The sequence below is a fragment of the Falco rusticolus genome, chromosome 13, assembly GCF_015220075.1.
Source record: "Falco rusticolus isolate bFalRus1 chromosome 13, bFalRus1.pri, whole genome shotgun sequence".
Lineage (NCBI taxonomy): Eukaryota > Metazoa > Chordata > Aves > Falconiformes > Falconidae > Falco > Falco rusticolus.
The window spans coordinates 7,129,021-7,196,079 of record NC_051199.1 but is presented as its reverse complement, the minus strand read 5'-3'; the positions used below and the strand labels follow the sequence as shown (position 1 = coordinate 7,196,079).

The following is a 67,059-nucleotide window of genomic DNA, read 5'->3' as shown; positions in this document are numbered from 1 at the left end:
GGCGGGGAAGGCTCCAGCAGTAGCAAGTGTATGTTTGGATGGAGGGACTGGGAAAAGGCAAGTGATAGAGTTGGGAAGAGGGTAGAGAAGTGATTCATATGGTGGCTGGAGAGGTGCTTTTCAAGTTCTGCCTCATCTCTTTAATCTGTACAATCCCTGGCATCTTGCTAGGGCTTTTCATCTAGAGATCTCAGAGATGAATACAATCATCACCCCCAAGTAGGAGACTGGAAAAATTCAGGTGCGAAGCAGCTGGAGGTGAGAGCTGGGCTTAGAACAAGCTCAGCTGTCTGGTGGGGCTGTGCTTAGCTGCTGCGGCTGCGGCTGCTCAGAAAAACCATGGGGCAGCTGATACCAAGTCCAAAGCCATGGCTGAGACAAGCTGTACCAAGGCTCAGGGCGTTCCTCTGGGGTCTTGGGTCTGTGTTGGAAAGTGCTCTCAGCTCCTGGGTTCTTATGGATGAGAGAGGACAAAGCTTTGGGCTGCCACAGAGATCTTCTAATAGGTGTGTGTTCCTGAGTGCAATGCCGAACTATGGGAATCGCCAGGAGGCATCGGTCTCCTTTTCCCCAGAGGATTTTGACAACGCATCTGGTTTGGAGAACCTGTCTGTCCAGGTATTGCTTTCGTTGTGTTCAATGGTCTGGACGGTTCTCCTATCACACCTATCAAAATAATATCTCAGCACTTTTCAGGAGTGCATGAAGTGGTGTGATTGCTATCCCAGGCGGATTGCTTGTTCTCACAGCCTCTCCAGTGGGAAGGTGCATACCTTAAAGTGCTTGCCTTTGTACTTTAATACTCATGTAGGCTAACTAGGGTAGGGCAGGGGACAGAGAGGTTTGAGGTTACGTGGTTGCTCCTGAGCGGTTCTTCCCACAGCTCCAGAGGGACCCAGGAAGTCCCAACTCCTGCACAGGGGTGCTCTGTCCTTGCTGTGAGAGCTCCTCCATCCCAAGGAGTTCAGCCGTGGCTCTCCTGCCTCACTTCACCATCCTGCCTAACATCTGCTCTTCTGAATTCTGTGGAAATGCTTATTTCTTTCTCCCTTCTCAGTCATAGGGAGTAGAAAGAAACACCCTGAGCTGTGAGAGATGGTGTGACTGCGGGGGGAGGTTGCTGGGGGAAAGTAAGCAATTTGCTAGGCTCAGTTTTGCACATGGCTTGTGCTGCAGAAGGTTACCTGCTCCCTGGCATGATCCATACTCCATCCACTGGCTAGCTGGGACAAAAAGGAGAGGCCTTCCAGAGCCGCTCTGGGGTTTCTCCTCACCTTGCAGTCCTGTGTCTGTGTAGGGCTCGCTTCTGGCTTTACAGTTTCTCCACTGAGAAATATTTTTAGTGTAGCAGCCTGGAGTGAAGGGTGCAGGAAGGTGCTTCCTGCAGGGTTGGCTCCCTTCAGCAGCCACCAGCAATGATGCTCATGGCCCACAACGGTCTGACCTCCACCTCCCTATGGGATGCATCTCCTGGTGAGCGCTGGGGGCTTTGAAAAGTACCAGCATCTCAGCTAGAGGTGGGAGAACTGTGGTGTAATGTCCCAGGGGTCAGCAGTGCTGGGGCTGTGGCAGATGGCTCCTGAGGGGCTAGCCGGGTCCCTGGGCAATCCTGTAAGGGTGCTGGGCTGCGAGGGTGAGCGCAGCCTGTGTGGGAATGCGAGGCGAACGCCACACTAGGACTGTGGAAATGCCTGTGTGTTTTATGTAAAGCCTTATTTCACACAGCTGACTAAGTCCTGTGCTTTAAATACACAGAGTGTGCCAGCAGTACACCAGAGCTGCCAGAAACGTCCGTATCAATAGAGGATAAAAGTAAGGAGGTGAGCGCTTCATCAAGTGGCTGTGAAAGGCAGTAAACTGGCTCCTTACAGCACAGGACAGCATTTCTGATGGGGTAGCAAGACCGGCCATGGGGTTTCTCCTCTCCGCCAAGAAATTTGCTGCGGAGCTATCTAGGCCTGCTGCGCAGAGGGAGTTTCAGGGCTGCGGGTTTAAAACCAGGTCGCATCCTCACGCCAGTGTGAGTGAAAGTCATTCTGCAGCAGAGTGCTGCTGCGCGGGTGTGCTGACGGGGTGCTGGGCAGGGGCAGACGGAGAGGGGAGAGGATTTTAGGAAGCTCCTAGTGAAGGAAGGGGTAGCTTGGCAGTGGTTTCTCCATCCTTTCTCTTACCCCAGCCAAGCTGTTCCCTGCCGAGCGGCTTGCCCACAGCCACAAAGCTTCTGCCCTGCCGTTTCCCCTGGCCTCCTTGGGAAGGAGACCCTGGAAAGGAGGCACCATTCCCAACCCTCCTGAAAAGCATTTACTGTTTGACAGAACCAAAGGGACGGTTCTCCAGCCCCAAAGAAGAGCCCCTTTGAGTCATTTCTAGAGGACCAGCTCTCTCTGTAGCAGCAGATGTGGGATCAACTGAAGAAGTCCCTTTGCTTGGTGGTTCCAGCCGCAGGAAACTGGTGAAAACGCTCCAATGTGCTTTTTAACTCCAAACGTGCAGTAGGATTTGTAACACCTAATGCAGGGACCGTAGGAGAGTCTCAGAAGCAGAGCAAGTTCCCAGGCTCTGGTGGGTCTGTGGTGATGCCTTGGGCAGCGAGCCACATCCTCCCCAGGGCTGTGAGTTATAAATGAAACATCTCAGCAGCGCGGAATGGATCCAGAGCTGGCTTCAGCTTCTGCTGCGTTATTCATGAGTATGTGAAAGCTCTGAAAAATGTGACAGACTTTGGGTTAGGTTCTCAACACAACGTTACTTCTCATGAGATGAAATATGAGCGTGTCCCTGTTAAGACAGGAATGTATACACTGGGAGCTGAGATAATGGCATATATAAAGGGAAAGTGAAGTCTTTGGTGGTGTGCTGTCGATGGGTTTGTTTTCATTTCCCTCCCAAGAGAAGTACTTGGCCAGCGAGGTACAAGCACTGGCAGCCACAGCAGTGTGGTGCAAATCAGTTTGAAAATGTTTTGCCCCAGAATTGCTTTTGGAGGGGGTTTTGCAAGGTGGCTTGCTTGTGGGTGCAGATGATCAGGAGCCCCTCCACAGCTCCTGGAGAGGTGACGCCAGCAACCCAGAGTCTCCTCTTTGCCACAGTGAGCCCTCAACAAAGCAGTCAGCTGAAAATTTGGCTCGCGTTCCCTTTTTAAGCAGCGTGTTCAGCCCTCTTGGGTAGCGATCTGCAGGGGCTCAACATCACTCCTAAATCCCAAAAGCATTTTGAGCTGGTTACTGCGGGTGACTGTGGGACCATATGGGCAGAAAGAGGTTGCTCCAATGCCCTGGGGTGGGAGGAGGAGTAAGGGAAAAGCCAGGGATGCTCAGAGGCCCCAAGGTATGTGTGTGTCTGGGAGAGGACAGCATGGCAGGGCCACAAGTTTTCTTGCATACTCATGAGCCTCTGTGCTTTCCGAATGGGAAAGGATTTAGTCCTGTTTGCTGAGAAATAAGTTTTCCTGTTGGTTTCCATGAGAGCTGGTCTAGGAGTGCATTTAATATAAAGGGAGATGCTACACACGTGGGTATTTCGTCCACCTGGGCTTACGTTATTATATACATCTGTAATTGCTTTGTGTTAAAGGCATATGGGGGTCCTGAGCCTCAGGTCCAGCCTTCCCCACATCCCCGTGTACATAGCAACTGGCCTCTGCTTTTTAATGCTCTGCGCACCAGTACACATCTGGAAGAGCACTTTGGCAGGGGACAAAGGCCAGACTGGCACCAGGCTGTCCCAGCCCGGCGTGCGCTGGGTGAGATGCGATGCATCTTGCAACCGCTTCTAGCAAACAGGTCTGTCTGGCCATGCCCATGCCGAGGAATCTGGTCTGGGCGCTCGTCTTGGCCGTTTCCAGTCTGCATATGAGGTGAAGACCTGAGTGTGCAGCATCCCAGCCATCTGTGCCTCCAGACCCCCGGCGCCTTGGGCACACAGGCCCAGGTGGGAGCAGTGGTGCAGCCTTGAAGGTGCCTCTTCTGGGTGCTGGGGGACTGAGCCCTGGGCTGTGCTGTGGCACCCAAGAGGCACAGCTGCTGGCGCCTGCTGCAGAGGTGAAAATAGCATCTGTACGGATCCTGCTGCTGTGTCCCGAGCGTGTGTGACGGTGCAGCTTCAAACACCAATTTATGAGGGCAGTGCTATGTACTCCACAGCAGCCAGCTGGCTGGGGGGAGCTGCTCTATGCCTCCTTTTTCCTGGGGAGAAGATGGTAGTAACTGGCAATGCGTTTTGGGGTTTGGAGAAAAAGGTGGAGAGGTGCCTATGTTGAAAAGCATCATATTATCGCTCTTGTACATTCCTGGGTTTGGTAAAACCAGGTGGGTTTGAAGTAAATACAGAGTTCCTTTGTCAAACACAAGTAATAGCTGAAACTTGTGTGTATGAAGTGCTATGAGCAATCTTCTGCCTTTCTGGAGAAATGTCTTCTTTACTGAAAACTAGTAACTCACAATGGGTTCCTGCAGCATTAGTTGGAAATGTGACGGGGAGATCATATGAAAGGTCACCATTGGTTTGAAATGGAGGCACTGAAAAATGAGCATCTTGTACTAAAACTGTTCCTGGAGATTGTTGGCGAAGTATTGCAGTCTTGATTTTCTATTTTAAAAACTCTCTCACCAGCTGCCATGTGACCCTTCCCTCCACACCCACAACCGAAAAAAACCTACTGATTAGAAACAGGAAATAATAAAACTCGCTAACCACAAAGCATTTTCAAATGCACAAAGTAAACAAGCAGAGATGGTAAGAAATATGTGTTTCCCACTGATCTCTTTTCAGCATGGTAACCCTAGCTGATCATGAGTCACTGGGGATTTACAGCTTTCAGGGGGAAAGTATGTTTTTGAGCTGATGCTGTGGAACCATAGTAAAATATTTTAATCACAGCCTCTCCTAGCGTAGCAATAAAGCAGCCACAAGCGCCATGAGATGCATTACTGACACCACCTAGAAGTAAAAGAAAGCTTCAGGCCACCCTTGGGGAGGGAGCTCGCCCCCTTGCCTGCCCCACGGGTCTGCGGACCCCCGCACCGGGCAGCAACGGGTCCCCGGCGGGTGCAGCCATGGGGCTCTGGTTCGATGGGGGCTTTACCTAAGCTCAGCAACATGCTTGGTAATAAACCGGGGAGGTCTTTAACATCTTTCCTCTGCCTAAATTCTGTGGTTTGCTTCGCCTGATTGTTTTCTCTGCCCTGAGTATTCTGTGCGCTTTGCTGTTTGCTGCATGGTTGCGGTAGGGTGATTTGGGTGCATTTGCTGCATTGATGGTCACTCCGCAGGTTCCCATCAGGAAAGGTGGAAGTCCTCGTTCCTTGTTTTCAAGCAGAGGGTGGAAAGTGATACTGCGGTAAAATCTGTACAGATCTGTGCTTTTACCTGCCTTCAGACCCCACGGCTGAAGAAACCTGCCTTTCCTCTGCGCAGCCATGTGTAGGCCAGTTGTTTCTCCTACCACCCTTACGCCACCACTCCTAATGGCTTTTCAAGAGGGCTGGATAAAAGGGAGAGCTTTACAGAAAAATATGCTAAACCCAGAGGTGATGCTTTTCACTCCTTCGGCATCAAATAGATCTCGCTGCATAATGAGCCCCTCTGAACTGCAGGTCCATTAATTAGTATGCACAGTGTTTGTTTAAGGCTCCTTGCTCTTTTATTTTAACTGTGAGGAACTTTTAACTGCCTTTGAGATGAAAACAGGGACCAAATGTTGCCAACAAGCTAAGCAGATTTGTCCCGGTCTCCTTGGTTCAATTTAAAGGGGATTTTACCTCCTGCCCTTTAGATTATCCCTGTGATTCCCTTACAAGTAAAAGCTGAAGCGTTGATCCAGGCTGATAGACCCAACTCCTGATTTCTTTCGTAACATTTTAAGCGCTGCTGTGATCCAGGTGATTCTGTCTGCGTGTGTGTGTGTGCTACTGCTTCTACAAAGCATTAGGGGCAAAACCCAAACCATCTCTCTCAATTGGATCCAGGAAAACCCATTGGTGAAAGCAGAAAACAAAAGCAGATCCCCAGATAAACAGCAGATCTGTTTATTCAGAGCAGATAGGACAAGGCTAGGAGAAATATCAATCATTATATTTCAAAAGTTTATTTAGAACTTTTAGTTACAGAAACAAAACCATAACCCCTAAATATAACTATATGTAACATATATATATATATATTTATACACACATATAGCTCCCTAGTTCAACAGTAATGTCAGGGCATCCCGGTGGCTGGGAACAGCACATCCCAGAGGGAACAATCCAGAGAGCATTTCTAAACAGCCTAAAAGAAGTCCAAGTCTCTCCCATTTGCTTTTTTTTTTTCCTCATCTCTGCAGCATATTTACAGGAATCAGAACCGGAATCTCATACAGCTGCACAAGGATAATAATCAAAATAAAAAGTAGAAGAGATCGGGCCTTTACCCCTTTATCCAACAAAGTGATCTCCGTGGCGTGTGTGAGAGCCGAGAGGTAAGCTTGGTGCCAGGGGGGGTGGTTGCTTGTTGTCTTGTATTTTTATTAATAGGAAGTTAATTATGTTAAGTATGTAAGACAAGAAAGCTGTATAATTAATATACACTAAAGAGCACGAGAGGATTCTATACAATAATTTAGATGTATTAAATAAATAAAAAATAATAGCAGCCTTCTACAATGCAGGCTACACATAGGTTTACTTCGGCTTGAAGTACCCTGGTCTTTAGTACACCTACAGGAACAGACTTGCTCCACAAGTGTTTTAAAGAAACATATCTATAAGATACATACGTGCGAGTGTCTAAGGTTAGGATAAGCATTTTAAAACACACTTTACCACGGTCTCCACATATCTAATGACCCCATTCTAGGGTTGTTATGGGAAAAATTTGGCTGCAGGACCTGTCTGGGCGGTGCAGCATCAACCTGGCTGAAACCTGACAGCGATGGCAGCTGGAAGGAGTTTTTCGAAGCCTGCTTGTTCTCGGCAGGGTAGAAGCGCTCCTGTGATGGGGTTGTGCCCCGAGTGCTCCCTTTAGGGCTTAGGGGGCTTTTTGGTGTCAAGACAGGCTGCTGAGAAGGGCTGGAGGACCTGAGTGTTGCTTTGCAGGTGTCTTCGCCAGACCTGGGCAAGGATTTCAGCAGGTGGTTTAGCAGCCGTGCCCCGAGGGTCTTGTCCACCCACTCGCAGGTGAGGAGGAGGTTGTGCACCTCGTGCATGCACTGGATGTACCCGGTGCTGTACCTCTGCTGCGCTTCCAGGCCCACTTTGGAGTCAGCTGCGTTGGGGAGGAGACAAAGGGGAGCTGGTGAGCGGGTACAAGCTGCGTGGTGGGTCCTGCTTAAAAGCATTGATCAGGTTTCCCTTCGCCCACAAGCTCCCTGGAGGCTCGTTGAAGCCCACCGGGCTTTACTACGAGGTGAATCATTCGCAGGGCACAGGGGGAAGGTGAGGCAGGGTGTGAGCCACCCAGGCAGGCAGCCCCCACGCCCTGCTGCCCACCGCCAAGGGCAAAACTAGACCAAAAAGCAGCTCTGGAAGGAAAAATAACCTCCCGTGGGTTAACCTGTGCCCAGCTCCATCTCCCCATCTAGTGGAGAAAGCCAAACGGAGCCGCAGCCCGGGCCCCAGCAGGTTTGAAAGATGCTTTTTGCGGAGTGGGCAGGGGATGAGCGCTGCTGGCACCCCTGGCAGGGTGGGCGCAGCGGGCACTCACCCATCAGCTTGCTGCTCTGGATGTTCTGCAGGTGCTTCACTGTCATCTCCAGGATGTCTGCTTTTTCCAGTTTAGACTGCTGAGGAGGAAAGAACGTGGCAGTTAGAGGCGACAAAGGGTTTGTACCATGTCTAGTTGCTCAAAAGAAAAGACACCCCCCTCAAAAAAACCCCCAAACCAACCAGCCCAATCCTCCACCAACAAAGGGACAAAAAGCAGCAAAAAAATGAGCACTTACATCCAGGTGAAAAGCACCCACCACCGTCTCCTTCAGCTGGTCCAAGCAGTTATTAATCCTTTCCCTTCGCTTCCGCTCAATGAGGGGTTTCCTTAACTGGCAGGGAAAAGAAAAGGGGGGAAACTTGCAGTTGATATTTTTTTCTTCCTCCCTGCTGCAGTTCAGCGAGGGCAGAGCCGTGTCGCCAGCGTGGGGTGAGGCGATGCTGGGCCGGGACAAGGTCTGGATGGAGACTGCACCACCCCCAGCTCTGGTCATGGCCTGTCCCTCAGCCGGGAGCAGCTCCCACTTCTCCCACTTCCATTCGTTTTAAGCAGAGTTTACCCATAACAAAACAGAGAGAAGATTTTCTAAAGCTGAGAAAGGAAGCAGCAAAACCACCCACATGGGTTAAATTCAGAGAAAGCACCTTTATAATAAAAAGAAAACAAAAATTGTCCCCTTTCTCTTTCCTAGAAGCAGTGCCTGTAGCCGCGGCACTCATCATGCCCGGTGCTGGCATCCCTGCGGATGCTGCTGCAGTGGCGTGGAGGGGACCTACCTTCCTCTCCTCCTTGGTGCTGGCGAGCTTGTGGGTGCCACCGGCGGTGGTGGTGGCGGTCATTCTAATCCAGCCTGGCCACGCCGGGAGGACGGGATGGGAAGGAGGCACTTGGGCGGTGGGTCTCTCCCTTTCCCGATGGGCTCTTTGCTGCCGTGCGGCTCCTCTGCTGTATTTATAACCCAGAATTAGCATGTGAAAGGGGACTTGCCTTGGCGGGACTTCTTTTCCCACACGAGGGGTCGAGCCCGGAGGTTTGTGGCCATCAATCAAAGCTGACAGGTCACTGCTTCTTTTCAATGACCACGCCGGCCCCCCCAAATGGCGACAGATGTCCAGCCTCCGACGCCGGGCTTTGGAGGGATCTTTTGTTAGGAAAGAAGGGAAGGAAAATGGGCGCGCTCTGAGCAGCTTGCATGGCTCCTCGCTCAATTTGCACAGATTCCCAGGGAGGCAAACAATAGCCGAGGAGCGGTTGAGTTACACCTGGGAAAATGCCTTCTGCCCATCTTTTCCCCTTCTATCTCCTGGAAGCGATGCCTATTTCTACCTGCTAACCTCAGCCCTCGTCATTTCACATCTTTGAAGCAGCCTCTTCATTTCATAATAGAGTGCTCGAGCTAGGAGTTCCTGCTCCCAGGAATTATTATTACAAGGTAATGATCGATTAAAAACTGTTGACAGCAGACACCAGTAGGAAGGTTGTTTCCATCACAGAAATCCTCTAGGGAAACCATGGGAGCTTTATTTATCTCTTGGGAACTTGAGTTCTCTGTTGCACACGGACGGATATAGGAAATACAAAATTTTTTCAGTTTGTGGCTGCTGCGTGGAATTTAATATTAAACTTGCAGGCTGCTGCAGATGCAAATGAATCTGGAGGAGAGTCAGTTCTGTGGGATTTTGACTACTTTAATTTCCCCCCCTCCCCATGCTGCAGGGAGGCGGGGTGGCTTTGGGGGGAAGGGTGTTCTGTTCGCTCCTCTGAAATGCTAGTGCAGAAGCAGATGGGCCTTTGGAGCAGACTTGGCACAGGATGAGCCTGCACTTTTATGCACTTTTATCCCTCCTGCCTGGTTTGGGGGAGGGTGGGGCGGGGGCGGGGGGGGAGTATGAAGGAGTTTTTCGTGACCCTGCTTTTGCTTTCTGACCGTTGCTTTGCTAATGAGCAGGATTTGGCAGCGTCCTGTCGAGTCCCGCAGGTGAAGCCCTTTGGGTTGGTGTCGAATATGTCACCTAATTGAAATGGAGAGGAAGCGGCCACAGCGGTGCCGAAGGGCTGCAAGCCAGCCCAACCCGTCGGTGGGATGCCCCGTCGGTGGGATGCCCCATTGGTGGGATTGACCCATCAGTGGGATGCCCTGTTGGTGGGATGCCCTGTCGGTGGGGTTGACCCGTCGGTGGGATGCCCCATCGGTGGGATTCCCCAGCAGCCAGTGCAGTGCCGTGGCTGCAGAGCCCTCTCCCTACCTCTGGCCGGGGGTGGGGGTGTACCCCAGCAAAACAGCGAGGACATCACGTCTCTTGCTTCAACGCCATGTGGGTGTGTTTTTGCCTGTGTGTAAATGCAAACACACTTGCAGCATGGCTGTACGCCCTGCTGCTGGGGCTCGTGGTGAAAACATGTCCCCAGACGTGGTATCTCTCAGGCAGAGGTTGTTTGTCAGTCAGATGCGGAGCTGGGGTGCAGTTACCTGGTTTTATAAGTGCCCTACTTGGCAAGGGCCCAAGCAGGGCTGGTGTGGCTGCTGTGCTGGGAGAGGAGGGCTTGGGAGGGGAAGGTGAATAACTTCTCCTTTGTGCCAGGTACAGGGAGCAGGGACGGGCTCCTTATCTCAGGTGTGTCCCCCACACAGATGGTGAAAGCAAGTCCTGTGCAGGAGCCCCTCACGGCAGCCAGCCCTGGCTGCTCACGAGTGCAGGCTCTGTTGGTTTCTCAAGCTTTTTCCAGCCTGCCTGGGGAGGTGGAGTGTTGCTGGTATTTATAAAAGGCGTAGCTGGGGCATCTGTTTCGCTGCATGACTCCAGCAGCTTGGTGTGGAAAAGGGGGTGGGTGGGCTGGGGTAGGGCTCTGCCCTGCGCGGGGGTAGGGGGGCATGGGGTGGGCGCAGCCCTGGCTCTGGGCACTTTGCTAGGGTGCTCGAGGCTGGAAGCGCCTCCCTGTCACCTGGGCACAGAGCTTCCAGGTGGGTTTGGCTCAGGCGAAGGGTGGGGGAGAGAAGCCCCCTGTGCCGCATCCCAAACACCCTTCTACCAGCACCTTGTGCAAGGAACAGGCACCTTTCCAAGGCAGCCAGGGCAGCAGGGGGAAGCCTGAGACCACTTTGGCTCCCAGTCCAGCTGAGTTGGCGGAGGTGTCAGCAAACGCAGAGTTACCTAAAAGCTCTGTGGAACATGTCCTGTGCCTGTCGGCATCCCTGGCCAGGCACAGCTGAGGCTCCTGCTAAGGAGGCTCAGGGGGGCCCGTATGGCTCCCTACAGCTGCCTGACAGGGGCTACAGGCAGCGGGGGTTGGGCTCTGCTCCCGGATGAGAAGGGACAGGACAAGAGGAAAGCCTCAGGTTGCACCAGGGGAGGTTTAGATTGGATGTTAGGGAAAAATGTTCCCTGAAGGGGTTGTCAAGCATCAGAACAGGCCTCCCAGGGAGGTGGTGGATTCGTCATCCCTGGAGGTATTTAAAAGATGTGTAGATGTGGCACTTAGGGACAGGGTTTAGTGGTAAACTTGGCAGTGCTGGGGTAAATGGTTGGACTTGATGATCTTAAAGGGCATTTCCAACCTAAACAATTCTATTCTATGATTCTCTGTTAGTGGCCTAGGGGCTGGCCAGTCACCAGCACCACCAGAAAAGGTCTCTCTGGTCTCTGTGGTGGTGGCATCTTCTCCTTCACCCTCCATTTCCTCCTTGGCCCAGACTTGCTGCTTCTGCCTTACCCTTGCTCCTGCTTTTCTCACCCCGTGAGGGGCGAGGGGGATGCTCTGCCCGAGGGTCACACACAGGCTTCCCCAGCAAAGCGGCTTCTGTGAAGCAAGCAGGCAGAGGGGTGCTGGTAGCGAGCTGGTGGGTGCTGGGGACAGCCGGCTGTGATGGGGGCTAAGAACAGTGTGGTGGCCCCTGGTGCTCAGTGACAGTCCGTGCCCAGCCCGCACAGGGCAGCTGAGCCCCCAGCCTTGGCAGGACGGGGCCCTTGGCGTGCCCACTGACATCTGCTCCGGGTGAGCTCATTTCAAGGTTCATTTGTAAGACAGCACCACAGTGAAAAAGAAGAGCAGCTTTGGCTGTAAACAGTTATTTTACACCTCTCAGTCATGGCAAAGGCCTTTATTTTGGAGGCGGGGGGTGGGGGCGTGGGGGGTGCAGGCGGGAGAGCTGCCCTGGCTTTGGGGGAAGGCTGACATCTGTGCTGGGGATTGTAGGGACCCGACAGGCCAATGCAAATGAGCATTAAAGGGAGCTTTCTGCAAATTCCCGCTTTCCTTTTGCATTGCCCACTGCCAGGTTTCACTGAAAAGGGGATTCTCCTTCGGAAACAAAGCCTCCCTTTTTCCTGGGCTTTCCAAAAAAAAAAGAAGAGAAAGGGGCGAGCGCTGCGCTGCTTGGAGTTTTCTTTTTTGCTATTTGTCTACCTTTCACACCCTGGAGAAAGAAAACAACTTTTAACATCTGTTCCTGCGCTCTAAGAGGGAAAGAAAGGCTCTTGAAAAGGGGAAAAGTGTGGCAGATGTTGGCAGGTTCCCTCCGACGCAGATGTCTTGCTCCGAAGAAAACTTTCTTTGGGGGTTGGCAGCCAGGGCTCCTCTTTGACTCGGGACACGCGACTGCCTAGTGAACGAAGGGACGTGGGAAAGCGCTGGCAAACAAAAGGCCTTATTCAAACAAACCTGAGAGCCGTGAACAATCTAATAACCAGCAGAGAAATGGTCAGTGGCCCCCAGTCCCACCGAGGAGGGGTTCAGGGCAGCCGGTGGCCACGGGATGAGGGAATTTTGCCGTATCCCCAGGGCTGTGAGCAAGGGTGTCCCCTCCTCTCCCCCACCTGCTCTCTCTGGGGCACCCAACATGGTGCTTTGGCCAAGGACCGGCCTTCTGGAGGTGCTAAATGGTTTCAGCTGGTCTGCAGGGCCAGCTGCAGGGGGGCTGGCTGCCCCAGGGCATCAACAGGTGGAGGGCACTGGCGCACATCACTGGCTGAGGACCGGTGAGCCCCCGGCCAGCCACGGCAGCAACTATGGGGCAGCAGGGATGTCTTTCATTAAGCTTTTAAATAAGAGGTTCTGCCAAGATAATAATTAAAAAGCCCCTGACTCTATTGATTAGGACCAGCTGAAATATCCTTGTGAAACTGGTTTGGGGAAAGAAGGTTTTTTTAATGGGAGGCAAAAGTATTGAGAGAAAAAAGGATTCTCGGTGAGCCTTTTGTTTGCCCTCTTTCCTTCTCAATGGCTGGTAAAACGAAATGATTTAAAATAAGTTTTTGCCATGAAAGCTGGTAATATTTCAGTTTAGGCACTTCAGAGGAAAAAAAGTGAGAAGCCTAGAGAAAAGGCAGCAGAACCAAGAAAATTCCCAGAGGAAAGTAACTAATTATGGTTTGCTGTTAAAGCTGAGGAGCTCTATGATTATTTCTCTTATTCCTTCGAGCTTTGTTCTGCCTCATCTCTGTCCCAGTCCGTTCTGTCTGGGCTGCAGGCAGGGCAGAGCTGCTCCTGCCAGCGGGGCTGCCTTGTGCTGGGGCAGCCGTGCCTCCTCCCTGCTTGGGGCTGGAGGGGAAAGCCTGGTGCGCTGGAGCTGTGTTGCCTCTCTGGAGGTCGAGTGCTGGGGCGAGCACCCCAGCCCCCTGCTGTGGGTGTCCCCCGTGTTTCTCCTGCCAGCAGAGTCCTCCCTGCATGGCGGCTGGGAAGCAGGAGCCCTCTCAGCTGGGCTGAGGACCCCTGTGCTGCAGGAAGGATGCTGCATGTCACCAGAGACCTGTGCACCTGCCCTGGCCGGTCCCTCCTGCCTCTTGCAACACGGGGTGATACTGCAGGCACCAGCTCACAAGCTGGCAGGACTAACCAGGAGGCCTGTGCGGCACTGAGGTTAGCCCCTGAGTCCAACCCAGGCCCCTGGCCGGTTAACAAAATGGCCTCGTTAATGCGACTGAGCCTTTTGGGGGGATGGATTTGCCGGGGGAGAGTGGGAGGTGGGAGGAGAGATGAGCAGGTGCTCCCGAGTGCTGCCCGGTCTGCTGCACGCGTGGTTCACAGCAGGACCCCCTCATCTCCTCTCCTTTGAAGGCTGGGGCTGCATCTGGACTGGATTTGTCCCCAGTTAAGTGACTGCTTGTCCTCTTCTGAGGCATCTCTCTGGCTGGGTGTGGGAGCGAGGGTCCCCGGCCCGCAGGAGGTGCCGTGGGCAGGCTGTCAGAGGGATGGATGGGGTGCTAGGGGTGTCCTGCTCCATCCAGCACTCCCAGCTGTGTGTGAGTTTGCTGCCTCTGCTTTTATGACAGCAGCTTTGCTTTGGGCACATGCAGTAATGTGGGGTTTGTGAGGCGAGGGGCGAAGCACGGCTGCGGGAGAAGTGGGAGCAGGCAGGGCAAGGCAAGGTGGGGGCAGCGGCCGCGGCTGGCACGGAGAGGGGGTCAGCCCTGGTGTGCAACCACAGGGCACCCTCCACTCCCTCCCTCGGGGATGGGCTCTAGTCCCGCCTTGCCATGAGCAAACATTCACTGAGGAGAGTCTGTTTTACAGGGCTTTAGTCATTATGAATAAAGAGGGTTTTGTCTGGACTTTTCTGGCCAGTCCTGGTTCAAGGTTGAGGTCTAAAAACGAGGGGTAAAGCTCTCCTTTAAAAGGTTTAAATCTGGAGGTTTCTCCATAGCTGTGAATCCCAAGCAGGCTGTCCCAGAGCCCCGTGGCACCCAGGGTGGTTTGCTCCCAGAAGGTTCCAGCAAGAGCAGGATGTGAGGAGCAGCAGGACATGCTGGCGCGGTGACTGGACACGCTGGGTCCAGAGGGTGCTGGTGGTGCCTGGGCAGGCAGGCTGGCTCCCAGTATGGAAACCGCCGCCACATGGAGGTTACTCACTGCTGGTGACGCACCAGGGCTGCGTCTTCAGAGCGGCCTCAGTTCGGGATGTTGTGCTCACCTTGTCCCATCGCAGGCTGGTGCAGGGTCCCCAGGGGGACCATGTGTCCTGCAACCCAGCCAGGATGGGACAGTGCTGGAAGTAATCTGGGGCAGAAAAATGAAGGGTTGTTTATCTGTGCTTGGGGCATGGAGAAGAGCATTTGCAGTCATTTGTTGTTATAAGGAGAGCCAGCTGAGAGCACAGCCCTGATGCGGCAGATGCCATCCGTGATGGCACACGGGGCCACAAGACCCCTCCGAGCTCACAGCGAGGGGCTGCTCCAGCCACCCTTTGTGTCAGAAGGCTGTATCAGTGAAATCCCTGGGGCTGGGTGACACCGTCTGTACCAGGTCACTGATTTTGGCAGAGGGCTGGGAAGCGATGGTGGGGCGTGTGGTGAGTGGGGAAGAGGCAGAGGGGATCTGGGAGATTGGTCTCAATGTCTGTGGCCAAGCGGTGGGCTGTCAAGGCAGCACTCTGTGTGACTCCCCATGGTGTAGGCAGGGGTAGGAGTGCAGCTGGAGGTTCACCGGCTCCAAAGACATTTACAGGTGGAGTGAGGGAGGACATACATGTCACTGGACAGTGCTACATGAGGTATTTTCATTATAGGGGAAGTCCAGCTCCAGAAGCAGCACTGGACACATGGAAATCCTGTGGATGCCCCTCGATCCAGCTCCCTTACCAAGTGCACCGAACCTCACTAGCCCCAGCTTGGCTCGCTCAGTACCAGCTGGCTCTGCCATCATCGGCAGTGGATTCCTGGCGTAGGAAATAATTACGAGGCTGGTACCCCCTGACAATTCTCAGCTTTTCTCTCACACCCCACCATCCAGCCTTCCTGTTAAGGATCAGCTGATGCTCCTGCCGTTGCTCAAGCCCATCTCCCTCCTGGCAGGTTAGCAGGGCTCCCGGCCACCGAGGAAGTCTTATCTGCTCCTTTGCAGCTAGAAAGCTGCTGCTTGCAGCTGGGCTCCTGGGCCAAGAGCACCTTATAGGAAGAAGAAAATCTGATAAACCGTGTGGGTGGTGACGGGCTGATAAGGGTGAGCCCCTGGCTGGTGCTGAAGTGGCGGTACAAGGGGGAAGAGCCAAGCTGGGTGGAGAGGGTGTAGGGGGCTTTGAAGGAGCATTCAAGGGGGTTTTGAACTTCCCTCATGGGGCATCCCAGGAGTTGTTTCATTCTGGAGGGCAGCTCTGGGCTTTCTCACACTCTCTGTGTGATGTTACCAGATGTCACCTGATAACAGGCCTCATCTATAATGCAGCTGGTGCTTGGTTTATTCAGTAAGCTTCACTTTCATGGCAACGTGGGTGCCTGGTTCCCCAGATGTCAGAACCCAGAGCTGAGCACCCCATATCCCAGCCTGTATCTCAACCCCTGCACATCCCAGCGCCTGTACATCCTGCACAGTCCATTTCTTCTTAAATTCTCGGTTCCCAAGACCATAGAAAGATCTGGGTTAAGTTTCACCTTTGTGAGACAAATATCTCTTCTGCAACTGTGAGCAAATGCAGCTTTCGTCCCGGCTTGGCCACGTGCCCGTAGCAGCTTTCTTTTTATAGTATGTGCGTATACGTGTACTGACACCACATCCTGACCCCCTGACACAAAATACCTTGTCAGCACGAACAAGGCCACCCATCGCTAACACTCCGCAGGGAGAGCCACTTGCAGTCCCCCTGCCAGCTCCTTGTCCTGGGCCGTGGGCAGGGGAGCTGCTGCCAGGGAGGCAGGACGGCCGGGGGGGCAGCGGGCTTAGCCACAGCATTGCCTACGTGCTGCTTATTTCTGGTGCTGCAGGGCTGGGATTGCAGCACCCCAGGAAGTGGGGAAACACTCGCTTGGGTTTTTTTTTTTTGCACTTGCTGGTTCAGTCTTGGGACAGCCTGGCTGCTGGTAGGACAGCAGAAAACACAGGGGTGTAGGATGGGAGGGCATGAGCTGCAGGGTGCCTGGCCTTTGTGAGCCAAGTCCATCCTGGTTGTATGTAAAATCACATCCTGCTCTCTAAGCTATTTTTTTTTTGTATCTGCGTTTTTACATCTATTTTTTTTACCAATTAAAGCAAAAAAAAAATTATACTGCTTTTTGGTTTATAAATACTGTCTGGTTTTAACCATATCTCTCCCCTCTTTAATGTCTTTTTTTTTCCTCCCCTCCTCTTCAAATATATTAGGAGATTGTCCTTTTTTATAGGGATGAGGATTTCATGTTCCTCTGGAGGAACCAAAGGGTGTAGGAAGCCCTGCCAGCTCTCGGGGCATAGTCGCTGGGTGGAAAGCAGACCTGAGCCCCAGTGGGGCGAAGAGCAGCCAGGAGCTGTGAGAAGGTGGGTGATGCTCCACGGGCCAGTCTGTGAAGGGCGAAAGCAGGGCTTGCGCTTGTTTCAGCTTCTCCATAATGAGGCATGTAAAAAAAAAACCAAACCAGCAACCCCCCCCACTGTCACAACCCTTTTTTTCTTTCTTGTCTATCTTTAACAATAGGAGCTGTGCCCTGGGTTCACTCTGTCAGAAAGCGAGAGAGGCCACGACACATGTGAGCTCCCCAAGGAATTTTCCAGAAGAACACCTGGGATCAGCTGGGTGTTTTGTTGTGTTTCAAAGGTGATGCTTCCTCCCATCTCCCTGTTCCAGGTGCGTACATATACACATGTGCAGACAGCAACTTCCTCGCACACGGAAGACCTTCAGAAGATACAGATTTCCCCGTAGAATGGGAATGAACTAATTCTCTTTCAAAAGTGAATCCTACTGAGCTGGGAGAAAGGGGCTCAGCCCTTCCCCAAACCAGTGCCTGACTTTGAAGGTGGGAGCAGGCAGAGCTCTGGAGTGCCCTCCTCCTCGGGAGCCAGGGATCCCATCAGCAGGAAGAGGAGGAGGATAGGCACAGAAAAGATTTGGAGAGCTTCAGGGAAGGTCCCCCTATGTATTTACTGGAGTGGCTTGACAAAGATTTAAGTGTCAAGTGACATGGCAATGGCTCCTGTGTTAGCTCTACAGCAGCTGAGACCAAACCTAGCTGAACAGCAGCACTAAACCCATGCCATTCACTGCAGCGGTTTTCTGCTATAAGAGCTAATTAATTAGTTTCTGAAGAGTCTTTTGAAGGGGTAAAGCACTAAGGAAGTGCATAGCAGTGTTATCCAGAGGGTGTGGGCTTCAAAGCTTAATGGGCGCTACTTAAATATGGACTGAATTAGTAAACTTGGTTCATGATTTCTTTAAAACATAAAAAAATAGGGAAATCATCTGAAAAAACCACCACCTTTCAGTTGTTTTGGTAGTGCTGAGCCTGAGGAAGTGTTGAGCAATTGGCTTCCAGTTCCCCTTCCCTGGCTTTCAAGTGTAACCTACCGGCATAGCCAGGAAAACCCTTTCTCCTTCAATGATTTTCTAATTTTAGAATTGATTTGGTAAAAGTGGGAGAATAAAAGTGTTGAGAAATAATAGAAGAAAAGCAGTCCTTTTGGAAAGATCGGTGGTGAAATTCAGGTCGGTAAAGAAAGTTCCTGCCGTACTGCTTTTCTCCCAAAGCCTCCTGAATTTTTTGACGTGGCAGCTGGCCCTTGCGCGGACACGTGGAGCAAGGCTGGCTCACGGGGATGATGGTCATTCAGGCATGTTGGGTGACCAGCAGGACAAAACATTCCTCACCGAGAGCACTCGCGTGGGCTGCCCGCCTGGGGGGCACCTGCACAGGTTCCTGGACTGGGGCTGCCTTCTGCCATTGCTTACCGTACAGCGGCTATGGGTAACGGTATAGGATGAAAACTAAAGGTACCTGCCAATGTATGGAATATCCTTTTCCATTGTTTCACCAGTGTTCACTGCCTGGTGTCTTTCCTAAATGATTTGCGATGCGCAGATGTATTTGCTTCCAGTTCTATCGAATTAATGGATGTATTTGTCTAGGTTTTTTCCTTTTATTTTTTTAACTCAGGAAATACATTCTTACAAGGTGCTGTTTTTCAGGACAGCTTCTGTTTCTATCTTTCATGCTTACCACGCTGATAGAAATCTTGTTTTGCCTTTAGTAGTAGATTCCAACTTCAGTGAATGCTGCTCTTTATAGGTAATATCCAATTGCTCCGCAGTAATAAAAAGTTTATTAAAAGGACATGGTTCTGCAGAATGACGTACTGCTCTTCTTGCTGTACAGGAAAGGAATTTGCAACAAGTTTGGTTTTTTTTTTCCTATGATTCTTCTGGCAATTGTGTTTCTTTTCTGACAAATTATACATGCTACCCTTAGTTTTTGTGATTTGCAATAACATTTTAAAAATGTGTTTTAATTCTGAATTGGCACCTTGATTTGAGGATAAATCATAGCACCCCTGTGAGAAAAAAAACCAACCACCCAACTGATATGGCTGGCAATTACATTTATTTGTGCTTTCTACTGTAAATAGGTTTTTTGGGGTATGAGCCTGTTCATTCTGTATTCGTTGGATGAACTGGAAGGTAACAATATGCTCACCTAGAGATGTTTCTTTGAGCAAAGCTTCGAGAGCCTGCAGTGAGCATCCTCAGCCAGTAACGGGCGAAATGCAGCTCCAGGAACCGTAGCAGCACTTGCGAAACCTGGGTGATTAAATTCAGCCACTTCAGCTTGGTCCAAAGTCCACGGAAAGGCGCAGGATTCTCGTTCCTCCAAACTTTTAAGAACAAGAGTTTCGGTAGGACTGGCATTTATCTTGCTTGGGGTTGTGTCTGTCTGGGCTTTGGGTGGTGACATCCAGAGGCGATGGCAGGCTGCAGAACCAGGGGGGATGCTGTGTGGGACGTGATGGGGGCACTCGGGACCCTTCCCCTGGCAGCAGGGTGGTGGGGGAGAGGAGGAAACACCCTCCAAGGGAAAGAGCATGTGTGTCCTGCTGCATTATAGACCTGGAACACATAAAAGATAAATGAGGCAATGAGTTACTTCACCTGCACCAAGTGCTGAGGAAGAGGAGGTTGTAGCAAAGGGATTAAGAAATAAGCCTGGACCCCTGGGGAGGGGTGGGACAGAGACCCTCGGGGCTGCTGGGGACCTGCTTTGAATTGGCATTTGAGAGGCAGCTGTGTTGCAGCTCTCTTAGGGAGACCAGCCGGGTGTGAATGACACTCTATGAGCACGATGCTCTGGCATCACAAGAGGGACGCGTCTGGCCAGCCCGGTGCTTGGCCGAGCCACAGGAGCTGTGGCAACCTCCCTGCCTCCACCAGCCCTTGGCCACTGGGGAGCAGAGGGAGCTGGCCCGGGGCAGCCAGCTGCTGCCAGTCAGGACCTGGCATCCTGCATGGGGTATGGCCAAGGGAAGAAAAGAGGTGGGCAAAACAGAGCGGCTCAAAGGAGGATTAATTTAACAGGATGGCATATTATTTTTCTCTACTTTTGCCATTTGCTGGTGTAGGATGGTGACTGGAGGAGCAGAAGCTGAGCAGCAGGGCTCCCCGGGCCTCAAACCAGCAGCAAAACCCCCTAGGATCCCATTCTGTGTCTGTCCCTCCTGAGCAAAGCACCCCAGTACTTGCCTTTCCACCTTCTTTTTCCTGGTGAAGTAACTCGGATTTTTTTTTTAATGTTTATTCACTTCCTAATTTGCAAGGATTAATTAATTCACAATGGATGTCTCAGTCGTGGCTGTGAATTAGCAAATTGCTAGTGCACTAAGAGCTCTCTCACGTGTTGAATTTAATTCCTGCTTCTCAGAGCTTAGCAAACCCACGCTCTCTCTGCTGGGGGATTTCCCTGTGGCATACTGTGCGGGGATGGGAGCCGCACCGAGCCCATTATTTGCCCCATCTTTTTTCCAGTTGTCATTGGTAAAGCGATAGCTATTTTCCAGGAGCTGGTGTTGAATCCCTGTACCAGTGCTTGCCTTTAATTCCTTCTTCTTTCTAGTCAGTACCCTGAATATTATCTGTTTAGACTTGAACGTTTTTAGCATAATTACAGGTTAACAATTTCTCAGACATACACACCCTTTCCACGGTGGCTTTGAAAGCAGCGATTTCCAGCTCACAAGTGGGATATACGAATGGCCAGCATTTCGCTGACTGCGCGCCACGGGCCCAAGCTTGGCAAAGCCATTCCCCAAGGTCCCGTCACCTCGTACAGGCAGCGTGGACCCAGAGGTCCAGAGCTGCATCATCTCCTGTATCTTTATATAAGAGCAAGTATATGTTTGGGGGATATAAGCAAGTATATACAAATATATACACATATACACACACGCTCGCTCTTGTATCTTTTATTTTTATATATATTTGATACATATATATATCTCTGTCCTGTCCCGTGAGGTGCTGAGCACAGCAGGGCTGGCAGGGGCAGCCCCCAGAGGCACTGGTGCGCTGCCAGGCTGGACCTGGATCCCGCCGTGCTGGTCCTGGGTCCCGCGGTGCCGGTCCAGGGAATGATGTACTGAATGCAGAATGACGTACTGCTCTTCTTGCTGTCCAGGAAAGGAATTTGCAACAAGTTTGGGGTTTTTTTCCCTATGATTCTTCTGGCAATTGTGTTTCTTTTCTGACAAATTATACATGCTACCCTTAGTTTTTGTGATTTGCAATAACATTTTTAAAATGTGTTTGAATTCTGAGTCGGCACCTTGATTTGAGGATAAATCACAGCATCCCTGTGAGAAAAAAACCCAACAACCACCCAACTGATATGGCTGGCAATTACATTTATTTGTGCTTTCTACTGTAAATAGGTTTTTTTGGGGTGTGAGCCTGTTCGTTCTGTACTCATTCAGTACCCACTGACCCAGTGCTACTGCAGCTGCCCGGCTGCACCTCCCGGTGCAAATTCCTCTGTGCTTCCATGCTGTCAGCTGCAGGGATGGCTGAAAGCGTGGTCAGAAACACTTCTGTGTCCGAGCTGGAACACACAGCTGACTAAGCAGGATGATTCAAGAAGACTGCTGGCCGAGCATTTCACACGTTCTGTGAGATCTTTCCACATCAGAGAGGGCACCAGGAATCTCTTCTGCTGTCAGGAGCTGTTTCCCACAGCGTGTTGCAGGCAAGTCAAGGGAACTGGAGGAGGGCAAGGGGATCCTGAGCAGGGAAGGCGACGGGATGCTGCAGGCGGATGACATACAAAGGGTCCAGGAATGAAAATCCATTTCACAGGGGTGAGAAGCCGGACTGTGAAATACTGCAGGTTGCTGCCAGGCTCCTAAAAGACACAGCTAGCGCTGAGTACGCAGGATCTATATCGGAACATGGAACCCAGGGCAGTGCAACGGCTGAGCACGCTGCTTGGGCCTGGCAGCCAAGCCCCACCAGGCTGCTGTGCTCTCCCCACACAGCTGGGGATGGTATTTGGTGCCTGGGTGTGAGAACTATTTTTGCTAACGTTGGAGGGGGTTTTTTGTTTTGTTTTTTTTATGTAGTAAACTTCCAGCCTGGGGGAAGGGAGCACCTGCCAGGCACTGGGGGGGCAGAGGAGACCCTGCAGTCCCCAGGGGAGCGCGTAGGTCCAGCACCTTGTGCAAACCCCATTGCGCTGGTGCAGGTGTTGCTGCACAAATTGCTTTTTGCCTTTCAGCTGCCCAGTTGCCTCGCCGCAGCTGGAGTAAATTGTCACTCTGTATGACAGGAGCTCGCTCAGCTGTGAGCACGGCCTGAGCAAGGGGGGCTCAGCCCCTTGGTGCCTGACAGCTCGAGCCACCCAGCAGGAGCTGCGGTGCCCAGTGCAGCATCCCGGTGGGATCATCCTGGTGGGATCATCCTGGTGGAATCCCAGGGCCTACCGCAGCCAGCTCTGCCCGCTGATGCCACTCGCTTGTCATCCAGCAGGCAAGGCCACGGTGACCCGTGAAGTTCAGAGGAGCAACACGCTGCTGCGGGGAAAAATTACGGCACGGAGAAGCCCGACCCAAACCCTCCCCAGTGATGCAATGGGGGAGTGCAGGAAGGCAATGGGGAGAGGCGTAATTAAAAAGAAGCTGAAGGCAGATGCTGTCGCTAGAGCCGTGGAGCGCAGCAGGGCAGGAAGAGCTGCAGGACATTTTGAGAAACCAGGCCGGCAAGCGTCTGGGCACTTCGGGAAACCAGCAGGCAGGCTGCACAGCAGCAGTGCATCGGTCCTGCCGGGTGAGGCTTCACCTCATGGCGTGTAAGAAATTCATGACTCGTTCCCTAAAAATGTATTTTTCTGCTTCAAAATCTCCTGGTGTGTTAGACTGCGCTAATGATCTGTGCCGGGACAGAGGTGGGCTTCCGTCCATCCAGGCTAATCCGTGTTCACACAGCCAGGGCAATGGGTGCCTGTTGCCCACCAGGGGCACAGAAATAGCTCGCAGCCCCCGCAGCCCCTCTGCGCCGCGCTGGGAACCTGCGGGAACCATCCGGGCTGGGACTCCCCGGCCATCGGGTGGATGCAGCGGGCTGCCCCCAGCCCCGGTGCTGCCCCCCAGCCCAGCGCTGCCCCCAGCACCAGCCCAGCGCTGCCCCCGAGCCCCAGCGCTGACCCCAGCCCCAGCCCCAGTGCTGCCCCCCATCCCGGCGCTGCCCCCCATCCCGGCGCTGCCCCCCAGCCCCAGTGCTGACCCCAGCCCCAGCCCAGCGCTGCCCCCCAGCCCGATGCTGCCCCCCAGCCCCACGCCCAGGTTCGCCAGGCGGGGCAAGGGGCTCATGGCCGGTGCCAGGGGTCTGCAGGAGGGCAGGGCAAGGGTGTGTGTGTGTCAAAATAGTAAATAAAAATTATAAAACGATAAATACAATGCTAAAATACTAATAAAGAACAAAAGAGCAGTCATAAAGAACGATAATAATAATATATTATTAATATATAAGTAGAATACTTATTATATATTTATCAATCTATAAGAATATATTTAAATAGAATAAAATAATACAAGAATAATCAACGATGGAGTTCGGGCGATAATAGTCACAGGAACGCTAGTAAGGAGCAGCGCTGCAGGCCCAAGCGTCCCCCAGGTCCCGGCCCGGGGGTCTCCGGTCACCGCCCCCGGGCTGCCCCCCGCCCCCCGCGCGCCCCCGGCGGGAGGCCGCCCACTCGCGGCGGGCGGGCACGGGGCTCCCTGGGGCTCCCCCCTCCCCCGCGGGTCCCGTGTGAGCGCCGCCCTCGGCCCTCCGCGCCGCCAGGGGGCGCCGGCGTGAGGCAGCGGGCGGAAGCGACGCCGCGCTCCGCCGCCGCCGCGCTCCGCCGCCGGGCGAGGGAAGGGCCGCTGCGACGCAGCAGAGCGCGGGGCGGGGGGGGGGAGGGGGCCGGGCGAGCCGGGGCCGCGCCGCGCCTCTGCCTGCAGCCGCCGGAGCCGCGCCGCCAGCCGCCGGAGCCGGGGCGGTCGGGCCGCCAGGGGCAGGCCCCGCCGGACACGCCGCCGAGGAGGTGCCAGGCCGCGCTCCGCACCGAGGTACCGAGGCGGCGCGGCAGGGCGGGGGGAGGCCGGCGGCGGCCGGCGGTGGGTCGGGCCCAAGTCCGGCGGGCGGTGGTGAGGCGAGGCGGGGAGGGCGGTGCGGGCCGGCGAGCCCGGCGCGCATTGTCCGCCGCTGCCCCCCGGGTCGGGAGGCGGCGCCGCCGCGGCCCGTGCGGCCGCTCGGGGGGAGGCCGGCGGGGAGCGCGGCCAGGCCCGGCCGGTGCCCGCCGCTTTCGGGGCCGTCTCCCCGCTGGGCGGCGGGCGGTGCTGGGAGGGACCGGCCGGGTGCTGCCGGCCGCGCTGGCGGGGAGGGGGGCTGCGCCGCGGGGTCTGCGCCGCTTGGCGGGGGGTCTGTGTGAGAGCCGGCGGCAGGCGGGGTGCGGGCCCGGGGTGCGGCGGCGCCTTTTCCCCAAGCGCCTCCGCTGCCGTGCGCGGGTGCGGCGGATCCGCGGGGCTGCGCAGCGCTCGCCTCAGCCCGCCAGCGGGGAGCCGCGGCCGGCCGGCCTGTGCTGCGGGGTGCCGGGGGGTGCCCCGGCCCAGCCGGGCGGCAAGGGCACGCCGGTGGGCAGGCTGCCCCCCCCGGTGCCTCCGGGGCAGGGGGGCACCCGGCCGGCTTTGTTCTGGCCTCTGTTACACGGGCTGGCTTGGCGGTGCGGAGCAGGCACTTAACGCAGCCTCTCAGCGTCCAGCTCCGAGGCCTCTTCCTACAATTGTTACTCCTGTTCGTAGCCCTGATCGGCCTTTGAGATCCTCGGATTTTTGCAGGCTGTCCCGTAGAAAGCTAACACGGCGAGATCACTGTCTTCCATAAACGAAAAAAAAGTTTTTTTCCATCGTTATTTTCTTACAAACCTGTGAAATGCTACTAGTATTTAAAGTAGGGTGTAACCGATATTTTTTTGGTTTATTTTTTAAATTTTTTAAAAAGAAAATTTAATTTTTGGTAGGTGATTGTGTAGGTGTGTAGGATTTATTTAAAACCTATATGCTGTCTTATGGGAATGGTGTGATTTAATTTGCATGATGAGTCAAAGATTAAATTACGTGACCTAGGCTCTGTAATTTCAGTGAGGCGAGTAACGAGGCTTGGAAGAACAGTTTAAATGTAGATCAGAAATACAATTTGATTAGCATCAAAATATTGCGAAGCTTTGTGTGCGTGTGGTTCTTTAAACTTACCTGTCCGAAACTCTAATTTAAGGCCCTGTGTTTTCCTTTCAGCAGTGCGGTTCATCATCAGGAAACGTGTCTTCCTTTTTAACGCGAAGAGCTCATGAAATCATATACTGTCAGAGGAAATTTAACATCCTGAGCTTGCACCTTGGCATCTAAGCTTTTAAATAATAGATTTTTACTGTTTACTGTGTACTTTTAGTTAATACTTATTACCTGTTGATGTGGGACATGCCTTTAACTGCAGAGAAAAAAAAAAGGCCAAGAAATAGTCTGTGAATTAGGATAAGGATGGTACCTGTTTCAAGGTCAGAAATGACTTCATGTTTTCTTTTTTCAGTTGTCCTGTATAAATTGGCCGCTTGTCTGATGTATAAGAGTGGCATGATGCCCCATGGCACCGTGTCTTGGTAGGACTCTGCCATGGACTCACTGCTGTAAAGAGTATTGTATTTTACAGTTAGCTTTATGGTTGTCTTGTGATGTGAGAAACTGTTGGGTCAGCCAGCTAGTATACACGTGGCTTAAATTTACTTGTATTTAAACTGTTATCTCGATAGCGGTGTGATATACGTGTCGTTGGGGACTTTCCTTGGTCAGTCGGAAAAAGTACTGGTGGCACAGGGAGCAAGCGGAATAAATGTCTTGTATGTGTTATCAACATTGTTCTCACACCAAATCCAAAACACAGCACTGCCCCAGCAACTAAAACCAAAATTAACTCTGTCCCAGCTGAAACCAGGACAGTGGACTAACATGCTGCTGAATATTTATAAATGCTGAGAGCACTGGGGTTTTTTCCCAGTTAATTTTATTCTCTTATTTATGTTGATGTGGAGTTCTGAAACTTTGATGCATTTTGTAGGCATTTAATGCATGGTTGTAGATGGAGAATTGTAAAGCAATACTTTTTTTTTTTTAAGATATGTTTTTATACAAAAGAGACTAAATAGAAGTGCCAGTTAAGTAATACTTTGTGACAGTATGTTTATGAGAGATAATTATACACTTTATAGATATTTTCAAGCGCAGACAAATGTGTATTCCCAGTGGGGTGTGATAATACTAAGAAAACTCCACCTCTTGGAATTCCTTGATTGCTTTTGTGAAACATTTATTTATGGGGGAATGGTATCTATTTTGCGTTCTATCGTGGGAGCTAACATGTCTTTTATTAACAGGTGGTAGTCGAACGAGACCTTACTGTTGTGCTGTTCATGCTGCGCTTACTAGGTTTCGTGGCATTTTTCTGAATATTAGAATTTATGTGACCAGTGTCCTCTCTTCTGAATCAGTTATGTATTGAGTTTGCAAATTTTTTTAACGAGATGTTTGCAGCCTTAATTATTGAGTAATTTTTTTCTGAAGGCTTTGATAATCTCTGTGATGCGCTTAGAGGCTTTAGACGCATCACTAGAATGATGTCTTTTTTTGGTACTGCGTGTAGAGTTTATGAATGGTGCTCTAAAAGTTGATGCTGGTTTGAAGCAGGGTGTGGGAAGAAGCCTAGATGACCTTTTGAATTCTCTTCTGGCCCTGCTTTTCTGTACTTCTGACACTTTATAATATAGTTTAATAACAAGAGCAGCTATTAATGTATGATTATCTTTGGCTAATTGGAGGCATCTCGCAGCTTTCTATCAAAAATTTGATTTGACTTATTTGCCTCTTCAAAATTAGTAGTACTACAATATCCTGAAGCTATTTATGTGAATAACGTGCAAAGGAAAAATATGAGTTGAGTTTCAAAACCAGTATTTTCTAGATCATGTAGTTGAAATTTTGTAAATGTAGCAATCTGTGGTAAGGAATTAGTGGGCTGCATGCACTTTTTCACTTCTTCTTGGGTGCCAGTTGAAGCCAGGTATTAATGACATTGGAGAAAAACCTTTTTAGTTGGTTGGTGATCATAAGTCATAGCATTCACTGTAACTGTATTTTTGTAGCTGTAGATAAACCCCAAGAATGAAGAAAAATTCCTTTTGTTATTAGGGCTTAAGATTTTGTGCTGTTCTAAAAGGAGAACTTTTAGAACACTACTTCCCCAATTTGGTTTCTGATTTAGGGTGTTTATTAGTCTGAATTGTTTGGAAGTTCAGCTCTCATTCCCTTCCATCTGGGCTCTCTCTTTCCCTGTATTTTCCACCAGTACTGTGCTTCTTGCACCGCAAGATGCAGAGTTGTGAGCCAGAAGGAAGCTGAATGTCTTCACTGAGAAGGTGAAACTTTATGCTGAGATCCCGCCCTCTTCCCCTCCCTACACCCCCCCCCCCCCCCAAGTGCAAACACAAAGGTTAAATTAGAAGATGAGGCTGTCTTGAATTATTTTAACGGACTTGAGCTAGGCTTTTAAATGCATGCTTCGGGAGTACTTAGGGCTTAAACTGGTGTCATGTGAGTTTGGTCTTTCTTTAGCCTGAGCAGATTTATGTGCTTTCAGAATTCCACCTTATGATAAAATGGCACTTTTCGTTTGTCCGTATTTAAATACTCTTTTATAAAGGATTGAGTTCAGGATTGATCCAAACTGGAAGCAGCCAAATTACTGTGTGTTTGCAGGCGTAACTGTGGTCATTCTTCATGGCCTGCTTTTTTTCAGACAACATTAATTTAGAAAGTAAATTGCTTACGTTTAAATAAACAACTGCAGTTTGCTTTCTAACTCCCTTGGTTTTAGTATGCTGGCTAATACTTCATGTATGTAGTCAAAAGACACTATAAAAAGTTCCTGGCTGTGGACTTCGGATATGCTAAAAGGAAGCAAACTTTAAGCCTGTTCACAAGGGCATAAAATTCTGGGGGAAATCACTGAATGTTGTAGCTAATCTTTCTGTTTATTGGAAATCTACTACTTCTAATAAAATACCTAGGTCTTTTCTAAAGATCTGTTTGCTTTGTAATTCATTCCTCCCCTTCAAACACTCAGATAATTCATCACTAAAAAATTAAATATAGCAAGACAGTTAAAAATTTGAGAAGTTATCATTAGTACAGAACTGTAGCGTGTAACATGTTTTTCTAAGTTCAGAAACATCTTTGGATGAAGTTATTCAGGAGTTACTGCTTGGAGTTACTCTAAAATGTTCAGGTATACTGTCAGATATTTCACAGTGAAATGGCTGCATCAGTGAAAAATTGCTGTGTGCTGCTTTTGATCCTTACTCCATTGTGTATTTTTTAAAAAAATCAATTTTTATTGATAACAAATCAGTTTTTCTCACTAAAAGAATGTAAATAAGTTTAACTCCAAACCCTGCAAGATTTGCAATGTGACACTTAAAAATAGCTAAGATGGAACCTGGCTATAAATTAAATTGAATTAATATGTCAGCTTTTTGGGGAGTTGAATGTGCATGAATGTGAGAGAAGTACTTAGGTTCAGTTGTTTGTGTGTGTGAAATGCCTGTCATTTTTCTCTACTTCCCTGGTCAAGAGCTCACCTGGGAAGGCTTACAACGGATGGATACCTTTTTTTCAAGTATTCGTTCAGAGCCGTGCCAGCTTCCCAGCTCATCTGCTGAGGAGGTTGCTTTGAAAAATATACAACCTGTAGACATTGAATTATCAGTAGCATCTTGTGTGGTGTGGTAGATGTGTGTGCTGACACGTGCAGAGCATCCTGCTGCAGTGGAGTCTCTGAGCTTTTCCTCTGGGTAAGCAGTTTCAAGAGTTTTTGTTAACAGTTGTAGAAATGAGGCGAAAGCTACTTGTGTAGTATATTTTACTTTGACTGTTACATGTGAAATGTGCCCTTTACTGCTTTGGCAGATGATGTTCCTTTTAATATATATACCAAAATATTTTTTTAGTTCTTTTTTTGCCTTACATATTGTAATGATTTATAAAATTAACCAGCATATAACTTTTTGACTTTATCAAATACATTGTAAAAGCAAAATAAAAACAAAAGTTTGTTCACAGAGGAGTAAGACTTCAATGTAGGGGATTTTATTCCACCTAAATGAGACCTTAGTGATAGGCTCCATGCATGTCTGTAACACAGGTGATGCCTGAGAAGTTTCTCCCACACAGTTGATGAATGCATCGTTCTTCTAACTTGTAACACCTGCTATTCAAGTCCTAAGTTTCTTCTGACTGGAGATTGCTAGTGATGGAGAAACTTTACAGGGGAATTTAAAGTGATACCTTGTAGCGGAGAGAGTTGAGGCACAGTTCTTGATAAAGACTTTGTATATGCTCAGTACTGTATTAGAAAAATGTTGAGGAAGCAAATCTCTCAAAAGTTAACGAAGAATTCAGAACCTCAGTTTGCTTATACTGATGTGGTGCGAAATGTTTGCTTATGTGTTTGTTTTCAGGTAGGTTTTTTTCAACAGAACTTTTTTTCCCATCAGTGCACGAGAACATGCTTGGTGCAGAGACATCCTTTGCGAGTACTTGTTTAGTCACAAGGTAGTATTTGGTCTTCTGCTTTATTGCGTGAAACTCAGGTGTCTGAAGACAGGAAGATTCCAGATTTTTGAGCTTTTCATTCACAGATCTAATGTTCACAGATACTAATGAAAGTACATTTCACAGTGTTCTTCAGCAGCACGGTGATTTTCCCACTTTTTTTCAGGTAACGATGCTGAAGCACAAATAATTTTCTCCTGTGTTTGAATGTGTGATGATGTATGTGTTGTCTGGTGGAGCACTTGAGAGCTTACACTTCCAAACTTTGTTTCCAGTGGCATCAGCTCATGATGTAAGATTCAGTTGGCTAAACATAGATATCTAGCGTCATTTTAGATGCTTCAAGGCCCAAGACAGGTAGGAGGTTTGTGATTTTTCTGAAGGGACAGTTGGGAGACCAGCTGTGCTTCTTCTAGTGCATTTGCAGTGGCAGTCGTCATTCAGGCAGCTGAATTCCTGCAGTGGTACGAGTTGTTAGTCTCAGAATCTCATTTTGGGCTCCCAGAAGAGGATGGATACTTCAGCAGTGACCATGAATTAGGCACTTGGGTTATGTGTTGCCTAATGAGAAAGGATGATCTGGGGTAGGATTCTGCTGTCTGGGGCAGTACTTTAGAGTCCTGACTGAAGGACCTGGTTTGCTGTCCTCTGCCTTGTTGCATGCTTTCCAGCTTCAAAATCAAATAAGGACAAGTTGTTATGGAAGACTTGTCTTTTTTGTAGTCTGGTGTAATTTGTCAGTGGAATGAATGAAGGCTTCTCTTAAAGTGCCATTGAGGAAAACTGAAATAATTACAATAATTAGAAAACCTTAAGTCTTGATGTGTTGGATGTTGGACTTGAGGGCCTTGCTACTTGAACATGAGAAATTCAGCTTGTCTTCAGATATGGTCTGAAAGCAAATACAAGCTCCAGTGACCAGGTCACATTGTCTTTTTCCATAGATTTCACATAATGCTTGTCAATGAAGGAAGCTTCTTGAAATATTCTAAGTTTTCTGAACAAGTGCTTTTCTGGACATGATTATTTAGATTCGTAATCTCTAAGAAGAGTGGTGTATTGAGTCATCGGTATTGACTAACATAGTTCCGTTTTACATCTATAATTGACATTGAGCAATATTTAAACTGTGCTAACTCTGTAATAGGGTGGAGCTGCAGTAAACAGTTTTTCTGTTAGGAACTGCATCCATTCACAGAGCATTTTGAGCAGAGTCCTGGCACAGCTGTGCAGTCTGACTGGTGTTACTCTTAACCTATGTGTTATGGTGAGGGAATTAACATCCTTCGATCCAAAAGAGCCTCTTTATTTCAGGGTTATGGTTTTTTTTCCAAAAAAGTTACAAGAACTCCAGGGCATTTGTGCATGACGGCAAACTTATGACTATTTAAGTTTTAAATTCTGTGAGATAACTTCATGTCAGTTTTCCTCATTCCTTTAAGTTGGAAAAAACCAAAGAGCCTCCACCCCCCCCCAGCTTTCTAACTGGTGATTATAATTCCTACCTGTATATGTACCTTTTTATTTATCTTGAAAGAGATATTTATGGGGTTTTATTCTTCTTTGGGAACTTATATGTATATATGCCTGTGTGCACTAGTATAAATAAAAAAATGTTAACAGCCATATAGGCATGGATTTATAGTGTACATACAACAGAAGATGGATTTTTTTTTTTTTTTTCCTTGGAGACTGACTGTGCAAGGCTTTTTGCTTCCCTTAGGAATTGTGCTGAATATGGTCTCAGCGTTGCTGCAGTTGAGCTGTTGGAGTCTGCAGAGCAGTTCTGCTCTCCCTCTGGCATTGGCGGTCTCCCCTCATGTATTTATGCAGGCTGAGGACTTAAAAGTATCACATCTAGGAAGAGCTGTCAGATCTGTGTTGCAGAAGTAGCCGTTCTTGAGCTCTTTAGCAAACAAGGAGAAGGATTGCTGGCCAGAAGTACAGAATCTTTCCTCTCTAAACAGGTTATTTTTAACATCCATAATTACTTGAAAGCATTGAAAAGCATTAGTAAGTACAGCAGAAGTTTCTACAACTTGTCACTTATATTTATTATGGTACTCTTAACTTGCAGTGTTGTGGATTCATGCCTCTGAGATGTATACCAAAAGTGTGAAAACCTGGACTTTGATCAAGTCCCTAAATTAGATAACCAGACTAAACTAATTTTGAAATGATTTTGAATGGGAAAGTTAAAATGACATTTCAGGAGCTAAAAGGGAGATCTGGATAATATGAAAAGCACTAGTGTCTTTCACATTGTTTAATTAAATCTTGTTTGTCTTGATGAAAAAAACAGTATTTTAATAGATACCTGAATTCTGTGAAGTCCCCTGGTTTACTTCTGTAACTAATGGATGGTTGTTCAGATTCCAAGATTGTTGCTGCATGCATTTTATTTTTGTTATTTTTAGAAATTTTAAAGATGCCATTACAGATTGTCTTACAGAATTTATAACCTAGTAGTACATTTTGACTACAGTCAAACCTTAAGTTACAATTTTAAACCAGAGTCTTGAAAGCATAGCCTTACCTTCTCCTTCTTAAACATAGCATTTTTCTAAGATGTTGATGACTTTTGTTGTTAAAAATAGAACTACAGTATAGAAACTTTTTTCAGAATTATGATTTCTTTTGGCTCGCCTATGTAATTAAGAGAAGTTTTTCAGCACAGAAAAATTTCTTTTTTTTGGGAAACAATTAAAGCTGTTGAATAACTTCAGAGTTTACCAAGGTTGTGAATTTTGATAGCTGCCAAGTTTTGTTTCTGGAGTAATTGATGGTTTGATTGAAGCCTCTTGGTGATGTAGAGAGCCATAACATTATACTGTTGTAAACTCCTATCAAAGTAAATTTTGTAATACCTTCTTCAAATAAAACTAGTGTTAAGCTGGTGCACCAATTCACAATTTTAAAGGTTGTTTTTGTTTTATGTTTCTCCATGTAGCTCTAAGGAAGAGAAGGGGGTGATGGGATACTGACGTAGCTGAAGTAATTAATAATACACAATGCAGGAGTATAGGTATCAGCTAAAACGCATTTCCACTTGAGCTTGATGTCAGCCCTTTGGAAGATCTACTGTCCTTTGGAACAGTTTTTTACTAGTTGCAGAGATGATGTGTGATCATTCCTTGGGTAAACTTGTAGAGATGATAACTTCTGATAGCGTTCAAGTTTCTCTTGGTAGTGTTACACAGTAATTGCATTAGAGGAAAGTTGGGAGCTCTTATTTTAGTATTGCGAAACAATTTTGTAGTTCCTTTTTTCCAGTCCAGTGCTTCTTAGCAGATCAGATAAGGAAACTGTCCCTCAGAGATGCTTCAATTTTTCCACTGTGTTAGTTGGCCTAATATTAGTCGCTTCTTATTACAAGTGTAATTTTTTACTTGCTGTCTCTAGACTGTTAGCTGTCAAACAGTTTTGGTTTGTGGACCTCTAGGTGTGTTGCAGGAGAAATGCTGACTCATGTGTAGAAAATATCAACAGTGCCAGTTTTGCTTACAGTTTGTGAACCTTCTGGGCTGTTCTGCCTTCGAGAATCACACATTTACCACAGCTATTGCTAGTCACTTTGAAATAAAAATCAGTTGGGAAGTTTTCCTTTTGGAAAGGTACCTTTCTGCTGTGGTATCCCCCCCTGCCCCCTTTTTCTTTTGTCTTCTTTTTCAGTGCCAAAACAGTTCTTGAAACTTCAGGGCAGCTTGTCTTTAGTTCTAGCAAGCAGGAACTGTAAGGTATTTTCTTGTGAGTTTTGGCTGGAATAAATTAAAATGTTACAGTTTTTATGAGGACCTTCTACCTGCCTGTCCCAAAGTTGTTATTTCCTCATGTTTGTTACTCTGATGGAAGCAGTTTTCTTGTAAATTGAGGTCTACTGGGAGAGATAACCCAAGTGTCCCCAAAAGGGAAAGACAGATGAACTGCATCGTGTTTGTGTATCTGATGTATCACAGGCATCTGGCACATTGTTTCTATTCTGGTTCCATTTAATGTACAAATAACTTTCAGTAACTGGAATTCGCAGCTGGTGTCAGGAGGGAAGAGGACTTTCATATGGGTTTTTCAGGAATATCTGGCTTTTTGGAGCGTGTATACTGACATACCCTGCTGTATCTTAGATCTTTGGACTGGTGTCTTGTGAGTCATCAGGACTTTTAGGCTGGCATGGTAAGAGCTTGGACACATTTTGGGGGCTCATCTAGATCATTCCCCCTTCTTGATTCCTATGCTGTAGAGCATTTAACAGCATGAACTGGAGTTCAGGGCTAAGTTGAAACTCTTCTCCCTCTGCCTTAGAATATACAAAAGGAAAATAACAAGGGCATGGTGTTAAAAGTTCTGGCTCTCGCGTCATCTCTCCTAAAGGTTTGTGCCACGGATAGTTCTCCTAACCCTGGTATGCATCGTCTCTGTCCTTAAATGTATCTTTCTGTGCTCTGTGATCTGCCTTGCCCCAAAGGAACACACCTGTTGGCAGCTGAGGTGTGATGTGGTTTATGTATCTGAAATTGGATCCTTTAGTGACTTTGAAGATTTAGACCAAACGTGAACTGGCAGGAGAAACAGAGATGATTTGAAGGAACTGTGTAAAGGACACATTTTTTATTTATTTTTTTTTTAAATGGCTGCTTTATTTATATTATGATCTTGAAATTATTTATGTGGAATTTCTGTATTGCTGTGGCTTTTTTTTTTTCTTGGGAGAATGGAGTGAATTATCTGTTAAGTTTTTGTTTTGTTTGCTTATTTGTTTATTTTTTATTATCATGGCACACAGTTTGATTGTCAGTTCAGTGATGACTAGTTTAGTTGAAAAGTGAGATTGTAATATCATTGTATTTTCTCTTTCCTGAACCCATGACAGTTTTGTTCAGGCTAAGTTTCAGCCAGTGACTTTGCATAAGTTTGTCTTACAATCACACTGGTGTCTTGGTAGCAATGAGGTATACATCTGAATGTCACAGATGTGTTCTGGCCTATAACGTATTGGGTTTTTTTTCTGTTTCAAGAGATGCCCGTGAAGCTAATTATCTTGGGTATTTAGGGAAAAAGAGAAGTTTCTCCTGGCTAGCCCCTAATTTTGCTGATCTTTGCGCTGTTTTCCCATCTGCTGTGTTGTCCTTGGTATAGGGTACTCCAGAGGAAGCAAGGATTTTCATCTGACAAAAGCTGGGTGAAAGTTCCATATGAAAAGATACCTCCACACAGCTAGCTTGGGAGAATTTGATTTATGGTTTTACTGCTGTTGGTTGGCAGTGTGAAGGAAAGAGCACTCTTCGTAAAGGTACTTAACCAGTAAAGCCCTAGCACAGTTGCAGTTATCATGGTCAGAGGTTGTGCTTTTTACTAATATAAGCTGTATCTGCACTAGTAGGATTTACTAACAGAGCTGTGTCAGTAAACCCTTTGTATTGTCATAAAAACTGTTTAAGTGCCAGAGACCATGGCATAAAAATAGTTTGACAGAAGGCAAATTTGTCAGATAGATAGTGACCTTATGGATCAGCTCAGATACTGTCTGTAGATCAGCTCCTAGTACTGGGTGAGAGATAATTTAAGGAAAAAGAATTCACTGAAGAACCTTTTCGCTTTACTGAATGAGGATGTAATGAACGAGAAGGAAAGGATTCACAGTAAATGCTGGGGTCGTGATTCCGAGTCGTTTATTGATCACCCTCCTGCTTTCTGTGACTCAGTACATAACTCCCATAGGTTATTTGTCAGGAACTCCCTTTCGCAGAGGAGATATGTAGTCATTGAGTAACGTGCCAAGTTCTTTCAGTTTCATGTAGCAAGAATCAGCTTGGATTCATGAGAGTTGATCTCAGAATAATTTACATTTTAATCTCTGCGTCAAGCCAATGAGAATCTCAATAGAGGTAAGAATGGCAGAATAGAGGAGTCATCTGCAGTCTCAGAGTCACCTCTGGGGAGTCTGAGCATTGACTCAACTTCTCTTTGCAGTGCAGCTTGCTGTGCCTGTTCGTTTTGGGTTTCAGCCCTACTTGTGTCAAGCTAATGCGCAGAAGTAAACCCGGAGACATTAAGCTATGCTTGGTTGCATGTCATCTCAGCTAGTTTGTAAGGGGCTGTTGGGACTGAGGTGAATTGTACAGTAGTCTAACATAAGCAGTTTTTAATGGTGAAATCCCACGTTGATTGTTTTGGAAGGGAAGCCTGCACAGGTGTAATATGTCAAAGCAGAGACTGATCTAGTTTGTTATATTCTGCCTATGGCAGGGGCCAGTAGTAATCAGTTAGGGAAGATGCATACTCCAGATGTATTTTCCCAGTTCTTAAGTTGGTGTTTTAGGTTCCTGGGCTGCATTGGGATCACTGTTTTACAGCCCATTAACTTCATGCTTTAATGTTGTCATTCCTTAAGTGTTTTGTTACTTTGTAGGCTATGTTTATTAAAGATCTGTTGTTCTTCAGATAAATTAGGTGAAGAGCTATGATAAGTTGAACTTGCATAAACTTAGGTTGAACAGTCAAAGTTTCTAGGAGGGCACAGAATTTGGTCTTCAAAGGAAGTAAAGGAACCATGGGGAAAATATTACTGATTTTCTTAAATGATATTTTTAAAAGTAATACTATGACACGGTTCTTACTGAAGTTACATTTGGGTAAATACTTTTTTTTAAAATTTTTTTTCCCAGCTTTGTTACTTGAGCTTCTAGAGAATGGCTTTATGTGTGTTTTTTTGGTTTATTGAGAGAATATTCTCTAAAGAAAATGGCACCTTAGAGGATTGCATCTGGAGCAATCCTAGGACCATTCTTGCGGTTTAATTGCTCTCTTCAGAACAAAATGCCCCAAAAGCACACGTGCATTTCCCTTCCTATTTTGTGCTAGGACTTAGGATTCTCATCCTCCTTCTTAAGTAACTAATTAATGTTTTAGATAATCTATTTTTCATTTGTCTATTGCACTAGCTTTCTGGATAAAACTAAATGCTGATGTCATGGTGCTGGTGGGGTTTCCTGCCCTTCGCCTGTGCGGTTTCTTGATAGTCATACAACCATCTTTAGTTATTGGAATGTTGTTAACTGTAGACCGTATTGCACTATGTGAAATGAAATGAATTCAGAGATAAAACTGCAGCATACTTTCTGCCTCCCCTTTTGCCAGGTCACTCTCAGAATTAACCCCGAGATGCATATCAGAAGTCTTTAAGTAAAGAGAAAACCTCTGGAAAGGAATGGGTGTAATATACACCAAGGAATAGAAGTAGTTACAAAGGAGATTCTTGCTTTGTGTTTTTGCTTCCAAGGGTGGGTAGAATGGCACGTACATAATTGCAGTGTTTTTTGTCATGTAGCAAATATTCTGGGTTTTGTGATGATGTGGTAAAGGCATCTGAGCCAACAGGGGATTGACTCTCATGCCAGGTTATGAGAAAATTATTTGAGCTTCAACCTGGCCAGAAGTGGGCATATTGTCTGACAACTTTTCTTGAAGCTTGAAGTAAGTTCTTTATTGTGTACGTGTGTTAGAGATAGCAGCTACTTTTTGAGGTGAAACTTGTGATTATTATTTTTTTTAAAATATGTATTTACCAAGGAATGGGTGAGGCATTTACATGCTTGTCTGTATACCATATTGCAGTATAGCAGTAAGGTTTGTGGGGAAATGCATGGGTGGGGTAACTAAACAGTACACCAGGGAAAGAAGCTGAGTCATAAGATTTCCCTGAATATGGAGAAAGAGCTGGGATCTCAGATACTAAGCATTAGTATTAACAACCTTTTATGCTTATGCAGGATCTCTGAAGCCCCTTAAAAGCAGCAGCCTTACTTAAAACCAATTTCTACTTAAGTTTCTGCAGAGGCTCTGTAGCTGTGTGTTAGACTGCAATGACTATATTAACGTACAAGTCACAAAGTGTAACGTAGTTAGAGGAGGCTGTGGTGAGCTAGTAGAGCCTGATGGCAGTAGCTGCCCTTCGCTTCTCCCAGCGTGGGGCAGGTGTCTGCTGGAGGGGTGGGCTCTCAAAGAGGCTGAAGGATCAGTAATTGAATGGCAAGAGAGAAGCCTGCTTAATGAAAGGAATCAGCTGGCATTTGGTGCTAAAGAAATGAGCAGGACTGTGAACTGCTGGGGACTGACTTGCTTTGAAATTTTCAGAAAGTGAGAAGCGATCTTACATTTTGTATTTAATTTTTATATAGAAATTTATTTTCCAATTTTCTTTTTTCATGAATCCATTGAATTGATCTTTTTTGTTCATTTAATTGATTGTGTTACAGCAGAGATTGTTTTCTTGATTTTCATTTTTCTCTGAATAAAGTTACCATTCTTAGGGGATTATTTTTTTTTCTCCAATTTTAATCTCGTAAGTGGCTCTCACCGCAAATAATTGTGATGCAGAGTTGTGAAACCGCTTTTGAATCAGATTAAAGCTTTTGTGTGCTGCAGGCTTGATAGAACAAGTTAATAGTGAATTTTAAGAAAGATGCTAGGGTTCAGTGGTGGGTGCAACATGCCAGATATGAGATGAACGTGCCTGTCTTGCAAGAAAACTTACGTATATAAATTATGTTCCTCGCAAAATATCGCAACGGATTCAAACAGGTCACTGATTGCCTTAGCCGTTTAGTATGTTGAATGTTTTACTTACATGTGAGACAGTTGCTGCAGCCCTTCTATCTGCATTTTAAAGTTATGTTGAAAGAAATGCTGAAAAGGTGTGCAGAAGTATTTAGAGGATAGTAAAAATGCCTTGCAGCTGGAGTCTACTCTTAAATTTTGCTAGCTGGTAGTGCCAGTAATTACCATTTACAACCATAGCCATTCTGTTAATGGCATGCTTATGCAGGTAAAGCCATGGTTATACTAAATAGTTCATGCTGGAGACCTGAAGTAGATTTGAGGTGTGGCTTCTGCTTTTTATCAGTCTTATTTTCACCATGGTAGGAAGGCTTCACATGTGAGGTTGTACTAATAAAGTACACTGTTTAGATACGTATTTTGGATGAGAGGCTGTCGTGTTTCGATTTGTTTAGCATATCAAAAAGAAAATGGAAAAAATTCTATTGGCACAATGCTGAGGCTCTAGAAAATTGTTTAATCTTGTGGGAAACCACATATCCAGAACCAGGATACTGAAAGACGTAGTAGAAAAATAAGCACGTGAGAAATGTGGAAGAATGTTTTAAGGAGGAATGTGAGTACTCAGTTTGAATCATAGACTGAAGAAAATAATGGATGCTGCCTTCAGTCAACTGTACTTCTGCAATTAGAGGTGGTAAGGCCTTTCAGGAAGATGTGCTGTAGCCAGGAATTCGCAGCGCTGAGCTGGCAGAGGTTATTTCAGATGCCTCAGAGGGGCACCTGGCTGTTGTCATGCCATGGCAGCTGCTGCGTGTGCCTTGGTGCAGCGCGGGGCAGCTGCTGCGCTTTTCACTAATGGTACTTACGGAAAGTACAGTCAGTAACTTAAGTCTGGCTAAATATTCCGATAACCTGTAAAATTCTATAATCTTGTATGTTAGGGCTGAGTAGTTAATATGCTGTCTGCTTCTGGCTTTGAAGTACTTGAATATTCTTTTCCCAAGGAGCATGGTAGCTTGCATAAAAAATGGTTCTTGGATCAAAGGAATGGCTGTCAGTCCTCCTTTTGGAGTCTGAGTGAGGCAGTGCTTTTAAAAATGCATAATTTCTTGATCTGTTTCTGTTTTTATCATTCCTACCAGACTTCACAGCGCTGAATTTTAGCAGAACTAACAACAGTAAGACCTGATGAAAACTGATTTACGTTATTGTTTTCAATACTGGCTTAATGATCCTTGTTAATCCAAGAGGCAAACGACAAAAAAACAGGTTCTGAGGGGAAATCAGTTCTATCAGGACAAACACACACTGCTGTGTTGTATTTTTAATACAAACATTGCCTCTTTCTAGCAAGATGCAGCATGTTTTGTCAGTAACAGACTGATAAATTGTAAATTAAAAATCTGTATGCAGAGTAGACCCAACTGTTTATTGTGAATCTAGGTATTTTGCCTTTGTAGACTGATTAACTTGCTTAACTATACTCGCTTAAGTCAATCTCCAATGTGTTATTAACACTGTTGAATGTAATCAACACGATACAATTTCAGGGTAGAGATTGGCAGCCTCGGTCTACCTGGAGGAGGAGGTGGAGGTGGTGGTGGTGGTGGTGTGCCCTTCCCTGCCTGCCCCAGCGCTCACCTCTTCGGCTGGCTCTGGCTCACAGCTGAGGGTGCCTTAAGAACCTTCCAGAAATCTTTTTTTTGGTTTTCCCCTCATGTTTCTTGGGTTTATCTTCTGCCATTTTGGTGAGTTCTGTCAGCACGCTGGGCATTCAGAAAAATATCAGACAACTCAAAATAACTGATGGAGAGCGACCTTCCCCCTTCAGTCCTCCTGTTGATTCAGCTCCAGCCTTACCATGAATTGCACCTATGGTGAGATCACGAGATGGGGGAGCTGATTCACAACTACTTGCTGTTCAAAGGGGTTTTTTTTCTACATTCCCCACACTACTCATTGCTTAATTTCCTTTTATGTGTTAGTTTTCTGATAGCTTTGTGAGATGGATCAGCTGGCCCTGGCGTAAAAACGGAGGAGGGTGTGCAGTACTGGGAGCAGAGGGGGAATGGAACCTTCCCATCAGTGTCAGCCAGCTATTGGCTCATCCATCTTGGCGAACCCTACCGTTAATTATTTGGCCTTTTTTAAATTATGTTTGTTTGGTTTGATCTCCAGCAATTTTCTTATACACACATCAACTGGATGTTACGTGTGCTTTTTCACTAGGTTTGGATTTTTTTTAATGTGTGCAGTTCCATCCAAGAAGTGGCTGAAGGTTTTTTTTTTTCCTCTTCTTTCCCTTGTTAGGAGCTTCCTAGAAGTAGTCACTAAATTCTAGCTGAATTTGTATATTTTATAGATTTAGATCTAGCTGAAGACTTAATATAGTGCAATTAAGCCACGAGACCTAATAATAGAGTAAAAAATGGAGTTTATTGTACCTGGTTGTTTCACAAAATAGGGAATGTAGTTTTTTGTATGTTGTTTAAGTAGCATTTTGCATGGGAGATGGGCAAATGTTTGCTCTCCTGAGCTGGAATAGAGTGAATACTTGAATTTGATGCTTTGTTTATGGATTATACTTCTATGCAGAGAAAAAATGTTACAGCTTTTTTATGTTGTGGTAATTTATGGGTATGTCATAAGCAGAAAGGCTGAATTTGATTGTGAGTCTTTGTGAATATGGCTGGTATTCCTTTCCCTTCATTACAGCTTTAAAAGCCTGCATCGGTGAGACTTCACTACTGGTAATTTATTTGTCTGTGGAGTAACTCTGCACATGTCACTGCAGTCATGAGTATTATTGTACTATTTCTTGTACTGTATTTTTCTTGGAAATAGTCATGCAGGCATCTTACAATATGCTTTTTCTTTGGTTTTTTTTTTAAAAAGCAACATACCACCTACAACAAAAAAAACCCCTTCTGTTAAGTAATCGGGTTTTAAACTGTAGCACACATTTCTGTTACATGGGTAATGCATTTTCTGGGTCTTTGAATAAGAAAAAGTTAACAGTTACAAGGGAAAGCATACTCCAGGGTAATGAATCTGTTCTTTAGAGAATTAAAATTTATTAGAAGAGAAGGGTTTGTTTATCATGCTTCTGTATTTGTTCTTGTAGTACTTTTTTGATGCAAGAGGGCTGTCCTCAGAGAAATGGCTTTGTGTTGTCTGTTTGGTTAAAAAACCAATCTGACATATGGAATGTGTTATTTTTAAATTGGACATTAATTGATTGTGTGGTCAATGCAGTGAATAAAAAAATCTAAAGCCTTATGCATAAAGCAAACTCTGCACGGATGCATGCTGCATTGACAGAGCTGGAAATTATATACTATCTGAAACAGTGGGTCTACTATCTCTTGTTATCACAAAAGCCCAAATGTCCCAGTGTGCCTGAGTGTGTGTCAGTTCCTCTGTGTCAGTTGAGCTTAAATCTCTGGGTATTTGGCTGCATGCCATATTGTTATTTGACAATCCATTTGGATTTATAACATCATTTAAGATTTCTAAATGTGGCCATGACACCAGTGCTCTGAGAACCTTAAATTTTGTTATGTTTGGAATGCTTGAGTATCGGTGAAATAGAAGGCATGCCTAAGAAAGCCTGAGTTTTGTATGTTATCATTCATGGTCTCTTTTAACAAATGGATAAAAGCAGTGAGGTTTCTGGGAAGGTAAGATAAAGCAAAACAGCCCAACAGCACAGAGCTGTCCGTGTACTTGTTGCAGTTTAACTTTTTTAGAGTCCTGTGACCCCTTTCTTAAGCTACAATCAGAATTTTATCATGAATTTGCAAGGCAACCAGGTGCTAGTAATGTGAAACAATTATCATTTGACATGATGTAAAGTCTGTTGTTATTTACAGAAAATGTCATTTGGTGTTGTTTCCTTTTTTTTTCTCATTTTGCAGATGTGGGTGGTTGCGGTTCTTTCCGATCTCACACAGATGTTGTCATTGTCTATTGTGCACAGAGTTCTGCTTGGGGTAGTTTTGCTGGGCTGAAAAGGGAACAGCCTGTCTATGTTCTCCTCATTGCATGAAGTACAGCTCTGAGAGACAAAGGACTGCTCCTGGTTTTTTTTTTTCTTTTTAGGATGTGGCACAGGTTCTTCAGTAACAGAATTTTGCTTCAGGGTTGGTGGGGTCTTCAGTCTTGAGGCCCCAGGTGATGTATGTTCCTGGCAGTGCCACTGCATTCCTTCCAGTAATAAAATTGAAATAGCAGAAACAATACATTTATTACATTTTGATACAATAAATGAAATGCCTCGAAGCAAAATGTCACCTTCCGTAATCAAGGATGTAGATTTCCGTCTTACTGGTGTTGGCAGTCATTCCTGATTTTTCTAAGTTGCTTTTGAAAAATTTGTACAGGAACTGCTGATTTGGGGAGAAATGCTTAGTATAAATATATGCTAGTGAAGTTTTATTAATTGATTATTTTCTACTATGTGCTAGTACATACAATAAAACTTCTATGTGACTTGTGTATGTATGCATTGCATGTCTGTGTATCTGATTTATGCAGAAAGAAAGGTTTCATGAATAAGTAAAGTTGTAGACTATTTTTAATTTAAAGAAGAAATTGAGCTCTATCTGGAGGGAGATGAAGTTTTGCAAACCTAGACATTGGGCACACCATGAGGACAGTTGTTTGCCATTACAACATATGGAAATATAGGATATGAGTTGTCCATATAGCCTTTTAGTTTAGAAGCAACCTAGTTGTGATCCAGAAAATGAGTGTGCAGAGACATTTTCTTGGCTTTGATTTCTTTGTATATTGCTGTAATACCAGTTTTGTGAGTGCATAGGATCTTTTTATTCTCTCAAATAACTGTTTTGATTCCTACTGGATTTTATCCTGTTTTAACACATAATCCAAGGAATTAAGACTAGCAACTTTTTGAACTAATCCTGCTGTTACATGGGCATAGCCTTTTTTCAGAATGAATATGCTGAGTAGTTGTTAAATACTATCATTATCAGTGATGATATGCAAGTGTGAAAGGATCCAGCTTTGTTTTCAGGGCTCATCTTAATTTGGCAGGAGTAGTAATCAAAGGGAGAGATAAAGGGACTATTTCAAATGTTGCTGTGGTGCTCAAGGTATGTCATCTATGTTGTAGGGAAGTTGTACTTATTTTCACACCTGTCTCATTCTAGAAAAAAAACAACAACCCTGTGTGAAAATACTGTAATTTTCAATAAACATTGTTTTAGACGCTACTACATTTTCATTAAATAACAATGAGCAGTCATGCATTTCTTAAACATCGATTTCTGTTCTGCTACATGTGACCAAGTTGAGGCATAGAATTCTCTTGTCTAAGGACAGATGCATGGGCATTTTTATATCTCTTAGGCTACCCGTCCTGCATTTGTAATTTCAGTGTTACAACCCCTCCTTTGTGCAGATTAACGAAAGATTACTATGAGACAATTATTATACTAGAAAATAAAAGTAACAGAATGTCCTTGTGATCTGTTAAGAATGGAAATGGCTGGTGGAAGGTGTTGTTTCAACCTTTATAGAATCATTTGGGTTGGAAAAGACCTTTAAGATCAAGTCCAACCGTTAACCCAGCCCTGCCAAGCCCACCACTAAACCATGTCCCAGAGTGCCACATCTACACATCTCTTAAACACCTCCAGGGATGGTGACTCCACCACTTCCCTGGGCAGCCTGTTCCGATGCTTGACAACACTTTTGATGAAGATTTTTTTTTCCCAATATCCAATCTCAACCTGGTTGATACTTTTATCTGAAAGTAATCTGATTGACAGCTACCTACTTTATGGCTTTTATCAGCTGTGTTAGGTTAGTTGCAGCACTGGAACAGTGAAGGTACGATCTCTGTAGCTGGTTACCAGTAATACCTATTTATGGAAATTGTCTTGGCTAAAGATCTGTGTGCTTCTGTTCTTCACCTTTAAATTGTTGCCCAGTTGCCATCCCAGCTTGTTTGTGTTAACAATCAAAGTAACTAAAAAATAGCAACAAATTGTTATTGTTAATCCTTGATCAAAACATGATTGAATAAGATCAGGATTAACATTTTGAAATTCATGGTGAATAAGCTGGTATTTTAATCAGGGATCAAAGTGCATGGTATTAGATAAGAAACTTTAACATGGGCTTGTTATAGTTGACTTGGTACTAACTTAATGGATATTGTATATATATAGAAATTACTGATTTTCAGGGTAGTATCCCTTCTTTGTAATGACAGTGTAGTCTGCTCTGTCAGCTTCAGCTGTCCTTTGTGTGTAGCAGAAGTAGCACTGTCAGCATTTTTAATACAGGATTTCCTGTTCTTTTCTGTGTAGATTAGAGTTATAGAAGTATGCTTTATGGAATTCACTTGTAAGAAGTTTTTATTGTTGTTTAAATGGGGGTGTATGTGTTGAGCATACAAAAGCTTTTGTTACTGGTTTGTTAGAAATACTTTTCTATTATGCACACAGAAGTGAATGTGTGTGTGTAAAAGCAAATATATGTAAATGTACGGAAGAATGAAGGCATTTAGATTCAAGAGCCAAATATTTTTAGGGAATGAAAATTGCTCCCATAAGACAAATTTTATCTTTCTGAAAAAGATCCGTATCAGGTGTTTGGGTTTAATGTTTTAAAGTGCCTTATCTACATCCTGGTTATTAGCGACAAATTTTATTTCCCATAAAATCAGTGTGGGTGAGACTGTATTTCAGTATGAAGTTACAGTAATACTGATATGAGAAAGCCAGGACATACCAAGAGTTTTGACATAGGAATAAGCTGCCATCTGTAGCCTCGTCTGCATCATGCTTGTAGCTCCTGCACTAAGGTGCAGGCTTTGCGGTTTACTTTGCATTTGTTGTGGAGTGAATAGGGGTAAAAGCATGTGTCTGGACAGTCATCGCAGAGCCACTGAGACACGATGGCTTACGTGTCAAAGACCTAATGTAAGAAGGCATTTCGCTTGGCAGCATTAGTTGAAAGAATTTATTCTTGTTAGTCTTGCCCATGTGTGGCGTTTGTACAGCGTGTGGCTTTGGATATAATTAATGTACTCTTTAATTTGTTCCTGTAGCATAAGGTGATGATCTTAATGTGAGTTTTTAGATTCTGTATCTTCTATTTTAAAAGGGTTGGAAACACAGCATTTAAGTTTGTCATAGCAAGTTCTAGTTCAGCTGTCAAGGGTGGTTATTTCACATATAAATGCTTTTGCTACTCTCATGATCTTCGTGTGTGTTGTTATACTGACCTCCTATTTCTATTTTTAACATGCTTTTTTTGCTCCTCCTCTCCAGGTGAAGCAGGAGCTGTAGAAGGAAGACCTTGTGGCTCGCAATCATGCCATTCCCCTTCGGCAAGTCCCACAAGTCTCCTGCAGACATTGTGAAGAACCTGAAGGATAGTATGGCAGTTCTAGAAAAGCAAGATATCTCTGACAAAAAGGCAGAGAAGGTACAGTTGGGACTTGCCAATTACTGAAGAGTAATTGGTGGGGTGGGGGGCAGGGTGAGAAATTATTTACAGCTGTTGAAACTGAATCAATTAGGAATTATTTTGGGGCTTTACACTCTGGTAAAGGGTAAGTTATTATGTACCTTTGAACAGGTGTGTTTCATGTTGGTTGGCTTTGCATTTTTATGCCACTGGCAGCTGATAGGATCCTTCAAATAATTTGGTTTGGAACTGTAGGACATTGCACTCTTTAACAAGCAGCTCACAGCCATACAGTGTTCAGGTGCCTGTGTCCACCGTAGTGGCTTTACTGCTGGGCATAGTTCTGTCTGTGCTTGTCCATGCCAACATTCACAGACCAGAGTGTCTCTGTTACTGAAACCGAGGAGCTCTGTGTCTCCCTGGATGTTATTAGGGGATATGCTTTTACAATTCCTTGCCTTTTCTTCAGCCCACAGGAAGCTGTGCTGTAAAGTAGCTGTGCTGTGAAGTTCCTGTGCTAGTGCAGTTTCTTTTAGGTAGGATGGTTTGCTGCTTCAGGATCTGTACCTGTTGACAGTCATTTGCTTCTCGACTGGTAGTCTTGATAGCTTTACTGGAAATTACCTTCAAGTTCAACCTGTGTGCAGCTGCATCCCACCCTGTGACTTGTATGGTAGGGGTGTTTACTATTTAGATGAAGTTTTTCTTGAAAATCTCAGCACAAGGGCATAGATTCCAATACTTCCAAAAAAAACCAACGCAAAACTAAATAGAAAAAACCCAGCAAACAAAACATCAGCCTCTCCAATCTACCAGCTTTTGAAGCAAGCTGTGATACCCCACTTGGATCCTCTCCCAGGTTTATTTAACTGTTTTGTGCCATTCTTGGCATTCTTAGAGAGTCCCATATAGGAGTTAGTCACAGTCTTTTTATGTTCACCAGTATTTTTAAGCAGAATGTGGCCAGCTTCTGTACATCCGGTTTCACCTAGATTTGGCAATGCTGTTTCAAGTGCAGGAAAATCCGGGTCTTAACTGAATTGCCATCTTTATCCCAATATTTTTTTTTAAACCGGCATCTTCTACCCCAGTGCCAGCATGTGGTATGTTCCAGATCTCTTGCAGTGTACTGTAGTATTTTTCCCTAATACTGTTTCTCCCTGGAGAAAAAAGTCTTATGGCCTGTTCTGCAGGCCTGTGTGGAGACTGAGAGGATTTTCATTTGCTGCTGCTTCTTTCTCTAATGAAGACAGACATCTGTCAGGGGGGAGGAGGGGTAGGTGCATTCTGAAGAGTCTGTGATGAGACATGGCACTGCTTCCTTCATCTCAGCCTCATTATTAATTCCTGGAGATGTGGCTTGATGTTAAAATCCGTGCTCTATTGTATCATCTTTTTCTTTTTGCTTAGACCTCTAATGGGGAACAGACCAGCTTCATTCCATTGTGCATAGCTGTGCACTGTATCACATGCCTGTGTTCTTGATGCTGTAGCTGAAGATTATTATGTACCATTTGCTTCTTGCTGGCCTTTAATCCCATACCTCCATCTTCTTTAAAGGCTTTGTTTATGTGAGGCTGCTGCTTTGGTATGAACTAATATGCTAAACCTGTAAGTTGTTTCTCCTGTGTCTTATAGAAAGCAACACATTCTGCTTGAAGGAGGAAAGAAGGCAACCCATGTTCACTAGGTTAGACTAGTTAGGAGGGTTAAATACTGACATTTACAAGGCTGAGCTGCATATGGTAGTGCTGGCCTCTGTCATCCTCATTATTCACAAAGGAGATGCCGTTGTTGAATCTGAAAATTCACAACAGCAGTGTCCACATCTTCATACAGAGGTTCTTCAGAAAGTAGTTGTTTCATTGGCAAGCCAAGGTGTCCGTGAAGGTGACTCTGGTTGTGGCAGTTTATCTCATATTCTCAAATTGTTTGCTGGTCTGATAAAGTTCTTCAATATCTTATGGACCTGTCATCACATCTTTGAGAGTATGGCCCTGATTAAACACGCTGAATTCTGGCCTTCTTCCTATCCAGTGTATAGAAATTACTGGAATAACTTTGGAGTTAAAAGACAGCAAGAGTCTGAGCAGTAGCCATTATTAAAAAAGAAGAAAAATTTCTGCATTCCCATATCTCGATAATAAGGCATCTTTTTATCTTTCACTACCCCTTTTATTATGATGATCCTTTCTACAGTGTAACTTTCCAGTCTCCTTTGGAGAAGAATTCTGTGCTGATGAGAGGGTGAGTTCTCTGGCTATTAGTGGAACAGAAATAGAAAAACTCACTGCACATAAAGCACATAAATTATTGCCCTTTAGGAAAAGGAGAAGAATGCCAGAGTTTTTTATAATTCCATTTTATTAGTGATTAGACTTGTACAGAATTCTCCCTCTCTCTCCCCGCTCCCCACTCGCCCTTAGCAACATGGTACGTAGTGTTGATTACTGTTTGTGGTAAAGACACCTTTTTGGGTGCAGGGAATACTTAAGTTTTCCTATGCTGCTTTGTTTCATAAAATTAAGTACACATAGTTGCATACTTTTGCTACTCTTGAGCATAAGGAATTTGAAACGTGTATGTAGGCTAGGCTAAAAAATATTTCAGCATGTGTTGAAGTGAACTGAATGTTTCAAAACTTAATTGTTGTTTCAAATATTTTTCCTACAAAATGAAATTAATTGTAAATGCTCTTTTGTGTTGTACCTTGTGGCTGGCTGAGGTGCCAAAGGTTTTCCACTGCGGTACCACAGTGGGTTTGGGATTAGTTCATTTTAATTCCTACTGTGCATTAGCAGCACAATGCTGTTATGAAAATACTTTGCTGCTGTGTAGAGGATGCGCTTTGATAGTTTCCTAATACACTTGGAAATACGTATTTGTAAGAAAATTAGACAAATAATTTCCCCTAGAAATTAAAAGTGTAATTAATTATGTTTAAACAAATAACCTCAGTCTTTTTCAGTGCTGAGGCTGAAATGTAAAACTTTTGATGTTTTGTGAGAGGAAGAAAAAGCAAAGGAGGTAAGAAAGATTTTTAGAGCTTGGACAGTGTGTATTCCTGTGCATTCTTCATAATCAAAATTAAAGAGGCTCTTCAAAGCCAAAGACGTAAAACAGCAGTGGTGACCATGACACACCTTTTTCAGTTAAGAAACATTGTACCCTGTAATACTGGAAAATTTGTTTTATAAATAAAAATCTGAAATTTGAAAAAGTGAATTCTAGTATATATTAAACTACCTTTTCTTGAGCTCTGTGAATACTGGAGAAAAACTAACCAGGTAATGCTCCAGGTCATTTTGAAATGTTCTTTAAGTTGGTGGTACCTGCTTAGGAACTGAGATCTGACGTGGCTGTAAAAGCTGGACTGTGCCTCGCTGCTGACAGTCTGCCTCGTGTACCGCAGCTCTGGTTGCTTGTTGGCTGCAGTTTTGTACTTAGGGTAGAGGCGATAGCTTGCTGTCTGTTAGCATTTTGGAAGGGAAACTTGAAATGTCAAGTGCTTTGTAACTGAAAACACATTCATCACATATGCTGTTAGTTTTCTGTTACTTGTGTTTTTTCAGAAGGGGGGGCTTAAAGGGAAGGGGAAGGAAAATTTCATATAAAGGACCTACCCTTGATCTAGCCTATTACTTAGTCTTTTATTCGCATCTCTTCCGCCTCTTTGGCTGACATCAGCATTTATTTTTATACTACCAGTTCACTTGATTTGTGGCACACGTTTACTGTTGTGAAGGTAAATATTTACTCATGTAATAAACTTGTTCTTCTCTACCCTCTAACCTTGGGTTAACCTGCTCATAACAGTTCCAGTTTTGGCTTTTGGATAATTGTTTTAGACATGTTGTTAACCCATGTCAGTTGACTATTGCGGGCATTGTCAGTGTCTCTTCTTTAAGTTACCAGCTTTATACAGTGGACAGTATAATATATGTATGGGACAATGTGATATGCTATTTTGATTCAGCTGTCCAAATGTAATATTATGTTGTGTTGCCATAGATCAGATTTCAATCAGGAGTTCGTCATTTACAAAGAAGTAAAATTATAAATTTGTTATGCATATGCATAGTTAATTTATTAATTTCTCTAAGTAAAGGCAAGTGTTGCTTCATAAAATTCAAATACTCCAGCTGTACAAGTGTAAATGAAGTTTTTGGTATTGGCACTGCTTAGCATTTAAGGAAATAGTAAGTTTTGGAAAAAAATCAGTGAAATACCGTAGAGACTGGAATAAATCATAATGATTCATAGCTCTAAAGACATGCAGCTATTCTGGTGTGACAATCATATGTGTGACTTCAAGGTGTCTAGTTTGATTTTTTAAAAATATCTTCCTGTCTTTGATAAGCATAGAGAAGTAAGTACTTCCTTTATTTTCCTTATTTTACATTTTACTTCTGTAATTTGACTTGTCCTCTAAATGGTATTGATTGTCTGGCACCATGGAATTTCAAATGTGACTTGTCACAGAATTTTTCGCTGAAATGCTGATTGCTCCATGGTTGCTCCTTCTCAGTGTTGGGGGTATATATATTTTTATATATATATACACACACAATTTTACTATATAAAATATATAATGTATTTATTTATAGACTATAATATGTAGAGTATATATAATATATAGCGCATATATAAAATATATCTGCTTATGTATTGTATTACTGTATACATGGTGTCTGATAGTGAATTCCGCTTTTGATCGTGGATTTTTGAATGAACTCCATTGTGCATGTTAACTTTTCTCTAGAAATTTTTTATTTTCTTGTTAAAAGCAAGCAGTGCATTAGGCAATTATTTAGATCTCAGTACCTTAGGAAATCTTGCAAGTAATGCTAGCTAAGATTCTCTTGTTTGTCTTGATTTCTTTTTTTACTAGTTTTTCGCTGGGTCTTAACATTGATACTTAATGTAGCATTATATTTTTCACTGTAGCTATCTAAATTCCATGCTGCATTTGAAATAGCTCTGCACATCACTTATTTGGAATATGAGAGTATGGAATATAGAAGAGTAGATTCTAGAACAAGTTTGTAAGCATTTATTGCTAGTCCTTTTGATGTTGAGTTTTAGAGTACAAGAGAAGGGAATATAGAAGTATCATTTTTTATGGAATTGTAGTGCATCAAAAGACCTTGCTTATTGATACACTACTATCAGAAAACCTTGTATTTCTGTATTTGTGGTGCGTATCCAGAAATGATAGTTTGTCCTAAGTTGAAGTGATGCAAGCAAGTATCTTTTAATGATGAAGGTGGTCAGACATTGGTAGGGGTTGCCTGGAGGGGTTGTGGAGTGTGCATCCTTGGAGCTGTTCAGAGCATGGCTGGCCATGAGCCTGATCAACCTGATAGGACTCTGAGGTTGGCTCTGAGCAGGTGGTGTGATTATTAAAGTATCGAGAGGGTTGTTCTCTTTTCTGGGGTTTTCATATGAAAAATTCCTCACTGGCATTCTTTTTAATTGCAGGCGTGCCCTCTGTATTGCCACCATCTTACTTAAAATAGGTAGCTACTTGAACCTCTGCCTTTCTTCCTCTTTCATCTTGCTTTCTAAATTAGTGTGCAGGGACAAACTGTAATAGAATTTTTATTACTGTTTCCTCTTTTCTTGGTAGCCATGCATCAAAGGCATCTCTTCATATCTGCATTTGACAGATGTTCCTGTTCTTTTCCTAGTAAAGAGATATTTTGTCTGAATTTTAAAGAAATAGAACAGTTGTGTGGCATAATACCACTACAGTATGGTGAGCTGGCTTTCTCATTTTACGTCCTCAGGAGCTGTCATGAATCTAAGCAGTCTTACCGAGCACCTGCTTCTTGCTGTCTTACTAACAGTGCACAGAAAATCCTTTGGAATTTCAATTGAGGAGGAGACAACTGGGACTAGGAATTGCAATTAGCAAGAAGAGGGAGGCAGCAGGGAGTGGAAAGTTGTGGAGGAGCTAAAAATGATACGGAGCCTCCTTAAAGGTCATGGAATCCTTACGTGCATACCTAGCAAAGCTGGAATGGCTTTGGCTTGAATAGTGCATGGGTCATGCTGATCTTAAGCCTCTCTAGATGTAACGCGCACATGTGAAATCTTTGTAGATACCCCTTATGAGACAGGCAATATCCAGAAAGCGATCATTTTTTCACTTCATTAATTCTTCATGTGCTATCAATCATAAATACTTCACACTGAAGTGTATGCATACCTTGTTGGTAGGTTCATCTAATTACTAAAAACTAGTGCACTTACAAGCCATTCATACTTTTTAGGCATGTGAAGAATTAATACAATATAATTAAACCAGCTATTTATGATGATAATTTTCAGCATTTTGCCCCCAAGCTATGTAAACATACCTATTAAAAGGAGTAGTGTGGGGGTTTTTTTTTCTCTCCAAGATAACTGTGTTTTAAGATTCAGAAGTGGATGTTTAGGAGTGTTCTTGCTGATGTTTTGCTTTGTTTTGGGGGTTTTTGTTTGTTTTTGGTTTTACTCATGAGATAACTCTGTTTCCACTGCTGAATGCTGCTCCAGCCTGTCACAGCAACTTAAGAATTCTGTACACTAGCTTCCCTAAGTAAGAGGTCAGACCTGTCTGTCTTCTATAAGATGGGCTTCAAATAAGAAGCATCTTAGACTTTTAATTGTCTCCTGTATCGCTGTGTTCTTTCAAGTGCACTTCTTTAGGGGTCTGTTTGCCAGTTTGTTCTTGTATACTGAGATCACTTGAAAATTAAAGGAAGTTTTGTCAGTTGGAAAAGAAAAATTTCATCCCCACTGACTGGAACATTATTTGACAAAACCTGATGAATGCAAAATCTGTATGAGGGATACATTTGGTCTCTCTGAGCAGTTCACTAGAGCCAGGCATGTGTCTCCATGTCATTTTCCAGTCTGGTCCTGTGTACCACAGTTTTACAGAATGAACACTTTGTTGGGTTCTCCCATTGCTATTCTTTAGGGAGTTTTTGAATAAGGAGTTTAAAGGCAGTAAAAAGGAAGAGGTTTTTACTTCTGCTAACTTGTCAAATAAATTGTGTGTCTTGCCTCTGCCTCTTTTTTTTTTTTTTTAATACCTTTAACTGTCTTATTTGCAGAAAAGGATTATCTGGGTTTTTTTAACAGGTTGTCATTTCCTGATGATTTTTTTTTTCCTCTAAATGGAAGTTTGCAGATGTTAAGAATAATGAGTACAGTTACAAAGACAAACATCATTGTGCTCTAACTATATTCTTTTCCCATTTTCTTTAGGCCACTGAGGAGGTCTCCAAAAACCTTGTTGCCATGAAAGAAATCTTGTATGGCACAAATGAAAAAGAACCCCAGACAGAAGCTGTGGCACAGCTTGCTCAAGAGCTGTACAACAGTGGTCTTCTTAGTACTCTAGTAGCCGACTTGCAGCTAATTGATTTTGAGGTAAGAAGTTTGACATTTCTTATATTGTATATATTAACATAAACACATCTGAATTCCTACCACTTTAATTGGCTAAGACGTCTCTCAGTGTCTTTTCTTCACTGGAAGGGTGGTCGGGCATTGGAACACCATCCCTGGAAGTATTTAAAAGACGAGTAATGTGGTGCTCAGGGACATCGTTTAGTGGTGGATTTGGCAGTCCTGGGTTAATGGTTGGACTTGATCTTAAAGGTCTTTTCTAACCTAAGTGATTCTGTGATGTTTTATTTTCTGTCCGTGCTCCAAACTACCTAGAAAATTAAGCAAATAAAGAATATGAAATCTGTGAATTTAGGCACATAAACCACACAACACTGAAGTAGATAAACCTCTAATACTGATAATATATTTCTGTTAAAATGATGGAATAATTCTTAATTGTTGTGTGCACAGTAGGGTAATCTCTTAGTAGTAATACCATTAAATAAACACAAACTATAATACTACAAGGCATGTCTGTATTCTGATCTCATTAAATTATGTGGAGAAGAGAACTGTCATAACTTTTATGAAGGGTTTTAAATAGTTAGAGCTGTTAGTTTTATTAACAGTCGTGTGTTTCTCTCTCTTTTTATAAACAAGTGATACAACTTTTTTCTGTTTTCCTCATCTTTGTTCTGTTTGTTAAAAAAACAGCAAACCCAAATATTTATTGAGTACGTCAAATAGCAATACTTATTTCTATTCAAACATATCTCTATAAAAACCTCTATCTGGTATTTGCCACCACATCATGTGGAAAAATCTAGCTTCCCAGTGCCATAGTGAAAAATCACCCGATTTATTTATAAGAAATTGTGGTACGATTGGATGTTCCTGTTTTCCCTGAGGCTCTGCAGGAGGCGTGTGGTTGTCTAGGGAAGGACCCACACCCCATGTATCTCACTCTACAGCCTTGACCATAAAGACCATCCCACTTAAGGTTGCTTAAAAATGGGATTGTTTCATAAACAAGTTGTTCACGATGCAAACACAACAGTTTAAAGTCCTGTTGTATTATGACATTCCAAAAACAATGGCTTTTCCCCTGTTCTTTCTTCTCTTCCCCTCCACCCCACCCATAACTCACTCTGATTTGTCTTTAATTGTAATATGGTGGGGTTTTTCCCAACCCGCACAACTGTTTATACCAAACATAAAACATTCAAGTTGTTAAATAAGCAAGGAGACCTGGGAAAGTTGAGCAGGAATGCTGAGATGTGATGGCCTTTAATTGCTGAAGAAAGGAAATAATGAAATGTCATCTGAATTCTGCTGACCTCTAGATTCTTATCAGCTTGGTGTTTACTCAGCCCACTTATTAGCAAAGGAAACCGTCATTATCTCCTGGTAATGAAGAATGATAACAATTTTTACAGGCTTGCTCTCAGTAAGGAGAACTATTCATTTTACAATAGGGGCACTTGGAAAGACTGCAAGTAGTTTCCTGCTTGTGGACTTTCTGCTGCTTTGTTACACCAGGATATGACGGTTCCCCCTTGAGAGAGATCCAGTCATTCATGCCACTTTCTAGGCTGGACCATGTCTGCTTTTTAAGGATGGGATCTGGCAGACTGTCCAGCTGTTGTTGTTCCCTAGAATCAATGTCAACACACCTGTGCTCCCATAATGCTTCTAAGCTGTTACAGCATCAATCAGATGCTAGCTTTGATATCCCACATCTCTGTGGTTGGGGCTTTACTGCATTTGAAATGATTTTTCCGTTACCAATGGAGATTCGAACTTGGTTTCCTGTTGGTTCTTAAACTTGAAGAGTAGGTCTAGCGTTTACTCCTTCTGGAGCCCTTCCCCCCCCCCCCCTGCCCCCCCAGCTTGAGGTTGTTCAATAATGAACTAAAGGTCTTTTTTTTTTTAATTTTTTTTTTTTTTGCTTTGTCAAGAACTTCACTGTCATTCCTGAGGAAGGTTTCCTTGTAGAACAGGAATAGATAGCTGATTAATAGACAGGGACTGTTCACTCTGACTCTTAAAACTGTCTGAGATGTATTTGAATCTGAACAACATGGTAAAAAACGCCAGAAAAGTAACAAAGTAAAAATCAGAAAAGTAACAAATTTAATGTTTTAATTAAGAAACTGTCTGACTGTCCAGACCTTGCTGTATGCAAAGGCCTGTTTAAAAGTATGTCCTTGTCTGGAAGTTTGCTTTCCAAGTAAAGCAGTCCACACAACCATCTACTTGTCAGTCCTACCAACCGGTCAGTTATTTCCCTGCTGATCTGTGCTAGTGTGTTTGTAGAAGAGATGGCATCCCTTGTGGAATTGTGGGGGTTTTGTTCTTGTTTTTTTCAAACGAAGAAAAAAAACCCACCCAAAAACAAAACCTCCTTTTGCATAAGGGAGCCTGAATCCTTCTTGGAAGACAATACTAGCACAGTCTCCCTCTCACCTCTCAGAGTCGTGACTGTTGGCACAGGGTTCAGTGTCTGTTTGCCCTTGTTGGGCCATGAGATCACATAGTAATACATCCTTCTAACAGTAACTAGCTTTGGTATTACTGTGTACCACTATCAGTTCAATTATGTGCATAATAAGGAAATGCTGTTCTTGCTGGCGAATCCAAAGCAAATTGTGAGATCCAGTGCAAAATTGGCAATGTTAGTGAATGAGAGTTGATGACTATATTATGTGGAGTTTGAGTAAGGCAATTTCTGGAAACACTGCTCTACTCATTTCGGAACAAAGAGTTCTGGTGTTGCTTTGGGCTGGCTTTCAATGGAATTGTAATTGAGAAAACAAGCGTTTACAAACAAACTCTTATATCCTGAAAACAACACTCTAATAAAACTGTCCATGGTAATTCAAAATCACGCTGTTTGTAAAACTACAGTCCTACGTTTTTAAAAACATTTGCTTTTTTTCTTACACAGTCTTCTTGATGTTGATTAGAAAACCAAAATAATTTTAAATAATTGCTGCTGTTCTTAACATTCTTGCTAACTAAATATGCGCTGCATTTTACTCAAATATAAAAACATTTGTACATTACTGAAATGTGAAAACAAATGTAAAAAATGTAAAATAGACTCAAAACATTGAAATGCTGATGTTACTCAGGGCATCTATAGTACAGGTGGAGATTGTCAAGAAACACCTGTGTGGTTTTTGTGTATAACATTCAGGGAACCTTCAGGTGGAGTTGCTGAACAAGCCTTTATTTGCAAGTCCAGCTTAGTACACGTTTGCCTAGGCTTTTTCTGGTTTAGATCTGATAACACATAGTCCTGAAGTTGTCTCTATGGCAATCCAAAATTAAAAGTTAATTGCCGAAATCTGGCTTTTAAATGGTGCGTGTGAATGACAGTTGAAAAGTGCTTATACTTATAATCGGCTTTTTGTTAGATGTCTGTACCCATTTGTCACTTTTAACTATGGTGTGATGGAAGAAATACATAAGAGATGTATGTATGTTCAACAGAGAACATTCCCAGCTCCTTTAGTACTGGCTGGTGCTGCCCTTGTCCGTTAGTTTGTGTATGATCTGTGCTGGTTTCCCACGTCCTGGTCTTCCTTACACTTCTTTTGTGCGTTGGAAAGTGTGAGACTTGTATTTTAGGTCAGTGGATGATTTGTCTTTGTAGTTTTTATTTATTTATTTTCCATAAGTTACAGTTTTAAGTTGGATGTTAACACTGCAGTCAGAAGTGCTCTGCACGCTCTTAATTATGTATAATTAAGTGTTCCTAGGCAAGGGGAGAGGGTAATGGAATATTGAAGAAGCACGCTTCCAGGCAAGAACAGAGTTAAAAAATGGTATGTGATTAGCAAAACGAAGTATAAAACACACTCAGGAGATGGATGCTACATAGAAATACCTGATGAATCTTCAACTGGCCTTTCTTAATGTAAATTACATCTGGCTGCAACATGATGTAATGTTTTGAGCATTTTGGCATATCTGAAGTGGGTATAAAGAAACAGAATGTTTGATCTACTTAAGTTCATGGTGCAGGGGCTGACTGAACTGCAGAACTCATGTTGTATGAATGTATGAGATTATCATAATGTTTAATTTTTAACTTGCCTAGTGGACTTAAGTATTTTGTTTAACTGCTGATGTTTTTGACAGGGCAAAAAAGACGTTGCGCAAATTTTCAACAACATTCTCAGAAGGCAAATTGGTACAAGAACTCCCACAGTTGAATACATCTGCACTCAACAGAATATATTGTTCATGCTGTTAAAAGGGTAGGTACACTGTGAAAACATAAATATGCTTTTACGTAAAGTAAGAAATTTTTAAATTCACGGAGAAACAGTGAGTTCTGAGGTGCCTTTATTTTCTCCTTTTGCTTAGTTTTGTGTTTGTTTTTTTTTTTTTTTTTTTTGTCATGGGGTCTGTAATTCCCCTAAGTAAAGGAAAATTTGAGTAATAAAAGATGAAAAATACGCTACTGCTTGAAGTATAATTGAAAATTGAGAACTGTTAGTGACCTAAAATATTCTTGCTGGGGTAATGCAGACTTTTTCCATTCAGTATACTATTTTATCCTATTTAAATTATTTCCTTATGAATTTATTCATCAAGACTTGAAGGCTGGTGGTTTCTTTTCCCCCTGTAACCACTGTCATTTCCAGTTTGCTGTGCTACCCCAGGCTTAGTTTGGTCTTAAACTTTTTATTCATAGTGATTTATATTGCTGTAGTGACAGAAATGCACTCAAACTTCTTCAAACAAAGAATGATTTGGGGCGTATGGTGTATGCCAGGTGGCTGTGGCTTCCTCTATTCTTTTATTATCTGGTGTGTTGGATATTGGAGAATCATCTATGCTGCATACGTGTTGCGCATGTAGAGGTGTGGATCTCAAACATGAAAGCAATAAGATGTTGTTAACATTTTCATGTTACGATCATTTTTTTTTAGAATAATTGTGAATGTGCTCTGTGTATTTAAAAAAAATTGCTCGTGTTTCTAATAACATTAATGAAGAAAGGTCTGAAAAATGCAATTCCATTGTGTTATTTTGGGATAGAAAAGTTGATCACACACTAATAAACTTTTGTAAAAATGCAACTGTTTCAAGTATTGGTTTTACAATTTTTGTTAAAGCTGCTGGGTAACCTTGCTGCAGCTGAAGAGTACTTATTCCACCTACTGGGATAGTTAGAGGCTGTATGAAAAGGCCATGCTGCTCATTGATGTTCTTGCCTTTGTTAGGTTGGTAGCATTGAGATGTGAGGGTGATCAAGTATATTTTAAACAGGAAGCTTTATTGTGTTTTTCCTTTCCCTTCTTCCTAGTTCATAGTAGTCATTAGAGAGGCTGACTAAACTGCCACATACATGGCATATTAGGCTGTTTTACTGTGACATCTCTGCCTTTACCTAATCTTGGCCGTTTGTGTAAGGCACTGGAAGATGGATTGTAGAAGAAACTTTCTCTATGGAGAAAGCAGGAATTTTACATCTTTTTGTTTCGTGCTGATTCCAAAGGTTTAGCACCAGAGGCAGTGTGGAATATTTGCTTCAATTCATATAAGTGTAAGATCTACACTTGTCTGCCAGAAGTGCTCTGTTGGTTTGGGTTTTTCCCCCTGATTACAGCCCTGATTTTTTGGGGGGGCGGGGAAACGAGATTTAAATGTTAGAGGTACAAAAAGATTATTAATTGTGGTATAACACAAAAGAAAATACTGGTTCAGTGCTACTTCAAAATAATTTACAAAAGAAGGCAAAGACATTTGAAGCGCAGAGAGATGAAACTACTTTCTCAGCATGCTGTCGTTGGTAGGTGACTGAATGAGGGCTGCTACACATTTGTCCTAATTTTTAGTCTGTGTTGTCGCTCTTCAGAAAGCATTATTCTGACAGGGATTGTTGAAACACATATTCATAAGTCGGGGTGCTTGAAATGGGCATTTAGTTGGCTTAGTGACTTAATGTTATGTTTGGTATCCAACTGAGTCAAATTTATGTAAATTTAAACTATGGAATGAGCTGCAAAAAGTTCAGTAGATTTCAAATCACCACGACAAGTTAAATGGGAAAGTATTGCAGGATTTAACGTGAAAATTAATTCATTAGAAAATGTTTTTGTAGGGTTATATAGTTGATGCTTAGTATGCACAATGATACTTTGCTCCTGAATTATTCTGGTGAATTTAAATTAGCTGCCAATGGTGTACAAAGAAGGATTCTTTAGGTGGGAGGCAGGAAAGTATGTAAGAACCTTTGACTGCTCCAAAACCAGGTAGATTTTCTGTAGACTGGGATAGCTTGTATTGCACCATGCTGAGATGAGTTCTTGGTTTGAAAAGGCAGTTCCATCTTTACCCAGGGTCCACAAGGAGCTAGTAGCAGTTGCAAAGGTTTATTTCCATCAAATATGTCTAAAGACACTGTTGTGAGATTTTGACAGCTGCTGGTGGTGTACGCTAAAAATGGCTGAGAGAACCCTGTAGTATTTGAGCAAGAAAGCCTGCCAAGGAAGTGTAGCTACAATTTCTAAATGGAGCCATCGGGGATGGCTTTATCGCTTCCATCGAATCGGTGATGGACATATTCCAGAGGTCTCTTCTAAGAAGGTGCAGATGCTTCAGGAGAGGCAGTAAAGATTCAGGCGCAGAGGTGGTGTTCAATATTGTCCTTACAATCGGAGGACGTTGTTGTCAGAATTTCAAGCTTGAAGCCCATGGTGTGTAGAGTAGTTGCTCATTCTGACAAACGGTTTAATGAAAGAAGAGACGTAAATTTATGTCCGGTATTATTAACTCTTCATGCTCATATAATGGATAGCTTTATGTGAATTGCTGTCGTGTGTAAGCAAACAGCTTTCAAGACAGAAATCACTCCTTGCTTTTCCAGATGTCTGCAATCCCCCCGATATGAAAAAAGAGAACTGATTTTGAGTATGAAGAATATATTTTTTATTTAGTCTTGTTTCTTGGTTTGTGAAGGTCATTTGTATTGGCTATAATTTGGCGTTTAACTGGCAATGATTTCAGTAATATTTTGTAGAAATATTTAGAAGGGCAGTTTAATGCAGAAGTAAGTACCTGTAATTTTCTGAATTTCTGTTTACTTGGTAGCACTGAGAACTGTAATTGGCAATGTGGTGTTGCAATGTTAGCTTGTGAAAATATTATACAGAATCTTTGATTTGTCTTTTTTTTTTTTTTTTCTTCCCCAATAGGTACGAATCTCCAGAAATTGCTCTAAATTGTGGAATAATGCTTAGAGAATGCATCAGGCATGAACCACTTGCTAAAATAATCTTGTGGTCAGAACAATTCTATGATTTCTTCAGATACGTGGAAATGTCAACATTTGACATTGCTTCGGATGCATTTGCCACATTCAAGGTAATTTACACACGGTACTTGAGTTGTTATTTCTGTAGTTCTTGGCTGTGTGAACCCAGATGATATGCGTTATGTTCTTGGACAAAACAAGCCTGGGGCAGGCAATAGGACTGATGCAGATGGGTAGGCTTGACACTTTTCTTCCTTATTTCTCAGAAAGCAAGACATACCTTTAAATATATGTAGTATGTTGCCAAACTTAGTTCAGAAAGCAAGATTTAGACTGTCGTGAATTAGCTGAGTAAGTGTGCACTTTTATTCTAGGGGCTTTTATATCTGCCTCCAGCTCCTCAAGTGAGCAAACGTTTTTGTTCTGTTATGAATCTGAGTATATTTGATGCTGACGCTTTGCCTGGGAAAATTCTTTGTTGTCCTAAAACAACCAGTTATCGGACTATAAGCATAATATTTACCAGTACTAAATAGTGAGTCTTAACCTTGGTTGTGTATAGTTTTGTGCAGAGCATAGCCTTGATCCATAAATGGCATTTATTAGTGATAATTCCACAGGCTATTTGCCTGTAGGATTTAACATAACACATCACAGACCTTTCTAAAGTGGCGCCAAGATCCTTAGCCCAGTGTTCAGGTAACTGCATTCATGTCCTGAATACCTGTGTTTAATAAAATAGCAAAATTTTCTATTGGACGTCTTATGTGTACTGTTTAATGAGGATGTATATGTACTGCTTAAATATTTTAGTGATAATACTGGTTTTGTGCTTTTTTACAGGATTTGCTTACAAGACACAAGTTGCTAAGTGCAGAATTTTTGGAACAACATTATGATAGGGTGAGCAGATACATTTTAATACTGAGAATTTTCTAGTGCTGTGTATGTTACTGGAAGAAAGCAGTATTTTCATTCCTTGTTTAGTTTTGTTTTTGGACATTTACACACAATATTAAACCAACTAAACTTACAGTCATTTCTGCCAAGCAGTAAAATTAAGGTCAAGACCTTATTTTTGAATGCGGAAATCTGTAAAAACAAGAGAAGGCAGCAGAAATCTATTCTGTGAAAACTGGATGTGATATTTCCACTAGAGGGAACCCTTTCCTTGTCTGTCTTCTGTCTGTATTAACCTGTAACATCCAAAGGATACAGGATAGCCCTCCTCCACCTGCTGAGGAATCCTGAAATTAATGAACAGTGTTCAGTTCCAGGAGCTGTTATAGTTTGAGAAATAATGAGGTAACGACTTCCACCACGCTGCAATCTAAACATAAAGGCTTCTAAAAGAGTAATTTTTTTTTTTTAAGCGTATACAGTGTTTTAATAGTAGTGACTTCCAGGAACCTACATAGATTTCAGGTTTTGTTTACGTTTTTGTTACGGATTTGCATCTCCTCCAAACTATTATTATAACAAACTGGAAGAAGAGTGTGTATGACACTTGGAATAACCCTTCTCTTTATTCTGTGTTTAGTTCTTCAGTGAATATGAGAAGTTACTTCATTCAGAAAATTATGTGACAAAGAGACAGTCACTTAAGGTAAGGCAATTTTACTTTCTTCTTAAATGCAAAGTTAGATAATTCCTTTCATTTCAAGGTGGGTTGACTTTAATTGAAATGGCTTCAGTAACTGCCTTGGATGGTGTGTTTGTTTTAATTTTTCGTATGTTTTAAATCTTGGGATCAGCTACTCTTCTTTAATGTCCAGCACATACCAAGTCATTTCCCTCCCTATGCAGAAATGGCTGTATGCAAGTATGTTTATTTTTGTTGGTTTTTCCTTCAACAAATCAGGACACAAATAATTTAATATAGATTCACCTGATATGTGACTAGAGCAGTGCTAACCTTACAATCAAGTAGGTAAGAAATAATGAGCATAAATATAATACGTAACATAAATATAAAACTTGTAGCAAGGGCGGTACTTGTGGGGAACACCCTTTTACTCCCTTCTGGACAAAGAAGGTAGCAAAAGAAGTGTTAAGTATTTCTCATTGGAAGTACTAACTTTTTTTTGTAACACATTCTTATTAGTGGTGTATAGCTTCTGTAGAAATGAAAAAAACCCCAAAGAAATCATGGGGAAAAAAGAATGAAAGACTTCCCTTTCAATTCCAGTTTATAACAAGGAGTGAACAAAAGGTGATTTTTTTCACTTTTTGAGAAATAGGAGAAACTGAATCATTGAAATAAGAGGACAATGCACCCTGCACTTAGAAACTCAGGACATTTGAGTTCTATTGTTACTGTATTTACACACCAGTGTGTTTGAAAGCACTTATGAAAAAGTTATTTCTTATGTCCAGTGTCAGTCATTTTTTAATTCGGTCTTGTTCTCCACTTTCAGCTTCTTGGTGAATTGTTATTGGACAGACACAACTTCACAATTATGACGAAGTACATCAGTAAACCTGAAAATCTCAAACTAATGATGAATCTTCTACGAGACAAGAGTCGTAACATTCAGTTTGAGGCCTTTCATGTGTTTAAGGTGTGTTTAAAAAAAACCCACAATAAAACAAACAACAAAAGAACCCCAACAGAAGTTGTTTAATTGAGTAAACTACTTAGCTGGGCCTAAATGGAACTTATCTTAATGTCTGCGAAGTGGTTAAATGAAGAGAGAGCAAATGTTTGTCTCGATTATGAACCATCTTTACAAGTAGCTATCTTTGTATCTTTTGAAAACTATTTTAGAAACCACTTAGGGACTTTCGTATGATTGTCAGTGTGATCTCTCAGACAATTTTGGAAATAAGAAAAGTGAAGTGCAGTAAGATAAGGAGGAACGCATGATTTCATGTGAAATCATGAAGCATCCTGGTCTTCAGAAGTGTTTTCATCATGCTGCGTGATCTATGAAGGACAGCAGTATTTTAGTCGTCACCTAAATTTCAAAGCCTAAATTATAATTTGCAAATTATAAGAGATATCTTATGACTTTGCAGCATACAAGCAAATAGCTAAGAGCTTGGAGGTACAGCTTGAGGTATGAAAGTTTTCAGTGAACTTTTATGAAACTGCATTTGCTACAGAATTAAACTGTGCATTTGCTACAGAATTTAACTGTGAGGTGTCTTTAGCGGTTTCTGCAGAGAGTATTGTGGTTGGTCACCTCCCACAAATTTAATTTACTTTGGTACTGGTGTTCAGCTTCTATTCTAATAGAAATAAGGAGTAATTTTATTTTAAAACTTGCATTTACTCCATTATTTTTTCTGTAGAGATGCTAGGATATGGATTAATTAAAACATCATTTTAAGTTATTGTTATCACTGTTTTGTTGGCTAGGTTTGTTTTCTAACTTAGCATTCTGTTTCCTACTCTTATGCTAAATGCCTTTTATTTTCTTGCAGGTGTTTGTAGCCAACCCTAACAAGACACAGCCTATATTAGACATCCTTCTAAAGAACCAGACCAAACTTATTGAGTTCCTCAGCAAGTTTCAGAATGACAGGACCGAGGATGAACAATTTAATGATGAGAAGACCTATTTAGTTAAACAGATCAGGGATTTGAAGAGACCAGCACAGCAAGAAGCTTAATCTCCAATAAACCCTTAAAATATTAAACCCAAATTCAGCATTTGCTGTTAGATATTCAGCATCAGGCACTCTTATCGATTCATGAGGAACATTACTGCTAATCTGCTGTTCAGTGAACGGTTTTTGTTTTTCTCTTTTCTTTTTTAGTCCAAGTTGAAAAACATAGCTGCTGCTTTCTTGCACAATGTGGACTTTCTTGATATTTGTGTCATTTCAGAATTCAAAGACACTGCTTGTATTAGGAGTCCTGAAAAAGAAAGATTCTAGGTTCGTGAAAGCAAACATATAGATACTAGTTTGGTTTAGGAGAGAAGGTATTAATGTAGTTAAGTAACAGGTTGCATGCTTGCAAATCTGAATAAATCTGTATGTTTGCACTTACCTTGTTTGAGATATGAGCACAATGTGACCTGTGCATACCTGGCACCATACTATAAGATTATATGCCTTGATTAAAAAAAAAAAAATGTGCAGTGCTTTATTTGTAATCAAAGGGGAAATGTATCTAAGATGTGAGCTTATTGGGATAAACAGTTGTCTTGCAAATAAACTGATATTGAAACTTAGCAACTTTTAAAAGAATGAAATCTCAAGGTTCATAAGGAAAATGTATATATGCCTTTCACTGCTTTATAGATTTTTTTTTTTGACATGATTTGAATTTCCTGAGAATTGACTTGTAAACTTGGAAATATGTTCTAAGGGTTTTTGTTAATTTTACTTTAAAGGTATTTCAGACAGTAGACCTAGCAGTGACATTTTGCATTTCATTTCAACAATGCTTGCTGGTTTCTTTTGTATATAACTCCTAGGCTGCTCATTTCTTTAAAATATGATTTAATTTGTACAGCAGAGGAATGTTATTGTATTAGTCTGTAACTATTACCTAATATTGAGTTTTGCAAAATGAATGCTCATATGTAATTGAATACTTCAGATCACATGGAAATGCTGATTTAACAATCTTAAGTACTGCAGCATTAAAAGGAAAAAATACCAAACAAAATCTTTGTATTCACTTATCTAATGGGGTGCCATCAGTTAGGGTAGGCTGAAATAGAGAACTGGAACCCTTTATACTATGTTCTTACTGAATAATATTGGCCTTATTCAATTAAACTAGCATTGTGCTCACCAGCTCTGCAAATGGCAAAGATTATGCTAAATTAATATTGATTCCTCTTACTTCTGGGGAGCCTGCAGTGCATCATTTCTTTCTTACAGTAAATAACTCAGTACGGTAGTTGTGTAAGTGAATGATTTAATTCCCTTCGACGTCACGAAAAAAATTCATACTGTCCTAGGGTAACAAAATTATTTAATTTTGTTGATTTTGTTCTTTAATGCTGCAAACTATCAGTATTTATAAAAACAAACCCAACTGATTTTGCACCATGTTTTTGTTACTGTGACCATACAAAAGGAATCTACTAAATATAGCTAAATGATGTTATTAAAATTGTATCTATCCATCGTATAGTAACGCTAAGATCACAATGAAGCAAACTTAATGGGTTGGAGTCTGGAAGTTGAAATTCTGCATGGCTGACTCTGATTGCGAACGCTATAGAAAATGTTTGTTGCTTCCTGTCCTCTTCCCAGTTAAAATACTTCGCAATCCAAGCTAATTTGAAGTCCTTCTCAAAAAAAAGTCAGATACCTCCAGAAAATTGAGTGTTTTCACTCAGTTGTTTAAAGTTGCTCTGAACGTTATAATTGGTCTTTCAGAGGTTCTTAATGTGTCCTTTGCAAACCGATTCATTTTGCCTACAGGAAAGAAAATAGCTTACTCTTACCGAAGATCACAGGCAAGCAGAATTGGCCGTGAGATGGTATTATAGTTCAGTACTAACAGTCTATTATATTTTGGTTTATCATAGCTGAGTGGAGGAAAACATTATTTGCCAAGTTACTCACCATAACATTTAAGGCTTCCTCTTTAGAAAAATGTAGACGTGCTGAAGATTTATATATGTAAAGAAGTGAAAACATTTGGACTGGGATAGAGGTTACTCTATATTAGGCATTGGAAACAATGGCTACGGTGACTTTTTTAGTATGTGGAAACATTTGAATGTTGGCTTTTGAAAAGAAGTTGTATTTAAATTAAAGCTCATTTGACGTGCTCTTCGTATTAAAAAACTTGTTCTGGAAGTGGTTTCTTATCTGCTTGAAGGCTTAAGGGTATTACTAAAGGTTATTTAAATGTGAGCTTTTTTTTTTTTTTTTTTTTTTTTTTTAAATAAGAGATGTATACAATTGTAATTCTACTTCCGTGGTATCATTTCATTTCTCCTGAGGAAAACGCATTTCTTATCCAAAAGATCTGGCTGGCCCCGTAATTTAAATTGAAATAAAATTTTGAAGAAAAATGTGTGTTCTTTACTGTGTTACTGAAGAGGATGAGTTTCCTGTGGATGTGTATCTGCTCTCCCTTATTGCCTTAGAGGCATTCAGCTTTCTCCCTTTTAAAAGTGAAGTAATTTTAAATCATGAAAAACTCTAGCTTGCAAAACACATTTTAGGAATTAAGACAGAGAGCTGTATTAGAGATGTAATCAGTTTTAATTAATTGTTGGTATCCTCTCTTTTATAGCGTTATTAGCTGATTCCCTTCCTTTTTTGTGTGACCAAGGGCAAAAGGAGGAGGTGCCGTTTCCTGCATCCTGTCTAGAGACGGGACCCCATAGGATAAGTGAAAGTGAATCCTTGATAATTTTTGGCTCTTCCCTTCTCTTTAAATTTCAGGAGCCAAAAGTGTGTGCAATTGCTAACTCTTTCCTTAGGAAATCTTATGGTCTGTTTGCCTTTGAAGCTGGCTGCCTTTGTCCAGTTTTCACAGGTAACACCCCGAGTGATGCAAGGTGCAGTCAGAAATGTGTGTTACATTTAAGAAAAAAAATTATGTTTTTAATGCAGATTCTTAGCATTGTTTTGTTTAGCAAAATTACTGAAAAATCTGATTTCCTGCTAGGAATGTACTTACCTTGCAGAAAAAAAAAATTGTTCTTTTATAGTTCCCGCTGGAGGCTACACCTGTTTGAGGTGTTAAACTGTTAGTATTTTTCTCCTCCGACAGTAAGATCACAGGTTACAAGGGGAAGGAGTAGTTTATACTTGTAGTACAACAAATTGCAGATTTTAGTTACAAGAAGGTTACTGGGGTACTTGACTGGGTGTTCGGATGAAATGGCCCTGGTGGGAGGAGGCATGAGAAATGCAAGGAGCTGTTGCACTGACTTAAAATGTGT

The 67,059-nt window shown here is 43.4% G+C and overlaps 2 protein-coding genes across 2 annotated transcripts; one reads left to right on the top strand and one right to left on the bottom strand.

Annotated features, from left to right (window-relative positions):
• Positions 1 to 6,010: 6,010 nt before the first annotated feature.
• Positions 6,011 to 9,000, bottom strand: LOC119156835 (transcription cofactor HES-6-like). Its single transcript, XM_037407213.1, has 4 exons — positions 8,460 to 9,000; positions 7,919 to 8,014; positions 7,681 to 7,759; positions 6,011 to 7,242 (listed from the first exon to the last, which is right to left on the bottom strand). The coding sequence occupies exons 1-4, from the start codon at positions 8,652 to 8,654 to the stop codon at positions 6,797 to 6,799; spliced, it is 816 nt and encodes a 271-aa protein (XP_037263110.1). The 5' UTR covers positions 8,655 to 9,000; the 3' UTR covers positions 6,011 to 6,796.
• A 14,825-nt stretch (positions 9,001 to 23,825) lies between these two features.
• On the top strand, positions 23,826 to 66,174 carry CAB39 (calcium binding protein 39). Its single transcript, XM_037406965.1, has 9 exons — positions 23,826 to 23,952; positions 45,402 to 45,558; positions 52,798 to 52,962; positions 57,070 to 57,188; positions 60,135 to 60,303; positions 61,037 to 61,096; positions 61,734 to 61,799; positions 62,611 to 62,754; positions 63,620 to 66,174. Exons 2-9 carry the CDS (start codon positions 45,445 to 45,447, stop codon positions 63,806 to 63,808), a joined length of 1,026 nt encoding a protein of 341 aa, XP_037262862.1. The 5' UTR covers positions 23,826 to 23,952; positions 45,402 to 45,444; the 3' UTR covers positions 63,809 to 66,174.
• Positions 66,175 to 67,059: the final 885 nt, after the last annotated feature.

Bases quoted from the DNA above. Each gene is read 5' to 3' on its own strand.
- CAB39 (XM_037406965.1), top strand. From the start codon at position 45,445: ATGCCATTCCCCTTCGGCAAGTCCCACAAGTCTCCTGCAGACATTGTG. The intron at 60,304-61,036 runs GTAATTTACACA...GCTTTTTTACAG, and splicing joins ATGCATTTGCCACATTCAAG to GATTTGCTTACAAGACACAA. The intron at 61,097-61,733 runs GTGAGCAGATAC...TTCTGTGTTTAG, and splicing joins TGGAACAACATTATGATAGG to TTCTTCAGTGAATATGAGAA.
- LOC119156835 (XM_037407213.1), bottom strand. From the start codon at position 8,654: ATGCTAATTCTGGGTTATAAATACAGCAGAGGAGCCGCACGGCAGCAA. The intron at 8,015-8,459 runs GTAGGTCCCCTC...TTTCCCTGCCAG, and splicing joins GCACCAAGGAGGAGAGGAAG to TTAAGGAAACCCCTCATTGA. The intron at 7,760-7,918 runs GTAAGTGCTCAT...TTTCCTCCTCAG, and splicing joins TGGGTGCTTTTCACCTGGAT to CAGTCTAAACTGGAAAAAGC.